At 32.4% G+C, this 72,089-nt stretch overlaps 3 protein-coding genes and 1 non-coding gene across 4 annotated transcripts; 2 read left to right on the plus strand and 2 right to left on the minus strand.

Moving 5' to 3' along the window:
* Window positions 1–6,233: 6,233 nt before the first annotated feature.
* Window positions 6,234–6,307, minus strand: TRNAT-AGU (transfer RNA threonine (anticodon AGU)). Its single transcript has one exon. It is a non-coding gene; the product is annotated as a tRNA-Thr (tRNA).
* A 5,844-nt stretch (window positions 6,308–12,151) lies between these two features.
* On the plus strand, window positions 12,152–22,604 carry LOC131626749 (V-type proton ATPase subunit a1-like). Its single transcript, XM_058897583.1, has 18 exons — window positions 12,152–12,573; window positions 13,840–13,884; window positions 15,081–15,203; window positions 15,406–15,513; window positions 15,786–15,899; window positions 16,015–16,188; window positions 16,350–16,487; window positions 16,951–17,058; window positions 17,204–17,311; window positions 17,436–17,584; window positions 18,326–18,479; window positions 19,197–19,357; window positions 20,313–20,519; window positions 20,606–20,789; window positions 20,883–20,966; window positions 21,316–21,512; window positions 21,601–21,660; window positions 21,838–22,604. The coding sequence occupies exons 1-18, from the start codon at window positions 12,430–12,432 to the stop codon at window positions 22,040–22,042; spliced, it is 2,463 nt and encodes an 820-aa protein (XP_058753566.1). The 5' UTR covers window positions 12,152–12,429; the 3' UTR covers window positions 22,043–22,604.
* A 15,149-nt stretch (window positions 22,605–37,753) lies between these two features.
* LOC131626751 (uncharacterized) lies at window positions 37,754–41,068 on the plus strand. The gene is made up of 5 exons (XM_058897586.1): window positions 37,754–38,114; window positions 38,229–38,480; window positions 39,484–39,627; window positions 39,712–40,401; window positions 40,530–41,068. The coding sequence occupies exons 1-5, from the start codon at window positions 38,013–38,015 to the stop codon at window positions 40,773–40,775; spliced, it is 1,434 nt and encodes a 477-aa protein (XP_058753569.1). The 5' UTR covers window positions 37,754–38,012; the 3' UTR covers window positions 40,776–41,068.
* A 49-nt stretch (window positions 41,069–41,117) lies between these two features.
* Window positions 41,118–44,995, minus strand: LOC131626750 (protein NRT1/ PTR FAMILY 2.6-like). Its single transcript, XM_058897585.1, has 4 exons — window positions 44,763–44,995; window positions 44,433–44,650; window positions 42,796–43,346; window positions 41,118–41,967 (listed from the first exon to the last, which is right to left on the minus strand). The coding sequence occupies exons 1-4, from the start codon at window positions 44,857–44,859 to the stop codon at window positions 41,187–41,189; spliced, it is 1,647 nt and encodes a 548-aa protein (XP_058753568.1). The 5' UTR covers window positions 44,860–44,995; the 3' UTR covers window positions 41,118–41,186.
* Between the last annotated feature and the right edge of the window lie 27,094 nt (window positions 44,996–72,089).

Here is a 72,089-nt window from a genome sequence, read left to right on the forward strand (position 1 = left end):
TTCAAATAATGTGTATGGGTGTGTGCACGTCTGCTTTTATTTTTTTCAAGCTGCACGACTGTCTTTAGTATAAAAGGTGTTCAAGTTGTCTCCCTTCTCTCTACATGAGAGCTAACTATTTTACATCTAACAATTGTCCAAAAAAATAATTTGTTTTGTATTATAAATTATAGAGTCTAAAGTGGATAAATTATTATTAGTGGAGAAAGAATATGGTGACTTTATTCTATATTGTGATAAGCATGGACAAACCAATTGAAGTCCAAATCATGGATAGATCATAGATGTATTGGTAAGCTGCATTTATAGACTATAGTGGAGTTCCTGAAGTACAATGCAAATAACTATTCCTCTTTTTGGAAAGGGAAAAAAAAGAGTAAAGAAACATGTCACCTATAAAGGAGTGGCATAGAAGTATTCAAGATAAATTAATTTCACATGAATGAACAAAACTAGAGCTGTCAAAATGAGCTAGTCTATATGGGCCGGTCCGCCAAGCCCAAAAAATCATAGGGTTTAGGCCTTAAAATTAGAGCCCATATTTTTCAGGGTCTTTTTAGCCCAGTCCTAAAAAGCCTGCTGCCCATTAGGCCTAGCCAATATGGGCCGTGGGTAGCCCATCAAGCCCGCATAATTATAAATTTTAAAAAAAATATTAATATTTATATTATTTTACTCTAAAATAGCATATTGATTTTTCTCGCTTCACTAAATTTTATCTCTAGTTTATTCAATCTTTCTCTTTTAAATATTATACATTAATATAATCAACATTTTTTCATCGTATTATATTAGTTTTTCTCTTATAATAAATATTCAAGTATTATTTTATACAATTTAGACATATATTTTATTTAGAAACACATTATAGTATTTATAAGAGATAATATAGTACTTAAAAATGTATTACTATGTTTAAAATAACATAAATTTTAATTTTATTTATAATAAATATTATGGAGTTTTTATTTTAATTTTTTTAAATGAAAAAGCCTATTTAAGATCGGATAGTCCGAAACCCATCTAAGACCGGACTCGGATAGTAAATCTCGGATCCATATTATACAGGGCCTTTTAGGCCCAGCCCTGAAAAGCCCAAAACCCGCTAGGAACGGTCCGTTTATAGCCGGATAGTCCATATTAACAGCTCTGGACAAAACAAAGAGTTATTGAATTGTCAAATACACTAAAAAATAAGCACTACTCCATCTGTAAGTCGGTTAAAGAAACATACTTATATTTAAAGTGTTGGTCTAATATATATGTTTGACAACTCCATTATATATATATATATATATATATATATATATATATATATATATATATATATATATATATATATATATATATATATATATATATATATATATATATATATATATATATATATATATATATATATATATATATAACCTTATGATTATTATGTGAAATATATTTGACATTATTCACACAAGTATATTTTAAAGATTGGTTTCAATTAATGTTTAATAGATAAATGTCACTTGTTATTTTTTAACATGTCCTCATTTAATTTATTTTACTGTTTGAATTTTTAAATATATGATGATATATCAGTATATGATAAAGATGTCGGTATATAACAATTCCTTTTATAAATAAGATATTGTTCGAGAGTCTGGAGAAAAAAAATATAGAGTGGAAAGAATTTAAGGATTTTGGTTAGGATAATTTTTTAAAATTTGTTTTTACTCCTACCACAAAATTCTTCTAATTTAGAAAAGTCAAAATTTGTATTGCAAAAAAATATTGGAAAGTTTTGAAAAACTTGCATAAATTATTCAAATACATTTTGTATTGTTATAATATTATGAGTGTTAGAAATATAGTAATGATAAACACTCATTTATCATTCTAAATAAAATTACAATATCAAAAAATATTAGAGATTTTTTTTTAATTTTTACGAATTGTCTCTCCAAAAACTTTCAATTTCTCTCCCTTCCAAACTCTCAAACAAAGTCGTAAAGAACAACATCAAGTAACAAGAATTTAAGTAAAATATTAGTTTTAGAAATTTATATTTATTTGTTAATTAATATTCTTTTTCTAATAGATTTTTGTTTTAAAATTTGTATTCACACTATTTTCTTAATAAAGTATTATTTTGATATTATTTGGTATAATTTTTCATATCTAAACCAAAATTTATGATGTTAATTTTGTCGGGTTGAAAATCAATGGTAAAATAAATTTAAGTGTCATATGTGATCTCACAATTATTTAAGAGTAAACAAAGTGCAATATCGTTTTTTCACATAGTTTGGGGTGTGCAAAATAACCAGTAACCATGAAACAAATTACTATCCAAATAAATTCAAATTAAAAAACCCAACCCAAAGTTATGTTGATAAACTGGTGACCCATTTATCAAATAAAAAAATGGTACCCATTATTGCAAATCTCAAAAACTCTAATCTTCAAAAATCTTGTCTCTTTCTTCTTCATCATTCTTTAAATTTTAAACCCTAATGTCTTAATTCTCCAAATCACAATATAGTTGTAAAATTGGCAAAATCATTCTTCAAATCTAACGAATTCTTCCTTCAACAACGCCTCCACGAGGTTTTTTTCTCACAATCAGGTTCAAGTGAAATTCTACTCAAAAGTTTTAGTTTTCACAAATTAGAAGCTTTTTAATTATGAGTTTATCTAATTAACCGTAAAATCGATGAAATTTCAGGTTCAAGAGAAAGCTCTACCAACATTCTTACTCTACATCTTCCATTGATACTCAGGTAAACATATTATAAATTCCAAATTTGAGTTGTGTTGAACTGGTTGTGTAGTAACAATTGAATAGGATACTGGCAGGGTTGTGCCTAGTTTGGCCTTTATAGGATTATTTTATTAGACCAATCAGTTCACATTTATAGGTTAGCTATGTTGTCTAAGTAGTTAAGTATTTTGCGATGATTTCACGGGCAAATTTTTTCAGCTTTTCCTATGTCATTTGTTTATTGATTTCTTCTTATATCCTTGTGGACTTATGGTGCTTTGCTAATGGTTAGAGTTGTGATCAGCATCCTTGTTTATTTACAAATGAACTAAAAGGCTCATATGTTTATTGTATGTTTTCTTTGTTGTACATATGTTTAAAAGGACACATTATCTTCTTTTAGAATAATCATTTCACATTTATTAGAACAACTGATTCACATTTATAAGTGATTTTAGTATCCTTATTATACTTGTACAAAGAGTAAACCAAGATATATACCCACAACTACAAGTAACATAGATTACTTGACAGACCACCTCTATTTAAGATTGTTCATGAGCAAACAGGAATGTTACCTCCTTCTTGGACGGGAGCCTTGCCTCACAAAAGCTCTTAATTAGGAGGGTGCAAATATTAGTTAGGTTTAAATAGTATTTTTTATTGTGTGATACATGTGTGCGGTTCACTTGCCTTTTATTAGTTTAAAGTTCAAAATCTTATATTATATGTTGATTTAATTTACATTTTACATGTCTGGTATTGTTTTAATAGAATTTAGGATAAGGTCTCATAGGTAAAAAAAAGTCCATTTAACCATGCAATTAATGAGCCAGTGCGCTAATCAACGAGCATGATTTAGGCAGCAACGATAATGATTTATGAGTGACCAAACAATTGTGTGTGTGTGTGTGTGAAAGATTAGTTTCTAAACAAATAACACTTTCTATTAAACTTTTAACACCTTATTTTAGACAAAAAAAGATATAACATATATGTTTTTAATCAAAACACACGTGTCATAAGTTGGTTTTGAATCAAATTAATTCTCGATTAAACTTGTAACACCAATTTTTGGACAAAGTAACTACGATTTATACATTCTTACACCTAATTTAAGGAGAAAAAGATGTCGGAAGTTAATGTTGACACGTATCTGGATAACACTTATAACATTTGTTTATCATTGTTAAATCAATTTACCATACATATTTAAAAATGATATAAAAATTATACTTATGATTTTGACGATAACATCACCGAAAAAACATGAATTAATTCTCTAAAAAAATGGTGTTAAATTCCTAAATTGTATTAGTGTGAAGTGGAAGTCTTCGATTGTTGGGGAATATATTTTGTTTGACCATTATTGCCTTTATTTTTCAATGAATACATTTTGGTTGCGGTTGATTCTATGACCAAGTGGGTGGAAGTAGTGTTGTGCATAAGGATGTAGCAAAAATTCTTGTGAAATTCTTAAAGAAAAACATTTCGACAGATTTGGTGCACCATGATTATTGATCAATGATGGATGTCCACACTTTTTCAATGCATAATTACGTAAGTGTTGGAACATTATAGTGTGAATTGTAACATAGATAAAAATAAATAGAATATCTTTATCATTTACAAATCAATGGCCAAACTGGATTGTCCAACAGAGAAATAAAAATAACTCTTGAGAACAAAATGACATGTTCAAGATGGGTTGGTCGTCGAAGTTGAATGAAGTACTTTTGGCTTATAGAAATGCCTATAAAGCTCCCATTTGATTTTCACCATTTCATTTGGTTTATGGAAAAATGACATCTTCCCGTAGAATTGAAGCATAAAATATTGTGGGCTCTGAAGTTCTTAAACATTGACCCAAAAGTTCCAAGAAAAAATATATTCAATTACATGAAATGGACAAAGTTAGGCTACATATTTATGAATCATCCCAAGATTACAAGGAGAAGTCAAATTCTTATCATGATTAGAATATTTTTAAAAGATAGTTAAGCTTTTTCTATGATCAAAATTTTCTAGTCCTTTTTTTAATAAAATAAGTTAAGTCATATGGATTGTTGCAATTGAAATCAAGGATTCAAAGTCTGTAAAGACTTGTAATGTGAATGGTTAAAGACTAAAATTGTACCTCAATATGGAATTGAATAGATGCATTAAGTTACTAACGCTAAACAATGTATTACTAGAAGGCAACATAATTTATATCCTTTTATTTTTTAGAATTATTATTATTATTATTATTATTATTATTATTATTATTATTATTATTATTATTATTATTATTATTATTAGAAGTTAGAACCTTATGAAAATATGGACTTTTAGAACTTATTTTAAAATATGTTCTGATTTTGGCTAAAATTGTTAGCTCACATCTATTTTGTCTAGCAAATGTCTTGAAATTTGAGCCTAAAACCCCCATGTTTCTTATTTGCTTGGAGGGATTTTTTTTCGCCAAGTGATCAATTTATACTGGTCCATAATTGGTCAAGTGACAATGGCTCCACCTAGTGAATTTCAAAGGACACATAATTTTTATTTTAATTACACTAATATTTATTCAAAGTGGATGGTTTATGGTAAAATCAATTAAGGAGTGTTAATAATCCTACCTACCTTTCTAGATGGGTGAAAATGTGCATTAGTTATATAAGATATATGTAACATATATTCTTAGTACTATGTAATTTATTCGCATGTGTAACCTTATTCATATTTAGTTTTAAAAGTCTAAAATATATTCTCAGTACTCTTGCATTTATTTGCCCACTATGAGCTAACTCTTATTTGATCAATAATGTGAAGTTTCGTTGAAAATAATATTTGATGTGAATGAATGTTGTTTTATGTTATGTTTAGTTCTTGTGTTTTAATGCTATATGTTTAATTATGAATTTAATCAGTTAGAAAAAAGTTTGTTAAGTTGTGATATTACTTAATAAATGGATTTCAAAAACTAATATAATAAATTAGTGAATAGACATACATCACTTACTTATTCATTTTAGGCATAAAATATCATGACTATAGGAGTAAATAGAACAATTATAAGTGAACTTTAATAGGGCTAACTAATGCTTAGACATAAGTTTTTTAAGTTATTTATTTTGTATTTTTACATTGTTGATAAATTTCACAAAGTTTTGTTTTGGTCTCACTTGACAAGACACCACTCATCACCATAGATAAAAGAAGAAATCATAAAATGAATCATTGTTCAACATACTTCTAGAATATGATTTTATATCTAATATTAATATTTGGTAATTTGTAACCTCATTACATGACATGCAATATTTATCTGTTTTTAGCTCATGAACTACTTTTCTCATTTTAAGTTGATAATCTTTTTTTTTTGACAAAAATTTTGAATAGAGAAATCTTCTACATATTTAACTTATAAGGGAAAGTTATATCATATTTGGAAATTGAAAATTTTATTAAAAAAAGTAATTAAATTTTTTTTTTAAATAAACCAATAATTTGCTTTCATTGAGAGTTGAACTCAAGACCTCCCGCTTACTAAACGGGTGCTCTAACCAACTGAGCTATGAAAGCTTGTTGATATTTTATCATGACTAATTATAATCACTTCAAAATATAATATTCAACTAAATCCATAACATTTTAATATAGTTACAAATACTCTTTATTTTATAATAATTCAAAGTTAACATAGTAACTAACTTACTCTCGTATTAAAATTTCAAGGATTAATTGGAACATTTTTTTTTCAAATGCCTAAATTGGGATGTGATAAATTTGTGAGTGACTAAATTGAATCTTTAGCGTGATTTATAATTTTTTTTTAAATCATAACTTGAACTAGAGCAGAGGTTGACCGGTCTGGTGATGCAGATCATCGTTAAGTGTTTGTGGTACGACTGAGATGGTTATCGAGTGAACATAGAGGGTACCTACAGAAAAGGCTAGCACTATAATGATTAAGTCAATAAGAGATTGAGGTGGAAATTTGCAAGGGTGAAGTAAATCATATTTAAGCATAATTCAGTATCATGCTTACATATAAGAGACCATTGTAATTGTTTTTGGTTATGATAGTATTTGAGGCGAGGATTGTTGTCATGATAGTATTTGAGGCTGACCCAAAACTTTGAACCATTGCAATCTCGTCGATAAAGCTAAGGTTCTTTTCTGAGTGAGAGTAATTGGCATATGGAACCTACACATTAAATGTGTTTGGAGTGTTGACCAAATGGCTTTAAACACGAGAGGGGTGAATTGTGATAAAACTTTTTTTCAAAACCATTAAGAAAATGAATGATTTTAAGAAAAAGATATGAAGTAGATATTCTCAGTTGTATTACCTAATAAGATATGTCTCACACTATTAAATACGATAACATTAAATTTCAACAATAATATAAAGATATCAATTCTCAGTATTTTATGGATATTAAATTTAATCGTATGTCTATGCATTAGTATCCAATAGGTGGAGACTTGTATATAGTAATAGCTAGCACCTTTAGTATGCCAAGTCGCACAATAAAAACATATTTTAGATAGCTATTCCTAAATAAGCATTAAGAACGAAGAACAATCAATATTAAAGTTTAAGTACAATTACATAAAATGCCATGATCGAATGAAATATGAATATAAAATGACTATATCTACCCTTAACAAAGAAATTTCTAGCTACACTTACTCATTGTATCTATACTTGTAATCCCGAGAAGACAATTTCTAAAAGACATTGGTTAGTGTCACTATGATCAGTATTTCCGCCTTTAATCCCCTCTCTTATTCTCCTATTGAGACCAATGCAAACTTGCTCCTTTTATGTACTCCTTTAAATCTACCGAAACTCATTGAGAACTGAAGTTGAACCTCCTATTTATAGGCTAGAGGAATGTAGCTTCGATAGGCGCACCGTCCATTGATGACACTAAATTACACCATCTATTTGACTTGATTTATGCATGTTTATTAATTATTTATTTCATATTTCCACTGTTATGCTGGTATTTTGTTTGTGTTTCAGGAAATTGACCAATTGGAAGTCATTCGCGGAGAAACGAAGCAAAATGGACAAAATCAGGAGAAAATGAAGCACGTTGTATTTGTGGCGACCACCATGGCATTTACTATGGAGGTAGCCACGACCAACCCACGTTCCAATGATCAAAAGACCTAGTCTTTACCACTTAGGGAGCATGGCGCTCGCCATGGCCTTGTGGCGGTCGCCACACGTTAGGGCGACCAGACGGTTGAAAAGTGGGCTCTCTTAGTCAAAAAGTCACCCACTTCTTCCCTAAGTTTTCTCGACGCCCTCTAAAATCATTTTCGTTATTTTTAGGGATTGAAGAATCCTATAAATACCCCCCTTTTAATCCATCAATGAGGGGATCCAAGCTTAGTTCCAAACTAAAGTCATATACTGTCAAATTTTTGTAAGCGATCAACTCTTCACATCGAAGTTCAATCCTCCCGTCAATTTACTTTCCGCATTCAAGTTTAGCAATTTATTTCCTCGTATCAGATTCAAGTCTCTACGGAGCAGGTTTATTTAATAACATTTTATTTATTTTATCGCATGTTCTTCTTCTACATTTATTTAATTGCACGTTTAAAGTATTTTATCATGTCTAATTATTTTTACCGCACGATCGCTTCAATTATTTTTATTTACGCTGTAGCCATGTCTAGTTAATTTATAAGTGTTGGGATATGAGGACTGCTGATTTAACGGTACTCTACATGGTTGTTCTTTGAGAAGCTCTTAAGGATTGTTTTAGTTTTAATTACAACTTTTTCTAAAACTTAATTCTGGTACAAAAGATCTAAAGTTGCTTAGTAATTAATTGATAAAAATCGCGAAAGAACTTTGACACTTAATTAGGAAGTCTAACATTTCTAGAAAGTGATTTCAAAACTATTTATGAAAGCACGCATTTATAGGTTTAAGATTCGATCACCCAAGCGAAAAAAGCTTGGAACCCTTTTAAGTTAAACTTTCCAATCAAAACTACTTTTCAATCGAGTCAAGAATTCAATTACTTAAAAATAATTTATATCTTTAACGCAATACACAATATCTTCCGTGACAATGGATGGTATAATTTAGAGTAGGGGTGGCAAAACGGGCGGTGGCCCGTAGGCCGGCTCGCGCACCCGCCAAAAAATGGCGGGTTGGGTTGGGGCTTTGGGCCCGCCGACCACCAAAGTCCGTCCCACCAAAGCTCGTCGCCTGCCAAAGCCCGCCTCACCTATTTATTAAGCTCATCTCGCCTTAAGTTCGCCCTTTTTAGTTAATTCTAGTAATTCAAATTCTTGATGGTTTTATTTTATACATTTATTTGTAAATATATGCAATGTTTTTTTAGGTAAAATTTATTTTAAAGATGCTTTATAAAAAATTGTTCTAAAAAATAAGTGAAAAATTTAATTGAAAGGTAAAAAAAGACTATTAATCTATGCAAAAAATGAAAAATAAATAAATAAATAGGCACGCAAGCCCGCCGCCTGCCACCTTGGCGGGGCGGACATGATTTTGATGCCCATTTTACTTGGCGGGCTTGTCCGCCCCGCTCGCTTTTTGGCAGGCTTTAGGCGGGGCAGGACGGGCGGCCCGTTTCGCCACCCTTAATTTAGAGGGTAAAATCTGGATTTGAATACGCTGAAGCGACAATTCCTGTTCAATTAGTTCTTTTCAATATAGAAAATATTGTTCCATAAAGATTCGATTTATGAACACTGAGAGTATCAACGAATTGATGTGATCCATATTCCAACATTGCTTTTCCTGCTATTAATTCAAGTCTTATTTACTTTATTTTACGCAATTCCAATCTTACTTTATTAGCCTTAGATAAACACCGTAACGATAGAAAATGATATATTGACGATTAGGTCTTTGAGGGTTTGACACTCTTTATATTACTCTGATACGATTCATATACTTGCGGAAAGCACCGATCAAGTTTTTGTGTCGTTGTCGGAGACCATTTACGCCAAATTTCGAAACCCTGTTGTTACATCGTTTAGACTAAGGCAACCATTTCTTCTGGTAGATGCGAAGATCTCGCAGTACCAGAGCTTTAGTAGATCCAATAGCTGAACCAGAAATATGCGTACGAGCATGAAACTTGCTCCGACGAATTAAGAGAGTAATGACAGAAGACTAATACCGTAAGCCACTTAAGGATTTTGCTTTACGCTCCAATGAAAAACCTCATACTAGTATTGTCAATCCTGCTATAACAACTGACAATTTTGAACTTAAACCCGTTTTGTTGTATATCGTGCAACAAAACCAATTCTCTGGCTTAGCGACAGAGAATCCTAACCAACACTTGAAAGTGTTTGTCCAACTAGCCGACACATTGAAATCCAATGGTGCTGCACCTGAGGCAATACGATTATGTCTATTTCCTTTTTCCCTTAGAGATAGAGCTAGAGCATGGTTAAATCCCCTTCCAGCTAATTCGATTGCCACTTGGAATGACCTGAAGAAAGTATTCCTTGCTAGATACTTTCCACCAAGTAAGATTGTTGTCCTTAGAAACCAAATAACTAAATTCATTCAACAAAATAACGAATCTCTTTACGACACTTGGGAAAGATACAAAGAATTACAAGGGATTCATGCATCAAAGGAAGGTGGCGATACCGTCGATCGGATCGTGGAATGTCACTATTAAGAATAAAGGATTTCACCAATGAATGCGATCAATGTCTGTCTGGTAGTGGTTACTCGTTAGATCTTTATTCGGCGGCGATTTCTTTAATATAATGATGTCACCACGGTAGCTCTATCATCTACAATTCAAGAATTTGAAATGGAAGAGTTTGTGAAATAAAATTAAAGAGGAAAATAAATCATAGATGACTTAAAACCTATGTCAGTTTTATCGGATCCCATAATGGGTGCCAATCGTACTTGCTAAAAGTACAATAAAGGGTGAGCGCATGAAGATTATAAGAGACTATATGTAGGTGTTTTCTTTGGAATTTGCAAATCCCCTACTCTAATTATGAGATTGGAATATGTATAAGAGTCTCTAAGGGGCAGATCCAGTCCAATAACCAGTCCTTCCCTCCTTTTTAAGGAACATGCTGCATTATGGAGGACCAATTTCCTCATTTCTTGGACAAGTGGTTTCTCCCCCATGTTTCGATCAATACAATCAGTATATTCTTAAGTTGGATTGGATAAGTGATAATATGTCAGAGTTAGGCAACCAGACTTAATTCGAACGACTAAGTCCGCTTCGCGCGACCAAATCTAATTTTTGAGACCAACTTCACTTCAGGTGACTAGGCCCAATTCAGACGCTTGCCAATACTATTGCACTTGATTCACATTACTTTATCTTGGATTATCCCCTTTTAGGTCCAACTAAATTATCCCAACCCACATACAAAGTTTTCAATAATTTTAAAAATATTAATAAATACTTTAATAATTAATATTTACATATGATTTAAATAATTTATAATCCGTTATAATAAAATATTGTAATGAAAAATCAAATAATTTAATTTTTTTACATACTTGATCTGTTTAACAATACCTATTAACTTAACTGATATATTATTTTAACTCATATCATACTTAAAATTATTTTAAAAAATCAATATTTTTAGTATCACACATAATGGCAACAAATTCTATTTTTATACGGTCACTTTTACCAATTTTTATAAATAAGTAAACACTTATCTTATATATAATTTTTCCATCAATACATTATCGTAACTATTTTCTTTTATCTTATAAAAAAATAAAATTTTCTCTGTATTTTAAAAAATGAACTTTATAAAATTGTTTTTTAAAATATTAATTTTTTTTATACATATATTTCTAAATTAAAAAATTATTTTGACATCATATAACATAAATATACATTATTTAAGATCAAAATATATAAAAAATTATATCTCAAAAATAATTCGAAAAACAATTTGAAATAACTTTCAAATTAAATGATTTTTTAAAAATTTTTGATATCCAATTTTTTTGATAAAATGATAAAATATTTAAAATTATAATTCTAAAAATAACTATTCAAAGTAAACTTTCATTTAACTTTTTATAAAAAAAATTTTATAAATTTTTTTTTTCAAAATTATGTAATATTATAAAAATCATTTTAAAAAAAAATTCAAAACAAACATAAACATACATATGTTTTGGTATATTACCTCACATAGTTTTGTATGGACAATATTTTATTAAAATTACATTATTTTAACATAAAAAGATCAATTCCTAAATTAAGAGTGGAATTTAAGGAACACAGAAGTAACTTTAATTAAAAAACACATATTTATTTAAAAATTAAAAAAATACATGCTTATTTATTATTTTTTTAAAAAAGTACATGTGTAATACTGCAGAAGTTTTTTTTGTTGACATATACAGCTTGCAAGATCATGAAATATGACCGCACCGTCACCAATTCCCCATGACCATCATGTGTTAGAGAATTCACACTCAAAAGCAACACCAATAACTTGTATTTGAATAGCGTTATTTCTAAAATACTCTCTACTTTTTTCCATTCCCCCATAGACTTTGCGTAGTACACCCAATTTTCCATTCTATTTGCACCTCTTGATGACAAATTGAAATTCTCCAAATTAAGCTTCTCTCTCTGAAACACGCTTTCAGATCTATCCACAGATCCATTTTCTCGACGCTCCCCGAGAAAATGGAACGCTTCATTGATAACTTGCCGCCGATGGATCTGATGCGATCGGAGAAGATGACGTTTGTTCAACTCATCATCCCCGCCGAGTCCGCTCAGCGTGCCGTTTCGTATTTAGGCGAACTCGGTCTTCTTCAATTCAGAGACGTGAGTTCTCTTCCAGATCCGAATCGCTTGTTCCTGATTCCGAGTTTTTTCTTCTTTCTATTGTCTTTTTGAGGCTTTCGTTGAGTTCATTATGCAGTTTTAACTGTTGCGGTTTTGCATGGATTACTATATAATCTGCATCAGTTATTTTTTATTATTTGAATTGAATGTTAGTTGAATTGAGTGCGAGAGTTAAGAAATGAAGAAAATGCAGTACTGCATGAATGATGGTTCAATGCTGAATGCAAATTTGTAGGATTCTAATGTGATTGATTTGGATCTTCTTCCTGAACAGTTTGTGCTAACTGATCTAAAGTTCAAGCATAGTTTTGTTAAGAAGTTGTTGAATCTGTTGCATAATTGCACTATGAATTGTGGATCACTATTTATTGAGTATTTAGTTATGAGTTTATTAGTTCGTTCGAGTGAAGATGAAGGAGGTTAATATAGTAATCTTTTTTCGTTTATTCAAGAGATGAATACTGTGATTTTTCGGTTTCAACTTGCAGTCAACTTGTAGATTATTGATCTATGTTGAAACTTGTTTGATCGGTTTCCTTTTGAAGTTAGACTGTATTAATGTGTGATTGTGTCTTCAAATACCGTTGATAACGGTCATTTCCAATTGTAATTTAGGATATAATGGTTTTTGCTTACGCCGACTATTTTCAACAGGCATGTGGTATCATGTTAGAAGTATCATGTTAGAAGACTATTTTGAGATTTAGATTGTTATTTATTAGTATTATTCTTCCGTTAGCTTTGGTTTTAGAATATTATAAAAGGACAATACTCAGCAATTGCTATAAAGTTGGTGGAGAGCCATCTACATGTGAGAATTGCTATACATCTAGGAAGTGGTAGTTTTTGAGCTGGGTCCTGACTGACATCATCTGGATATGTTTGACTTACAAATAAATAATATGTTAGTTTTTTGATTATGATCTATTCTGTCACACAATTGTGCTTGGAGATACTTTATCACGTTAATGTTTTCTGACTTTCTATGTTGTATCTTTGTAATATTGTTATACACATGCTATCCGACTGTACATATTTAGGGAAGGTAATTTGGGTGGCAGTTTTGCAGGTGCATTATGAAATGTTCAAATTTTGTTTAAACTATTGAGTATTTTGTTTCCTTCCATATGCAGAAGAAGTACTTTTTGGCCTTCTAGATTTTATAATTGGATGTTGCTGGTGTAGTAGTTTTCTATGTTATTTCCTCATTGCAATTCTTATGAGCACTGTTTTTTTTATCTGCAGTTAAATGCTGACAAAAGCCCTTTCCAGAGAACATTTGTTAATCAGGTACTCTTTGTTACACTAGTGAGAAATCCTGTTACATTCTGAATTCTCAACTTTATTGTTTGGATGGGTTGATTTTGAAAAGATAGAGAAAAATCTTCAATCTCTCTTGTCTGGACACTTTGGAAAGGGTGAAAGAAGAGTGTGTTTTTTCCACATATTATATTTCTTTAATCAATCATCATAGTGTTTTAGTCAATTACCATATGTGTGTCCATTATGAAATACTTCTTATTGATTAGTAACGTCAACTTACCAGACACGCTTAAGGGTTAAAACCTGTTTATGTATACTCTTTCTATTCTTCTCTACTTACTCTCCTACTCATCCCAACAATTGGAGAAAATTTTCCTCATTAATTTCTCTCTCATTTCTACCAATGAAACCAGCCACACATATTTTTCTCTTAACTCCACTTCATTTTCTCTTCTCTCCAATTTCTTTCCTCCATATTTCTCTGGCTAGCAATAGAATGTGTAAGTTTCTACACTTTTTTGAAAAGGAACCTCATTTTTTAAATTTGTGAATATTTGTTTGTCTACACTTGAGGTTTGAGACCCCTCTATATGGACAGTGCTTATGACACCATTTCCTTGTTTGCTAGCATTTACAAGTTTACAACTTCATTTAGTAAAGAAACTTATACAGGAATGAGGTTAGAATTAGATTGTAGTTATCCTACATTACACTGAAGAAGGTTCAATTTTGGGCAAGTGTTTTCTTTTTTCTTAGGGGTTAACTCTGGGGCGGACTTGATTAAAAGCAAAAAAATATTTATGTTTGGGTGTCCAGTTTATAAAGCAACTATGAACTAATTACACCATTTTTAATGATATCAATCATAAAGTAGTACCCTTCGATAAATTTTCATTGTATTTTCTAAAACCACCCATGGACCAAATTCTCACGAGGGAAGTTTGGAATATGCAATTACTGTTATGATTATTATATTAATAAATTAAATAATTTAACTAATCTTCTTAATTAGTGACTTAGCACGAGTTTGATTTTTTTCTTAATATTTGAGACCAAAGTGAGTATATTTTCTAGAATTTGTGTCCTTTGAGAATGTTGCATTTAGTATTTTTTAGACTGGTGGACACACTGATACAGTTTAACCTCTGAAGTCATGATTGTGATAATGGTTTCTTTCTTTCTTTATTTCTTATAACTGATATTAACTGCATTTAATTTTGCAGGTAAAGCGATGTGCAGAAATGTCAAGAAAGCTACGGTTTTTCAAGGATCAAATCAATAAAGCTGGTCTAATATCTCCTTCTCGTACTCTATTGCAACCGGACATAGACTTGGAGGATTTAGAGGTCTCTTTCTGTTTTTTCTCTCCATCAAATATGGTTTTTGTCTAAGGGTTAATATTCAAGTTACATGCTGCCTTGCTGTTAACAAGTACATGTTGCCATAACTTAAAGTTGGCACTCATTACTCAGCAGTTTTTTCAGTTTGCTTAAGGATTTTCACTTTTGGATCTGATTATAAATGTTCTGTTGGTTTCTCTTTTATCAGGCACATCTTGCTGAGCATGAACATGAGCTAATTGAGATGAACTCTAATAGTGACAAGCTTCGGCAGTCATATAACGAACTTCTGGAATTCAAGATTGTATTACAGAAGGTATTTATTTCCTTCACAATCTATTTGTTCTTTTTTGAGTTCATTTAACAATTAATGGTCTTTCTGATGATAATTTGGCATAAGTTATTGCATTTAAAAAAAATATATTCTTACATGTTTAGTTTTTAAATTTTGTTGTTTCACTCAAACACCAATATTGTATTTTTCTGAATTCATGAATGCAGTCCTGTTATTTTCTTTCATGAATACAATGTATCCTCTACACTTCCTGCTTCTCATGTGGTATATATAATATTGTTGCAAAATTTCAGGCATGCAGTTTTCTTATTTCTAGTCATGGTCGTGCTATTTCAGACGAGGTAGAACTACAAGATAGTATATACTCAAATGATAACTATGTTGAGACATCATCTTTGCTTGATCAGGTTCCTTGTATATCCCATCCTTGATATATTTTTCTTTGGTGTGAGAAATGAGAATACTGTATTTTAAATTTATTTTGTCCATGAAGTGCATTATGCTAAATTGTTTATTTTATAGGAAATGAGACCCGAACCATCAAATACGTCTGGTTTAAGATTTATCAGCGGGATAATTTGTAAATCCAAGGCTCTTAGGTTTGAAAGGATGTTATTTCGTGCTACAAGAGGCAATATGCTTTTCAATCAGGCACCAGCTGGTGAACAAATCATGGATCCTGTTACAACTGAGATGGTTTTCTTCTTTCTTACAACTTTATGAAGATTGATAGTTTGGCTCTTTTCCCTCCTTTCAATCTGTATTTATCATTGTCCTATTGCATTCACAGCTGGTGTATATTCCCACGCTGTACTCTGTCTACACAGTGATTCAGACTCCTGTAATTTTCTTTTCAGATTGAGAAAACAGTATTCGTTGTGTTTTTCTCTGGGGAACAGGCAAGAACAAAGATTCTGAAAATTTGCGAGGCATTTGGTGCAAATTGTTATCCTGTTCCTGAAGATATAAGCAAGCATGGGCAAATAACTAGGGAGGTAAGTGAGCTCAGCTTTGGAAGATATTATTATTAACCTCTTCAAATGTATTATTACAACATAGGGGCAAATTGTGCTCTAGATAAAGTTTGGCTTTTTGTAGCTAAAGTTTCAGTAATGGAATATTTTTGTAGTATTTAAACCTAAATCCTAGGGAACTTTACATACCTTATCAAAGTATTCAGCTTTTGCATTCCAATAGGTTACGTTTAGATGTTCTTTAATTTATTAGTATGAAGTGTCATAATTTTTATGGAATCTTTCATAGAAATACTATTCACAATTATTAAATTATAAGTAGTATGCACGTGGAAAATCAGTTTTTCCTTGAATTGAAATCTACTGTACCTGGTGCCTTTTCTTTTATGCCCTTGATGTTGATTTATATATTTTATCTTTGGTAATTACAAAATTTGTGAAGTGCTGTGTGGCTTATGGTTGAAACCTTCATATTTGGGTACAGGTTACATCACGCCTTACTGACTTAGAGGCAACTTTGGATGCTGGGATTAGGCACCGGAACAAGGCGCTAGCTTCTATAGCAGAACATCTAGCAAAATGGATGGACCTGGTAAGAGTTTGCTTTTGTACGTCTTAATATCCGGGATAGTTTTGATCTTTATATTTTAAATGCAAATTAATCCTAATATCTGATCAAAGTTTGCAATAGTGTCTATCATAAACCAATAGCTTTCATCCTTGTCGCCTTGTCCTAGGTAAGAAGAGAGAAGGCCGTGTATGATACACTGAACATGTTAAATTTTGATGTCACAAAAAAATGTCTTGTTGGAGAGGGATGGTGCCCTATGATTGCAAAAACACAGGTATGTTTTATTTCCTAAATTTTTGAGGAATTAAGAACCTCATTGGTATCGGTCAAAAAAAAAAAAAAAAAGAACCTCATTGGTATGTATTTTTAAAAATAACTTGCATTCATTGATTTTCCAGATGCAAGAGGCACTGCAACGTGCAACTTTTGATAGCAATTCTCAAGTTGGCATAATCTTCCATCAAATGGATGCAGTGGAATCACCACCTACATATTTTAAGACCAACAGTTTCACAAATCCTTACCAAGAAATTGTTGATGCATATGGGTGAGCTTAATTCTATTGACTGTATTTAGTAGCAGTAGCATGAATATTTTAATGTCACGAAGATAGTTTTTTTGGAGTGTTTTAAAGTGCATTTGTTTCTTGAAGTTAGAACATCGGGCTGCAATGTGCAATGCCTCTGCACGAATAGATTGATGGGTGTCTTACTACTGTATGTAGAATTTGATAAATTGAGTTTATGTTGGCACTTGCAAGTGGCACACACAACTTTCTGATTAGTCAATTTTTTCACCTATAACTTGAAGACCTTATTTTTGGAATAAATACATTTCTCAATGAGGAAATATTTAAGTTCATGAAGAAATATTTTTGTATGAATGAAGGAGAATAATAAACTTTGTATACTGGGGATGAAGTGGTAAAACTTTTAATTTTTAAAGTGAACAGTACTTCACAAGGTTATCTATAAACTTGGATGAATGAGCCTTTCCAAACAGAAAATAATTGGAGAGTTGTCTCTTTCCCACTCCTTCCTTTTCTAGTTGTAAACTTGTTTGTTGATTGGAATGTATGTCCAAGGGGCTGTAAAACTTCCCTAGCTGTTAATCCATATAATATTACTAAAATATGACACGTTTAAGATTTGGCTTTCTGGATTAAGTTGAGGGGTTATTGTTGCGGATACAAATTATCTAGCTTACTAGTTATTACAAATTATCTAGCTTACTAGTTACTACGTTCCAGGTTTATATTGCATCTCTAATTAGCCCCTTTTCTTGGCAGTGTTGCAAGATACCAAGAAGCAAATCCCGCAGTTTACACAACTGTTGTATTCCCCTTCCTATTTGCTATGATGTTTGGGGACTGGGGTCATGGAATTTGCCTGTTGCTGGGAGCATTAGTTCTTATATCACGTGAAAACAAGCTCAGTACTCAGGTAAAAAATCATCCTGTGTTATAAATAAAGTAACAATAGAAATCTACCAAAATATGTAGGGGTCATATGACATATGTTATGTTCAATCCTGGATTAATAAAAAAGTTATTCAAGATTTGTCAAACTTGAACATTCTTCCTTTTACTTCTAACTTGAAGTAGGGTCACCATGCTTGATGTTCAAAGAATTATGTCAACTAAGCTACCGAGCATTCAGTGTTTAACATGATTTAGCTTAGAGGAGACATTTTTAAAAATTTGTTTCTTGCAATATTTGTGTTTTTTGATTCCTAAATGTCTTGTAAATTGAAATGTTTTAGTGGAATACACGTATTATGCTACCTTCGTCCCAAGTTATATGAGTCACTTTGTAAAGGAACAATTGTCACAAATTATAGGTCACTTTTACATTACTAATGAAACATTAATGGTTATTTTCCCGATAATACCCCTACTATTTATTACACATTCTTCCAATTCTTTAAGTTTCTCGCCCACATGTAATTAATGAAGGATAATTTTGTAAATTATCTCTTAACTTCTCTTTCCCATACAAAATTAACTTCATTCCTTAATTTGTGTGAAATGGTCAAAACGTGATATAATTTGGGATGGAGAGTAGTACGTCGAAATTGTTTAGAGACTTAAATATCCTTTACTTTTGTTCTGTTCTTGGCATTGCAATTAATACCTAATAGTTCTATTTGGTTTCTTTCAGAAGCTTGGAAGCTTCATGGAGATGCTATTTGGTGGGCGCTATGTGATTCTCTTGATGTCACTATTTTCAATCTATTGTGGGTTAATCTACAATGAGTTCTTTTCTGTTCCTTTTCACATATTTGGTCCATCAGCATTTCAATGCCGGGATACTTCATGCAGGTGTGTTCTATTTGTCTCTTGGAGCCTCTAACTTTGGTGTCACTAATATTTTGTTTTATTGCCTAGATGTATGATGTCTTTCTTGGTGATGTAGTATGTTTCCCTTTAGCATTTTAAATTTCATAGTTTCCCATGAGCATTTTAAATTTCATAGTTTCCCTGTACACCTAATTCAACGTGTTTCACATGTTGGTCCAAAATTTTCTTCTTTTTATTAAGGTTAGATTTGACGCTCTTCTGCCCCCTATTCGATGTGAACATGACCTCCGTATCTCTACTTGACACTTTACATTTCAACCAACAGTGGGGTTGGGGCAACAAATTAATTAATTATCCAAAATGCCATCTAGGCTATAAAACTTGTGGTTGACGCGAGTGGGATTTTGGGTAGAGAATTAGAGATCATAGGTTCATGTTATTGTAAGAATCCTTAGTGATCAAAGAAGCTATTTTTTTTTTTTGTTAAAAAAAAGAAGCTAGTTTTCAAAACACAAATCTTAATTCAAATAATTTAACTCTCTTAGGTTAAGCTATAAACCACCATAATGAGATGGATGTATAGTTAGTAGAAACCATCAATTGAACTTGGTGTTAGTTCTGGGAGAGTTTTCTTAATTTCTATGTATTATGATGGTTTTATAGAGAGCAAATTCCCCTTTTGTACCTGTTACTGAATTGTATTTTCTTTAGTCCCTCGCCAAGGACTAATGATTCACATTTGACTCAGTAATTTAAGTTCATATTTATGTCATTGGGAATTATTTTGCCATATTCTCTTTCACGATTGCACTATTTTTTTTTTGCTTTATGTATTTTATATTTCTTTTCTTTGAATTGTCTTGATTTTTGCTGTTTGTATTGGCCAAAAATGCAGTTAAGTTCCTTTTATTTCTAAAGCAGCAAGCTTTTAACTTTGGTGCCTTTTGATTTTTCATGATTCTTCACCTTTTATTAGGGATGCACATACTATTGGCTTAGTCAAATACCGTGATCCATACCCATTTGGTGTGGATCCTAGCTGGCGTGGAAGTCGTACAGAATTATCTTTTCTGAACTCTATGAAGATGAAGATGTCCATTCTGTTTGGTGTGGCACATATGAACTTGGGAATTATATTAAGCTATTTCAATGCTCGTTTCTTTGGAAGCTCATTGGATATAAGGTGTGTCTCTCTTCTGCCTGACCCGTGCAATTGTTTGTGTTATCTTCTCAGTAGAATGTTTTAACTTCCTCTAATGTTACTCTCAGGTACCAATTTGTGCCACAGATGATTTTCCTTAACAGTCTCTTTGGATATCTTTCCCTTCTCATTATTGTTAAGTGGTGTACTGGCTCTCAAGCAGATCTTTATCATGTGATGATATATATGTTTTTAAGCCCTACAGATGAACTTGGTGAAAATCAGTTGTTCTGGGGCCAAAGACCACTTCAAGTACGCGTTTGGTTCTTATCTTCACTTTTGTTAAATTTTGTTGTTCTGTTTGTTGGCTTTTCATCTGTCTGAATTACTGCTCTTGATTTGCAGATTGTGTTATTGCTTCTGGCTATAATTGCGGTTCCATGGATGCTCTTTCCAAAACCTTTTATACTAAAGAAGCTTCATACTGAGGTGCCACTTTTACTTGCCTTATGTATGATTTTCTTGCTAGGAAGTTTATAATTTTATTTGTACGTGTACATATATGCTTGTGATTTGAGTTTCTCCTTTTTGACCGTGAATTTCTGCCAGAGTTGATTAATATCAATAAATATTCTTTGAGAACTACTACAAAGTCAATTTTCTTTCAAATGAATATGCATAAGTGCTAAATTACTTATAATTCCTGTTGGCAAATGCAGACAGATTTTCAGGCTATAGTTTCTTTGTTTAATACTTTTGTTGCATCTTGTTATTAAAAAAGATGATACAAAGGAGCCTGCTAAAATTATTAATTTTTTATCCTTCTGACATTATTCAGCGATTTCAAGGCCGTAGTTATGGTATTTTGAATACTTCTGAAATGGATCTCGAGGTGGAGCCAGATTCTGCCAGGGAACATCATCATGAAGAGTTCAATTTCAGTGAGGTTTTTGTTCACCAGATGATTCATTCCATCGAGTTTGTTTTGGGTTCAGTTTCTAATACGGCGTCATATCTTCGACTGTGGGCATTAAGGTTTGCTCAGCCACGTTCCTCCTGTTTCTTCATGAATCTCTTGTTTACATATTCTTGCTTGATGGTTAATTTTTCTCAACATTTGCAGTTTGGCTCACTCCGAACTTTCTACCGTTTTCTATGAGAAAGTGTTGCTTCTTGCTTGGGGGTGCGTTTGATTTATAACCCATCTTTTATACTATTACTTCAATTCAAACCATTTAATCATTCCATGTTTTTCTTAGGAGTTATCCATCTGTCATATCTGTGTATTCCTTTGTTCCATTTATACACTTCTATTTTGTTCTTTAATTATTAATGTCATTTATGGTTGCAATTAAAACAGGTACGACAATCTCATCATTCGGTTAGTGGGGCTAACAGTTTTTGCATTTGCAACTGCCTTTATACTACTTATGATGGAGAGTCTAAGTGCTTTTCTTCATGCCCTGCGGCTTCACTGGGTAGAATTTCAAAATAAATTCTACCATGGTGATGGCTACAAGTTCAAGCCTTTTTCATTTGCTTCTTTAACAGAGGATGATGATTGATCCATCGTATCTAACTTGCATTTTCATTTTCGGCAAATACTATGGAAAGAATGTTTGCACAAATGAATTGAGCACAAGATGAGAATTTGTAGAAACCTAATTTAATGGTTTCAGTTGTTAGGTCTGCCGATGATATACTGCTTGATATGGACCTAACAGCAACAAAAAATCTTTGCATATTTTTCTGTGGCTTCAACTGTATAACAGATTACACTACCAATGGGTCATGGAAGACATCTGCATCTGTAACAGAATATCTACTTTGTAGCTTTTTTGAATCAAAATTTAGAATAGGAAACAGGAAGAGATAAGGAAAGGGATTTTCTGACTAATTTTTTGTAATTAGGAGCTGGTATTCATCATATAGTGTAGCTATTGGATTCTTGGGTTTACATACATACATGTTGTGTAGCGCAGGTTTTGCTGAGAAACAACCAATTTCTCTGAAATTTTCTTGTATTGATAAATAATAAGTTGAGAGTCCCATTGTTTTTGTACGGATTTATCAGAGTAAAATATAGAAATAAGTTGAATAATGCCATGCTGTCTGGAACTTGTTAGATGTGTGTTGTTAAACTTATTTTGTTTAGTTAACCAACAGAAATGATTTGCTTATAATTTCTGAAAAATATTGAATCTAATTAATTTCAGGCAATGTTATTTTTTAGATATTTAGTTATTTTAAAGTTAATTTATTTTCTGAAATAATTTTGTCTACATGCTTAGTAAAACTTATGGATACCCAAAAATTATCCTCAGAATTTTTGTTGAATAAATTATTTCTAATATATTTATATATTTGCAAAATTTACTAATATATTTTATCTGAATTTTGTTATCCATTTAATTTTTTCATTAAAAAATTGTTGATTTATTGCTATCTATTTAATAACTTGTTATATTATATTAATGATTGTGAACACCAAACTTTAAATAAATTGAATATTTCTAGGTGTTGGTTTTTGTAGTTGATATTTATTTGTATTTTTAATAGACATGAATTTTATATTTAATTTAAGTTATTTTTACTATAAAATAGTTTTGAAATTATGAGAAAATATATAGAATTGATAGAATCATTAAGAATATTTTACTTACAAAATATGCAAGTTTTTCAGTAAAGTGCAGATGAATTGTCAAATTTAACATTTTACGTTTAGTTTTTACATTGTCGAGTTGTGTCAATATTGTTTCAACTTTCAAGTAAATAATTGTCTCATTATTTACTTTTGAAGTAATTAGTTGAAGTTAGATATTTTATTAAATCATTCACATAAACATTTAATTTTATCTATCTTTATTGTTTTCAAATCTAAACATATTTTTTTTTTACCAAAATCTAACCACTGAATATCTTCATGCTATAGTAATTGATTATGACTTTGTTTCAAATAAATTATTATATTCATAGATGTAATATAATAGTTAGGTGTTTACATATATTTTGAATTCTTAATTCGATTATTGAAGTGCTAAAATTTAATGCATAAATGGAATTAATAAAATTTTTAAGAAAGTTTTAATTTTATAGTTGTAAGCTCTTCTTATAGCTAATATTTACATGTGCAAGACTTAATAAGTTATTTAGCAAAGAGTCCTAAATTTTGAAAGGTCTCCATTTTCCATTAATATTTGTGAGATATTGGATCGAACTCTAGTATGGTCGAAGGGTAGCTTTTTAGTTCGACAGGATTAAGCATGAAGTCGAAGGTTGTTCACATGCTGGTGTCGAAGATGCTAGGGTTGTTAGCATGTTAAATTAGGTTTTAGTGTTTAAACCCTAATTTGTTAAGTCAGCTTGTTTATTAAGTTGGCTTGTGTAATGGGCCTTGTGGAAAAAGCCCATTAGTTAGTATGTTAGGTTTTATTATAAATAACATACTAGTCTCTCATCATTGCTAAGCTGCAAATCCTAATTTAGGGTGAGAGAGGTTATTTGTTATTCTTGTAAACTTGTAATCTTGTTTTAAGAGAAAGTAAAAGAATAGCAGTTATAATCAATTCTTGTGTTCTTCTTCTTCCTTGTTCTTTATTCTTCCCTTGCATTATACTTTTTTCTTGGTATTGAATTCACAACAAATTGGTGCGGTGAGCGTGGAGAAGATGCCGTCAACAAAGTATGAGATTGAAAAGTTCACCGAAGTGAATGATTTTGGTCTGTGGCGCTTGAAGATGAAAGCCCTACTAGTTTAGCAGGGTTGTTTGGAAGCGTTGAAGGGAGAGGCAGCCATGAATGCTGCATTAACGACAGCGTAGAAGACGACTATGATCGAGAAGGCACACAGCGCAATTTTGTTGAGCCTTGGTGATAAGGTTCTCAAACAGGTATCAAAGGAGACGACGACATCAGGGTTATAGGCGAAATTTGAAAGTTTGTATATGACCAAATCGCTGGTAAATCGACTCTACCTGAAGTAGGCTTTGTATTCATTCAAGATGGTTGAAGACAAAGTGTTGGTTGAGCACTTGGATATGTTCAACAAGCTGATTCTTGATCTTGAAAATATTGATGTAAAGATCGATGATGAAGATCAAGTGCTGTTACTATTGTGCGCTTTGCCTCAATCACATGCTCACTTCAAAGAAACTCTCATGTATGGAAGGGAGTCCCCGACCTTTGATGAAGTTCAATCAGCCCTATATTCAAAGGACCTGAACGAACGAAAGGAGCATAAACCTTCGACTGTTGGCGAAGGTTTGGCCGTTAAAGGAAAACTCTTACGAAAGGATGGTAAGTTTGACAAGAAAAAGGGCAAAAGCCAGTCGAAGTCTTGCAATGGCGAAGCATCTGGCATTCGATGATATCATTGTAAGAAGGAGGGTCACATAAGAAAGGTGTGCCCTGAACGCCTGAAAGATCATGGAGGTAAGGATAATGGCAATGCTGCCATTGTTCAAGATGATTTCGAATCATCTGATGTTCTTGTGGTTTCAAGCAGTGACTCGAGAAGAGAGTGGATTATAGATTCAGGTTGCACTTGGCACATGACTCCAAACAAAGACTTGTTCGAGGAATTATGTGATCAAGATTGTGGATCAGTATTGTTGGGAAACAACAAGGCTTGCAAGATTGCAGGTGTTGGATCTGTGAGGTTCAAACTCCATGATGAGTCAATAAGGTTGTTGACTGAAGTCAGGTATGTTCCTGATTTGAAGAGAAATCTACTTTCTCTTGGTGAATTCGACAAGAAATGATATATTTTCCAAGGAGAGAAAAGTATCCTAAGAGTCATGAAGGGTTCGAAGGAAGTCTTGAGAGGCGTGAAGAAACAAGGCTTGTATACCCTTGAGGCTGAAGTTGTAAGTGGTTCGACAAATGTTGCATCCACGAAACCTTTGTCGAAGACAGAAATCTGGCACATGAGATTGAGCCATGTCAGTGAAAGGGATCTGTTCGAATTAGGGAAACAAAAACTGCTTGGTGGAGACAAAGTCGAAAAGTTGAAGTTTTGTGAACCCTGTGTACTTGGAAAATCTTGTAGAGTGAAGTTCAACAAAGGCAAACAAAGAACACATGGATCCCTTGATTACATCCATGCTGATCTTTGGGGGCCTGCAAGGTGTCCATCACATTCAGGAGAAAGGTATTTTTTATCCATAGTATATGATTATTCCAGAAAATTATGGGTATTCATCCAGAAGGCTAAGGATGAAACTTTTTAGAATTTCAAAAGTTGCAAGACTCTGGTTGAAGTTAGACTGGCAGAAAGGTCAAGAGGTTGAGAACCGACAATGGCCTTGAATTTTGCAATGAGGCATTCGACAGTTTTTGTGCTGCCTCTGGTATTGCAAGGCACAGAACTACTGCAGGTACTCCACAACAAAATGGTCTGGCTGAAAGGTTTAATCGAACTATTTTGGAGAGAGTCAGATGCATGTTGACTAGTGCTGGACTAAAGAAGGTGTTATGGGTTGAGGCTGTTTCGACAGCAACATATCTGATAAACAGATGTCCTTCGACAGCGTTAGATATGAAGACACCTGAAGAAGTTTGGTCGGGACATCCACCAGATCTCGACAAATTGAGAGTATTTGGCTGCGTAGCCTATGCTCACATTAGGCAAGACAAGGTCGAACCTAGAGCTCTGAAATGCATGTTCATGGGATACCCTGAAGGAGTCAAAGCTTATAGGCTATGGTGCCTAGAGCCAGGTTACAGAAGGTGTTTCACCAGTCGAGATGTAGTTTTCAATGAAGCTGAAATGGATTTTAAGAAAATTGATGATGTTGGTCGAAGTACAGAAACATCTGACGAAGAGCTGGAACAGGTAGAGATTCCTGTTGAGGTGGAGCATGTTGATGCTGACTTGCATATCCCTGATGAAGTCGAAAAGAAGTAGAAGATGCTGAGGAAGTTGAGGAAACTGACGATGACTACCTATTGTCGAGAGATAGGCCGAGAAGAGTCATCAAGGCACCTCAGAGACTTGGGTATACATATCTTATAGCTTATGCCTTAATCTCTGCAAGTGAGGTTCTAGACGAAGAACCTAGAGACTACAAGGAAGTTATGAGGAGTCGAAATAAGACTGAATGGCTGAAGGCCATGGATGATGAGATGAAATCTCTTCATAATAATCATACTTGGTAACTGATCAACAAACCTACTGGGGCAAGGTTAGCCAGTTGTAAATGGATTTTCAAAGTTAAGGAAGGAATTGAAGGAGTGACGTCGAAAAGATACAAGGCAAGGTTAGTTGCAAGGGGTTTCACTCAGAAAGAAGGTGTCGAATTCAATGATGTGTTTTCTCCTATTGTGAAGCATAAGTCCATTCGAATGTTACTTGCCATGGTGGCACAGTTCGATCTTGAACTCGAACAGATGGATATGAAGATTGTGTTCTTGTATGGTGATCTAGATGAAACGATCCTGATGAGGCAACCCGAAGGGTATGTCAAAAAGGGGAATGAAGATTGTGTGTGCAAGTTAAAGAGATCTTTGTATGGGCTGGAACAATCTCCTCGACAGTGGAATAGGAGATTCGACAAGTTCATGGCACGCATAAGTTTCATTAGAAGTCAGTTCGACCACTGCGTTTACTTCAGATTTCGACCTGGTAATTCATTTGTTATTTTGTTGCTTTATGTGGATGATATTCTCATAGCAAGCAACAATGTTGAAGATGTGACGAGGGTGAAGGCTGAACTCAATAAGGAGTTCGATATGAAGGATCTAGGAGCTGCTTCCAGGATTCTTGGAATTGACATTCGAAGAGATAGAAAGAAGTCGAAGTTATGCTTATCTCAAGAGGCATATCTACGGAAGATTCTCGTAAAGTTTAGTATGTCGAATTTGAAGCCAGTTGTGACTCCAACAAACCCTCAATTCAACCTGAGTATTGATCAGTGTCCCAGTACTGATGTCGAAAGAGCCTATATGAATAGCATCCCATATGCTAATATAGTTGGTTCTTTGATGTATGTTATGGTCTGTACTAGATCCGACATAGCATATGCAGTAAGTCTTGTAAGCAGGTACATGGCGAACCCTGGAAAGGCCCACTGGCAAGCATTGAAGTGGATTTTAAGGTACATAAATGAGTCTCTGAATAGAGTCTTAATTTATGGTGGAGCCTTGGATGAAGATAGTAAAGCAGTAATAGAAGGATATGTCGACTCTGATTATGCAGGTTGTATGGATTCTAGAAAATCTATTTTTGGATATGTTTGCGAAGGAGCTAAAACTTCAAGGTCGAGGTATCACTGTTAAATGTGATAGTCAAAGTGCAATACACCTGTCGAAGAATTCAGCCTATCATGAGCGAACTAAGCACATTGATGTGAGGCTGCATTTCGTCAGAGGAGTAATCGAGCGTGGAGAAGTCCAAGTGCTGAAGGTTTCAACTGAAGACAATGTTGCTGATATGATCACAAAGACATTGCCGAGTTGCAAGTTTTTCCACTATATGCAGTCGATAAAGCTGCATGAAGATAGCTAGTTTGTTCCCTTGATGTTGTAGAGTTAGATCCAAGGTGGAGATTTGTGAGATATTGGATCGAACTCTAGTATGGTCGAAAGGTAGCTTCTTGGTTCGACAGGATTAAGCATGAAGTCGAAGGTTGTTCACATGCTGGTGTCGAAGATGCCAGGGTTGTTAGCATGTTAAATTAGGTTTTAGTGTTTAAATCCTAATTTGTTAAGTTAGCTTGTTTATTAAGTTGGCTTGTGTAATGGGCCTGGTGAAAAAAACCCATTAGTTAGTATGTTAGGTTTTATTATAAATAGCATACCAGTCTCTCATCATTGCTAAACTACAAATCCTAATTTAGGGTGAGAGAGGTTAGAGCATCCACATCCATACCACCCAATTTGGTGGTATAAATGGACCCCACTTAATATAATATATTATTTCACATTTCTCAATTATTTAAACCACCTAATTAAAATTTGTAAATATCCATACTACCCATCTAAAAGTTTAAAATGGGTCCCACTAATCACACAATATACACTAAAAAATTGAAAAGCACCGTAGCATTATTTGGATATGGTGGTTATGTAATACTACACTATTTGCATTCAATTATCCATACTATTATGACACAAGTGGTACATGTTGCAAATACCACCCCCTATATTTATGCTCTTATTTGTTATTCTTGTAAACTTGTAATCTTGTTTTAAGAGAAAGTAAAAGAATAACAGTTATAACCAATTCTTGTGTTCTTCTTCTTCCTTGTTCTTTATTCTTCTCTTGCATTATACTTTGTTCTTGGTATTGAATTCACAACAGTATTAATAATAAAAATGATGTTATGATAAAAATTTAATAATTAAAAAAGTTTTATGATAAAAATTTAATATATAAAAAATAGTGTTTGATTACAAAGTGAAATAATTATAAGTAAATCTATTTTTAATTAATATAATTAAATCAAATACATATTAACATTAAGTAGTATTTTTTAAATTAGAACGAGGTATCTCGATTGATTGAATTGATCCTAATTGTCATTCAATAACTATACAAATAACAATGGATTAAAAGACCACTAATTCAAATATTTTACTTATTCACTTTTGAAAGTGAAAATCGATAATTAAACTACTTTATTAAAAAGAAGAATATCATTTCATATAAAAGAAAAAAGAATTCTGAAAGATTTGTTTGGGAGGAGAATTTTGGAAGGAATGAGAGATGAGAATTTGTATTTCTTTAGAAGTTAAATAAGCAGTAAAATACTTCTATGAATTAAATATAATTGAATTATTTTACGATCATATATTATGGTATTTTATGAAAATTTTAAAAAATTTAAATATTTATAAAAAAGTTTAATTGTTACGTACTGGTACATCATAACTGTTAAAATATGTTACTTTAAAGAAAATTAAATTAAAAATTAAATATTTCAAACAAATCAATTTTGTGATTAACTCTTGCAAAATATAGCATTTCAATTAAATTCTATATTAAAATATGGACCAATTTCTTCAATATCTTCTTCTCAAAAAGCATCATAAAAAAATTATGCACCATAATAACCTTTTCAAGTTAGAATATTTTATAAACGAATATTAAAAAATGTTTTAGAAACAAAATTAAAAAATAAATGTATATGAAAAAAGTTGAATACCCAATAATGTCGTGATTCATATCTCTTTAACTTTACCAGAAGAATAAATTCGAATTCAATCATCATGAAAAAAGTTGAATACCCAAAGTCTATTCTTAATGTTTTTTTTTATCCACTTTAAAACAACATAATATAAATATTCGGGAAGGATTCTTCTGACATGATGAAAATCCAAATTTTAAAAGTACCATGAGATAGTTGTTTTATGTTTTTTTTCTTCAAAAATTGTTTCTAATTTGTGACATTATTTTAGTTAGGATGAAACGAAATGTGTTTGAATATCATTTTCAAAAAGTAGTTCAGATGATGAATTTGTCCTCACACATTTATATATTTATAGTTCATAAATTAAATAAGAAAATTTCTTTAGCCACCTCCCTATGGGGTCACCCCCAGCGAAAATCCCAAAATACCCCTGCTTCGGAAATGAACTTCCGAAGCGCTTTTTTTTAAAAAAAATTTCCACAATTCGGAAGTGCATCTCCGAAAACACCTCATGGGGGGTGTCTTCGGAGATGAACTTCCGAAAACACCTCATGGGGGGTGAATTCGGAAATGAACTTCCAAATTATGCAGAAACTGTGTTTTTTTTATGTTTTTTCTTAACAGTCTCGCATTTTAATTAAACGCAAACGCCAAATAAAATAAGCAACAGATAAACTGAAAATACTAATATGATAAATCCAATCCAAATAATATATACAAACCGAAAATAATAATAACACTGTGCGAAAGATACAATCCGTAATCAAAAAATAAATAAACCCGACAACTACTAGGTGTGCCTAACCCTCTCACCCTGGGCCCTCCTCTGCCGCCTGTACCCCGCCGCACGACCCGCATCAGTGACGATCATCTCCATCACAGCGACTGCCTCTGGACCGCCCTGATCAACGATACCTCGATCCAACGCGTCCCGCCCAAGCATCTCTATCCGTTGGCAGATCGGCATGAGATCAATGGCGTGGTCATCCTCGGCCTGCTGGTTCTCCAGGATCTCCTCGTGTGCTGGCCTAGGAGCGCCGGGAACGTCGGGTCTCAGCAGAGGATGGGACACCCGGTAGAACCATGTGACGTACCCCTCCTCACTGTGCCAGTCCTGTGTGACCCGAGTGAGACGGTACTCCTGCGGTACCACATGATGCTGTCAGTCCGCCCATATGGCAGTGAGCTGCACTCGGGTCACTGTGTCGGGAGCAGCCTCAAAGGGTGACCTGGGTATCCGCTGCACGAATCCGAACTGACGCATGCACCGCTCAGGGAGATACCGGACCATGATGCCGGTCCCGCATGCCAGCCAGCTTGAATATAGAGCAATGCCGTCAAAGGGGACAATCTGAGCGTAGTCGCTGAACGGCCTCCAGGTGACGTCGTCGTGCATCGTGCGGTCCAAGTACAAACGGTATGGTCCCACCGCATCGTTCCCCCTCTGGAGAGCGTATCTGGCGGCCCTGGGCATGGCGTCCACGTATGCAGGATCGATGTGAAAGCCGTGGATGCGGGAGAAGTAGGAGATGATCCAGCTCTGAAACAGAAACACGATAATGTATTAAAAATAAATACGAAACATAAATAAATAAATAAATACGATAATGTATTAAAATAAAACGTACCGTAAGTAGTGTGCAGGATCCGACCAACTGCCTCGTCCTCCAGTTGGAGGCCTCATTCAGCTTCTGGTAGAGGTATGCCAGAGTAGCTGCCCCCCAGTTCCACTGGTGAACGGTATCCAGGTCCATGAAGTAGCGGAGGTAGGTCACGTCGACGTACCTGGCAATCTTGTCCACAAAGCATGCAGCGCCTACCACATGCATGTACCAGCACCGGAGAGCGCAGCCGCGGTGATACTCTGTGAATAGCTCGTCACCCTCACCCTCAGCCTCGGCAGCCGCGTCCAGGTGGTGCTCAAAATAAGTGCTCAGTGTGGTGAACCGGACATGAGGCCCAGATGTCGTGGCACACTCAAAGTGAGCAACCTCGTGCTCCATGCCCAAATAGAGCGTCATCCACTCAATGGCCTCGACCCTCTGGATCTTGGAGTGGGTGAGTAGCGGCCCCCTAATCGGCAAGTGGAGAAGACACTGCACGTCATGCAAGGTGATCGTCATCTCCCCAACCGGCAAGTAAAAAGAGGACGTCTCCTTGTGCCAGCGCTCCACAAATGCCCCCTGCATGCCGGTGTTGATGGTGGTGTACCCCGTCATGTAGAGCCCGCTAAGCACTGAACCTCGCACATGGTCGTTAAACCACTCAGCTGCTGGTTTAAACAGACTGAAAATCTTCCGGGCGTGGTTAACCATTTTCAACGGCTCTCGCTCCTGTTAAAAAAAAAACAAATAAGCAACATATATCAAATAAGCGACAAATAAACGGTTAAATTATAAAAAATGGTGACAATTAAACGGTTAAATTATAAAAAATACCTCTCCCTCCCAGATACGCCGAGCGACGTGATCGTGGTAGCTAATCAGCACGGAGGTGTCAAAGGGCCCTCCCGGATAGCCGTCCTCCTGCTCATCATCCTCTCCGGCTTGAGGGTCAACATCCGGTACCCCCTCCGGCTCGTGGTAAGTCACTGCCGCCACCTCCTCCTCCTCCTCCTCCTCTCGCTGGCGGGAAGAAGATGCCCGAGCCAGCCGACTCCTAGATCCTGAACCAGATGTACCCTCTCCCACGTCCACGGGAACTCGCACACGGCGTCCCCGGCCCTGCCCCCGTCCCTGGGTCGACGCCAGCTGCGTCGCCGCCCGCTCGCGTCTAGCCGACGCAGTCTGAGACTCTCTCCCCTGTCTGATGCGTGCTGGTTGGTTGCCTGACATGTTCCTGTAAACAATCGAAATCGATTAATATGCGAGACAAATGAAAAAACAAAAAAATGCACTTCTGATACAGTTCGGAAGTTCATTTCCGAAAACTGGGATGGAGGTGTTTTGGAAATGAACTTTCGAAACACCCCTGCGATGGAGTTTTCTGCAACTCCCATGGCAGACCCCAAAACCAGACATAAAACCAATTCAAAATGCTTCTAAACAACCTAAATACTACTAACAACCTACCCATATATCATTTATGCAATTGAAACCCTAAATAACATGCATTTGAATAATGAATGTAACAAATTCAAAACTTACAAATTGAGTGATTTGAGGGCTTTTGAATGTTGTATAGCAATGTGATTGGAGCCTTGATGCAGCCTTGGAAGTGTGTTTGCACAAATTTTCGCCTCTGCTTGTTTTTTATATGAGTTAGGGTAAATGAATGGGGGAGGGGGAGTGTTTTGATAAATCTGCAGAACGCGCAGTATTTCGGAAGTGAATTTCCGAAATGCTATTTTCGGAAATGAACCTCCGAAATAAGACAATTTTTTCAAAAAAAAGGCGCTTTCGGAGATGCATCTCCGAAAACACCTTTTTCTTGCATTTCGGAAATGCATTTCCGAAGTTAGGGGTAGTTTGGGTTTTTCACCAGAGGTGACCAAGAAGACATGGGGGTTGATAAAGAAATTTTCTTAAATAAAGATTGACTTCAAACAACTTTTATACCTATTATTTAGGACGGATTTAGATATTGTATATTGGTGTGACTAAATATGAAAAAATTATGAATTAAATTATATTAAAAATAAAAAATAATATTATTTAAAACAATACATTTATAATGAAAGTCGTCTATCACATATGCGAGGTTAACAAATATAAAAGTAATAGAGAAACTTGAGAGGTAGTGACAGTGTTTCAAAAATTAGACTGCGCAATCAATCGAACCGAGAATCAGAAGGGTCATCAGTCTAATTTGATTGTTGAGTCAGATAAGATATTAAACCAACGAGAACTAGCCAGAACCAACCAATATCATTAAAAATCGATAAACCGACGATTTTTGAAAACGGATGAAATAAATGCTTATTTTTTTCCTCAGATAAAACGACACCATTTTGATGATTTTTTTTAAAATAAAATTAAAATATAAGTAGAGATTGCTCAAAACTTATTTGGAACAACTTTCCCTCTTTAAAATTAAATTTACTAAACACTACACTTATTTTGTTATTCAGTTTTTTTTGCCATATGACCTTGATCAAAATTTATTTTAATTTGTATTTTGAACTATTTTGTTGCGTGTAATGATTATGTTTAGAATTTGAATTTAAAGAAGGAATTGGTAAATTTATGATATTTTGAAATTCGGTAGGTGTCTTGACTTTTTTAGAGATTGAGTCATCTAGTTCGATCGATTTAATAACTATATAATTTTGTTATAAAAACTGATTTATTCAATTGAGTTATACGGTATATTCAAGTGAATTATACTATTTATTCTAATTTAGTCAAACGGTTCGACTAGTAAACCAGTGACCTGTCCTTTTCGATTTGATGATCGGATTTAGTCATGTGTTACAACTAGTAATCTAGTGACCGAGTAATTCAACCAATAAATCAATGATCCACATTCTTCGATTTGATGATTAACACGATTTTTAAAATATTAGAAAAAGAGAAAAAAGAGAAATTATATATATATATATATATATATATATATATATATATATATATATATATATATATATATATATATATATATATATATATATATATATATATGAATAATAAAAAATTGGTGTGGCTATAGCTATAGTGTGCCTAAGGGTGGATCGGCCCGTGCCTATCATCCCTCCTAGAGTCACACTTCAATCCTTTAATCCAACTACGATACCATGTTAAAAGTGTTTCGATCTCTTCCTTAAAAGTTATATCAAAGAATTAAATTGTCTTCACATATTTATACAATCAATAATAGAGTAATTTAAACAATATATGGCTCCAAACAAACTACAAACAACTTTAATAAATCACATGTTGCCAAATTATTGATTGAAGAACCAGAAGATGATGAGGAACCTGATATTGGAAAATCATATGTTTCCAAATAAGTAATTTAGGAACAAAATGTTGGGAGTATTTTAAGAGTGAAAAGAAATTTACCTAACAAAATGATTTCTTGGGTGTAAACTTTGAATTTGATATTGATTCATTTTCTAGGTAAAGCTTAATTTTCATATACCAAAGTATTAAATTGGTGGGTGGATGTATGTGGTTGAAAAGTTTACGGGATTTGACAATTCCATGTTGTGTTTGGATTGTCATTTGAGATGAATGAGGTGCATAAGGGGAAATGGGTGGTTGAATAGGTGGACAGGAAGTGGTCGTTGTTGTTTGTGTAGATAAGGTCGTTGTTTGGGAGGGAGAAGGTGTTTGAGCCGTACGTGTAGGTTTTTGATCCGAGTGGGTTATTCAGGGGGGAGGTTGTTTGGTTTGTGGTTTGAGAGGGAGGAGTATGTTGGGCTACTAGTGATGGTGGTTGAGTGACTGCTATGTTGGGAGAGGAGGTTGGTCGAGGTGTGGTGCACATTTGTGAGGTCATAAGTGGGATTATGTCGCCATGTAAGAAGTTATATAGTTAGTCGTTGTAGGGGAATTCATGATGGAAAAGGGAAACATATTTTCCTCAAAAATAACATGCTGAGAGATAATGATTTTACAACTTAATAATTCGTAACACTTATAACCTCTATGATTAGACGGATATCCTAAAAAGAAACAAGGTGTAAACTGAGGCTGAAGTTTATTCCTCGCGATGGAAGGAATTAAAGGATAACAAAGGCATCTGAATACTCGGAGGTGTGAATAAGCCGAGTCTTTTTTGGTAGAGAATTTTTATGGGTGATTGGAGAGCGAATTACTTATTTGGAAGTATGTTGTGTAGGTAAGTAGCCATTTGAAAGGTATGGTGCCAAAAAATTGGTGGAATAGACGCATGAGCAAGGAGGGTTTGGATGATGTTATTGATTGTACAATTTTTTCTTTCGGCTTTTCCAATTTGAGAGAAGGTGTGAGGACAAGAAAATATAAAGGGAATTCCATTTAGTTCACAAGACTTTTGAAAGAGAGAGTTATCATATTCTTTGCAAGTACCTTGGAGTCCCTCTATCTAGCAAGAAGCTATCTATCAACCACTACCTCCCTCTCATTGATAAAATCCTCAATAGAATTCACCACTGGAGCTCCAAGATGCTTAACATACCTGGAAGGGTCCAGTTAGTGAAGGCAGTTAGTTTTGCTATTGCCAATTACTGGCTCTAATGCTTCCCTATCCCCAAAAATGTTATCAAGAGGATTAATACTACTTGTAGAACATTTGTTTGGATAGGTGGGTATTCTCCTAGTAGGAAGAGTCCTATTGCTTGGAAGGATGTGTGCAAGCCTAACAGGAAAGGTGGCTTGAACATCCTTGATCTTGATTGCTGGAACAAAATCACAATGCTTAAGCTTATGTGGGATCTGTGCAAGAAGACTGACAGCTTGTGGGTTATGTGGATTTATACTTATTTTATAAAGGGCCAGAATATCATAAACATGGGGATTAGCCAGAACAAATCATGGATTGTCAAGGGCATCATGAAAACTAGGGAGGTTGTGCCCGATACTCTAAGCTACTGGCAGTATGCTATGCTGGCTGGCAATTTCAAAATGGGAAAAATGTACAAAGCTCTTATGGAAGGAAATAACAATGTGGATGGCCTGACCTAGGGCTTTGGTATGCCTCTGGATGGCCTGCCATAGGCGCTTGGCAACAAAAGATAGACTTGAAAAGTTTGGTTTTATTGCTGATACAGCTTGTTGTTTCTGCAGGGACATCGAAATAATTGACCATCTATTCTATACCTGTAGTTTGCTGAAGCAAATCTGGGCTGATATTTTGGATGGGATCAACATTGATCATCCTCCTCTTATGTGGCAGCAGGAACTTACTTGGCTTACCAGGTGTTGCAAAGGAAAGGGATTAAAGTGGGTTTGTTGAAGTTGGCAGCTGCTGAAACTCTCTATCATTGTTGGATTTTTCGAAACGATGCTTGTATCGGCAAAATTTATAGTAGAGATAAAGTTGTGAATAATATAAAGGATGCTATAGTTCATAGAGGATGGAAGTATAGAAAATATAGAAAGCATATAGCTAGGATCTTGATGTAGTTTGTTGTTTGTTTGGTTGGATCCTTGTGATCACCCTTGTATTCAACTGTTTTTTGAATTATAATAAATTTTTATTGATAAAAAAAATCATTATTTTTTTACGGGTATCAGACATTTCTCTCTATATATATAATTATTATTTTGTTACATGTACCATACATTTTTCTATACATTCAATTATTATTTTTCTATGGGTACCAGACATTTTTCTATACATTCAATTATTACTTTTTCACGGGTACCAGACATTGTTCTATACATTCAATTATCATTTTTTTCACGGGTACCAGACATTTTTCTTTACATTCAATTGTTATTTTTTCACGGATACCAGACATTTTTCTATATATTCAATCATCATTTTTCACGGGTACTAGATATTTTTCTATACATTTAATAATTTTTTTTTACAGATACTAGACATTTTTCTATTAAAAATATACATCTGAAACAAATGCGCGTCCCATACCAGAATCCGTGCGAACGCACGAGTTTTATAGTAGTTCTAATAATAACTATAATACATTCTAATAATATATCATCTATTTTTACTGTAATAATAAAATGGATACAAGATTATTTTAAGTTATATATCTCTAAATTAATGTTTTTTTTTTTTTATAAAAAAATTGGATAATGATCTACCAATTGGTGCAAAGTTAAAAAATAAATAACAAACAACAATCAACCTTTATCTCTTTAAGTGGAGTCGGCTACATCAATTAAGTTTCGTCATAATGTTCTATATGTTTGTCATAATGTTCTATATGTTTTTATCTAAATTGTTAATCTCGAGATCTTTTTTAATAAATTATGTTATAATTTTTTTTAGGTCTTTCTCTTTCTCTAATTATTTGAATTATCTTAATCTGGCCTCCTCTTTGTTTGAATTCTCTCAATCTTACCATTTTTTTTTTTTATATCTTCTCTCTACATTTCAAAATCACCCAAGTCTATTTTCCATCCTATTCCCTATTATACATGTTACCCTACCACACATCCAAAAGAACATTTTTATTTTTGCTACACTTACTTTATTTTTATTTTTGTATTCTATCTCTTACGACATCACATATTTTACTACGTTCCATAAAAATTTTCCTTCTACTTAAACAATTCATTTGCGTCACACAAATCCTCTCAAACCCTAATCATTTCAGTCACACAACTTAATTCAGAGGGTTTTCATCATTATTAGAAAATAAACATTATAAAGGCCATACCCGTTAGGAACAAAATGCGTCCAAAAATACCAAAGACAAAGGTAGCGTAGAATCTTCCACTCTTCAGTTATATTATAACTCGTTTATTCCAGAACCAAGTTTCCACCTTAACGTAGACTCTGAAAATTCATCGAAAGAAAAATGAAAAATCTCCATAAACATTGCTTTTCAAACAACATTATCAACAGAGAGTTAGGCTTCTTTCATCCCTCCTCTTTCACTCATCACTTTTACGCTTCTCAGGTTTTCCCAATCCTCTCTCTTAACATGTTTTTCTTTTCAAAGACTTCTTATTATGATGAATATATAGAAACTGATTAGGTTTTTTATTTATTATTTATTAATTTATGATTGCAGGTTCTTGTACAGAACTTGAATTTGTATGCAAAACTAGAGGGTCATGAAGGATGTGTTAATGCAGTGGAGTTTAACTCCACTGGTGATGTTATTGTTTCTGGTTCTGATGATAGACAGGTTGTATTTTGGAATTGGGAATCCAAAAGTAAACTGTTTGATTATCATTCTGGTCATGAAGAGAATGTTTTTCAGACTAAGATTATGCCGTTTAGTGATGATAGTCGGATTGTGACCTCGGCGGGTGATGGTCAGGTGAATTGTCTTTTCGTGTATGAATAGAATGTTTTGGAATTGCGTTAATCGTATACTTAATCACATGCATTGTTATGTTAAAGATCTTTTACATTGTATCATTGGATCATTTAAAGTGTTTGATTTTAGTTGAGATTATTTTAAAGACGCGCAGACGATTGATTGTGTTTGCTTGAAGAGTAAAAAGTTTTACATTGACGATGTACCCATATTAAACTTACTTGTTCGGTTGAGAACATAGAAATAGAAAATGAGGTGGTGGAGTTGTGTTTCACTGTGGTGGAACAGTACTTCTGATGCGACAGAGTGAGGCTGACCTGTAAAGTTAACACTTTAATGTCCAAGTCAGTGAAAAAATGAGAAGTAATGTGAGAGTGAGAATGAATTTGAAGAGCGGTTGAGATTGTTCGCGTGTGATGTGGCATGCTACACGGACAGCCGTTTAATTGAATTGGACAATGCTTGATGCATTGGAGGGCAGGATTGTCTGCTTCTGGTCAACGCGAAGGCCTACCTGCTTTGTGTGCATTTCTTCTTGGAGTTTACTCTTGGGCCTTGCGAACGGCTCAGAACAAAACTCTTAAAAATAAGTCATTGATCCGGTTGATTTTAATAGTCTGATATGATGCTCTTTTACTTGACGTTTTTCCGATCTATAGAACTAGAAAGAAAATCAGATTACTGATTTTTATTTTTTATGTTTTGGTTTAAATATATCTGGTGGAAGAAGAATTTGTTATCAAGCTTCACCTTGTATCTGTTGTGGTGAACACAACTTCATTTCTTTCAAAGTAGCCAACAATGCTAGAAGTTGCAAAATGCTGTCAAATACTGTGCATAGAATACTGTTGATTAATTTTTATCATGATATGGTGCATTTTGCTCATTATTCAAACAATGTAAGAAAGAAATGACATGTTGAATGGCCTGAGTTAAGCACAACATAAAGACTAATAATTTGAGGTATCTGCTTAAGCATTGGAAACTAATCTTTCCTTTCCAGGTAAGGCTTGGCCTTCTCCAGGAGGATGGTAGAGTTATCACTACAATGTTGGGGAAGCACGATGGTTCTGTATACAAGCTTGCCGTGGAGCCAGGAAGTCCCCACATATTTTATAGTTGTGGTGAAGATGGATTTATTCAACATGTTAGTCAAGTATTACCGCAAGTTGCATGTTGAAAGCTCCCCTTTACGCCCCCCCAAATGTTATATGTTTTGTTTCTTTTGCAGTTTGATTTGCGAAGTAGTTCAGCTACAAAACTTTTCTGTTGTTCCTCGACCGTAGGGAACAAAAAACAGCCTCCAAGAAAAATAGGGTTGAACTCCATTGTGATTGACTCTAGAATTCCATATTACTTTGCGGTAGGTGGATCAGATGAATATGCACGTGTTTATGACATAAGAAAATGCCGGTGGGATGCTGCAAAAGATTCAGACCATCCTGTTAACACGTTTTGCCCTCGTCACCTAATCGGGTCAAGTAATGTCCATATCACAGGATTGGCCTACTCAAAGTCAAGTGAACTCCTTGTCTCTTATAACGACGAGCTCATCTATCTGTTTGAGAAGAATGCAGGCTTCGATTCTTTGCCTTCATCTGCTGCATATGAAGATCCAAAGAATCTTCAAGAGACACGAGTTTACTCGGGCCATAGAAATGCACAGACAGTTAAAGGAGTGAATTTTTTCGGCCCTAATGATGAGTATGTGTTGAGTGGCTCAGATTGTGGCCATATATTCATCTGGAAGAAGAAAGATGCTAAGCTGGTGAGACTAATGGTTGGTGATCAACATGTCGTAAACCAACTTGAGCCCCATCCTCACATACCCTTTCTAGCTACTTGCGGCATAGAAAAAAATGTGAAAATATGGGCGCCTATAGGGAGTGATACTCCTCCACTTCCTTCAAACGCGAAAGAGGTACTATGATTATTGCTATTGGGAATTTTTTTGGTCCATATGTTTAGTGCTTAACCTGATATTTATATTTGTAAAATCTGGTTTACTTTATTGATTGCAACTTTCTGATTGTTAATTCATGCGAACAGGTAATTGAGGCAAACAGAAAGGGAAGGGAATATCGGTCACGGGTCACTCTTACTCCTGATGTTATGATGCACGTTCTTCGTCTGCAGAGGCGGCAGACATTGGCGTACATTGAAAGAACACATAATAGCGCGGATATTGTGAGTGACGACGAAGATGAAGAAAAGTATCTTTTAGGATTGTTAGAGGGCGATCTATCTTCTGAAGAGGATTCTTCTGCAAATTCCAGGGATTGCAACATTAGCTAAAGCTTAAAGAAACAGTTTTTGTTTCTGTTCACCGACTAATTCCTTAGAAAATGCTGTTAGCCTCATTGTTTTTAACCATCAAATACTATGTGCTAACAAACATCTTTAGCGAATAGATTGGTATGCAATATAAAGTCTAGATTGTTCCGAATGAAGTTTGAAGTCCTGGTCAATTTTAGGCAAATTCAGATACTATGTATAGAGCCAAAAAATAAATAAAACAAGTGTATATTTGATGTATGCGAATAATATCCCTCTCAATGTGAATAATCTTTGTTTGTCCTCTGAGGTAACTCTTGTATAGTCGCTTCATTTCATAACACTCTTATATTATTGTCGATCTAAGCTTAACATTGATACTTATTCTAATCATAACAGTGATGACATTTATCATAATAACATCGCATTCTCCTAAACATTTTCATACTTGTAAGAAATAGAGCACAACAAGTAATACACAAAGTTGATACCCCCAAACAGAACACACATCCAGTACACATTATCTACCTTCCCATGATTTATATCATCAGGTAACCATTCCGTACTCCTACGAACTTGGTCGATTAAAGCAGTGCTCAGGTAAAAAGCAATCCCTATAAGCATCGAAATCATTGCAGTTGATGTGGTTCTAAGTGATTGTGGAAACTGTTGGTAATAGAATGTAACTTGTCCAGGAAAATGAAAAGCTTCTCCAATGCCAACAAGCACTAACTGCGGAAACAACCATAACACTGACATGGAAACATGCTCATGTCCTAATTTGAGTCTCTTTGATTCAACGAGAGCAGAAGCAACCATGCCAAGAACATTCAACACGTGTCCGACTCCTATTCGTTGGAGCGGTGTAGGCGATTTTCCAGTAACCTTATGCCAACCTGGCAATATTAACCTGTCGAGAAAAGTGAGGAAAATGGCTGTTGATACTAAGATTATAACAGAAACAGAACCAGCCGGGATTTTGAAATGTGATCCTAAAGAACGATCCATGACTAAAGCTTGAAGTACTGTCAAGCTACTTTGTATTGCGATTGGAGTCGCGAGGAATATACTTGAAGTCCATAGTGGTAAGATTCCAATTATTTTTTTGAAATCTTCGACTTGTTGAACTGTGCATAGCCTCCATGATGATCTCTTAATTGTGTTATCTGAGTTTAGGTCTGCATCAGTTATCAGAGCTGCACGATTGAAGAACCTGCATTAGCATATACATCAGAACAATGTTAAGATTTGTTGAGGTTGGATCTAGGATCTGGTATCTAGGTCTATAAATATCATTTGTAGATCTTATTATAGACATATTCTCATTGCTCTGGGCTCATTTAGTCATTTATGTCTAATAGCTTAGTGTGTTTAAGGCCTAATGTGTCCATTTCGACCGAGAAAGATTCTGCTTTGAAGACTTTAAAGATGTATACCGTTTTCGACTAACTTATAACGTTTTAAAATATAAATAATTCAAAATAATCAAACAATAGGGGAAAAATTCAAGTATTTTTACTAGGACCGTCTTAATTTTTCGAAGGTCCAATGTAGGTTAATCACGTGTGTTGCTTAATCACGGTTTAAGTGTGACAAATCAAATAGAGACCCTGTGATTTAATCATGACAAATATTTTAAAGGTCCTTTTTAGTCACAGTTTAAACATGTCAAATTTAGGATCATGTGCGGTAGTCCGCCTTGCACGCCTGTCAACTGTACACCCACGGCTCTGAGTTTTACATGAATTGGATCCACTAGCTTATCTCAACTACTACAACTATGAACAGTTATGGCCATTACTAAAAGTTCCCCACTCCACACTCTCTATCTTTAACACCTAACAGAATTCTGACATTCACTAAACAATTACCCACCACCAATTTCTAAAGCAGCCATCATTATAATAATTTCCCACCACCTAGACTTTTCCAAATAATAGGGTCTACCATAACAAAAAACAGCTGCCACTATCTATGACATTGTTGTTTCGTGTTTCTTGTTGAAACATAAATGAAACAAATGAAACAGTGCTCTTAGTACCTTAATCTTTTTCCTGGCGTTATTGGAGGCAGAATTTGAACAACAACATCATAACCAGTTGCACCAGTATAGTAATCTTCCATTCTAGACGAGTGCTTCCACTTCCCCTTCCTTAAACTAGCAACAAAAACACGTCCCAAATCCAAAACAGCGCTTCCATTAGGCTTATCATTTCGATAAAATCCATAACCCGACAAAAATACAACCACGCTGAGAAAAGTAGCAACAGCGCAAACTCCGAATCCTAACGCCCAACCGAAATTATCCTCAATGTAAATGACTCCGGTTAATGCAGCTCCAGACGCGACATAGAACGTGAAAAAAAACCAGTTGAAAAATATTCCTTGGTGTTCTGGTTTATCGAACTGGTTTGCGCCTAGTGACGCTGACGTGAAACGGGAGCCTCCGAAACCGATTGATATTAGGACTATGCTTATGTATAGAACTGTGTATTGGATTTCTGTTGGTGGTTTGCATGTGGAAGATGAAGCGTTGCATGGATGAGGCTTTAGTGAATTTATTGTTGCTGTCAAAAATAGAATAACTGTTCCCTGCAATATAAAAGATGAAAAATTTAAGAAAGAATCTCAATAGATTCCATTGAGTAGAATCAATTTTACTATGTTTTGAAATTACATTGGTTTTATCTTCTGTCTTTTCAATCAACTATTGATGGAAACATTTGGAAGAACATCTCGTGGAAATAATTAAATTGAAAATGATTGAAAGATTATTATTTTTATAATGTGTGGTTATGTATGGAAAAAAGGAGATAAACAAAGACTTTTGATAAATCATTGATGGTTAGGTTTAGGATTAATTTACTATTACAATTATTTCATCATAATTGAAGTTATATAAAAATTAATAATGGTTGGTGGATTAAAAGCTAATTAATTTCAAATTTTGTCATTTTATAAAATTGTATTCTTAACCTAATCTTGAGATAACCTATTTTAACACACATTTGTAGGCATATAAACAACACCTATAATACAACTATTCCTTCTAATTTTTATTATAAAAAATATTTTTAAAATTTACTGAATAATTAAATATCTGATCTATAAATTAAATATATTAATTATTCTATAAATTTTAAAAATATTTTTTTATATAATAGAGCATAAAACATAATATTGATTCCGAAATAAAAAAAATAAACTATTAAACATTGAAAATTATATCTATAATTGTATTGTTATATTGTAGTATTTATTATTTTTTAATCTTCTCAACTTGTGGTAAAAATCTCTTTCTAAATTATTAATCTATATATTTAAACCAAATACATCATTTACCAATGAATTAAAAAATTAATTTTTATGTATAAAAATATCAAAAATCTAGATAAAATAAAATATCCACGTATAATTCTTTAACTAGTTTGTTTTGAGATAAAAAAAAATTGTAAAAAAAAATAAAAAATTAGTTTGTAACAAACATGAATATATTTCTTTCATAGTTCATATTCATATATTGCTAAAATATAATTCTTAGGCATGAAAGTAATAAATAAAACAAAGGAAATAGAGATATTATATTTTATTGTATCAGTGACAGAAATAGACTAAGTAGAACATAAAATAAAACAAAATGCAACCTAACATTTAGATATAGATGTAGTAATAGTTTACCAGCAAAGAAACACAAGAAGAAGCAAAGGCAACAGAGAAAGAGCCGAAGAAAGAATCAGCAACGATTGCAGCAACTAGAGGAACTAGGTTGGAGCTTCCAACAACCACGTTAACAATCTGGGCAGCATTGATGCTCTTTATATTGAATTCTTGTATAAGATAAACAATTAAATTTCCAACAATCCCCGCACTTGCAAGCGATAACCCCGCCACCATACCTATATAAAAAAAAGTTTAACAAATTTATATAATTAACATGATCATGAACATTTTGATGTGTAAAAGTGAGTGAATAATGTTGTGTTACAAGATTAAAGAAGAGAGAGAGACCAATGAAGAAGGGGAAAGTTCTCCAACCACCATGCTTTCTTCCACTACTCAAACTTTGTGGTTCTTTTGTTGATGTTGCTAGCTTATTATCATCCATTGTTGACCTCACTCTTGTGCTGTTTTAGAAACAGTGTGTGTGGTGTTTTTTATAGGAAAGTTTGGTGTTGATTTGCACTCTCTAGGATTCTTATAGTTTAATGTTTTTTTTTTTGCCTTGATATTGTTATGCTTATAAGTTGTTGAAAACGTGGAGAATTCATTAACTTTTGTTGAAAGGATGTATCATTTGTTTAAACAAAAATGAACAAAGTGGGATTGACTGGATGAGATTTTTTATGGAAATAATTGGTGTTTTTTATTTTAAATTGGAAAATCAATTTTAGAAAATGCAATATAGCTGTTCATATTGTCCTACCTAATTTAATGAATGGTTTTGTAATATCTTCAAAATGTTTTTGATAAACAATTTCTTTAAAATTTTAAATTGAAAACTTTGAGACTACATTTTTACTCCAGTGTAAAAGTTAGATAGCAAATCTTAGTATCTCCAAATCAAATACACTATTAAAAAACTAAAGGAAACTATAATATTATAAAATTAAAAAGATAAAAAAATTAGTTAAAAAATTAAAAAGTTTCATTTGATATATCGGATACCTTCGAATGTATCAGAGACACTATATGATATAATGAATAATAAATTACAAATATGAGATATTAAGGCTCTATTTGATAAAAATAGTAGTTGGTTGATAAATTAGTTTATAGTTTATAATTTATGACTGATGGCTAATGACTTATAGCTGATGCCTGATTACTTATAGCTAATAAGTTAATTGAAGTGTTTGATAAAATTTTTTTTTTTTTTTTGATGAGAAAGATAATTCATTAAAGCTGGGAAAAAGCAGAGATGTCCCTAGAAGGATAAACTCCACACCAAGTGTTTGATAAAATTAGCGGTTCATTAGTTGATAAATTTATGAGAATTAGGAGTCAATTCCTACTGAAGGTGCCAATGTTTCATCGTGGAATTAAAATTGGTATGTATCAATGGCGAGGGATCCTGAAATGGTGACGCTGATCTTCCGATACAGAGGCGTGAGGTGAACTTGCAAAGTTAACACTTTAATGCTCAAGTTAGTTCAAAATTCAAGATGAGTGTAATAAATTTGGGGATCAGTAAAATGCACATTGAATATCACGTGTGCTGTCTTTTATATGTTAGGTTGTTTTGATTGAACTTGCATCGGGTTGGGTCTTGACTTTCGGCCTTTGGTCGACCAAAATAGTTGTCCCTAATGATTGCTGGGCAAAAATTATCAAGTCTTTGATGTCGTGGTTGGACTCTGACAATGGTGTCCTATCATTGAAAAATTTTGCCTATTTTTTTTTGTTATCACCATCGGTTTAGTTCGGTTCGGGGGTCAGTTCTGACATCAAGTAGTTTCAACCTCCTCTCGATTGCAGTTGCGGGGGATCGAACCGTGGAAATTTCGTCTATTTATCTCTTAAAAATTTTAACTTTTAGTATTTAAGAATAATATTAACATGTTCTTGGATCCAAAACTTTAAAAATGATCATAAAACTCATATTCTCTCACGATTTAGCATCTAAAAAGTGAAAATTAGGTAAAAAAAATGAGTATGACATTCTTGATTTGTTTTAGTAACATTTAAAATGACACAAAATTTGTGATATTTTTTTCTTTAATCTAAGATATCATTAAAAAAACAAAGTTATTAAATGAAGAAGAATTGGTTCTAAATTTAAGTCTCATGCTCTTTATATTAAATTCTTGTATAAGATAAACAATCAAATTGCCTACTATTCCTGCACTTGCAAGCGACTATATCAAAATGAATGTCAGGTGATTGTTGTGTTAAAAGATTAAAGAAAAGAGGGAGAGCCACTGAAGAAAAGAGAAAGAGAGCCAATGAAGAAGGGGAAAGTTCTCCAACCCCCATACTTTCTCTCACTACTCAAACTTTGTGATTCTTTTGGGGATGTTGCTGGCTTAGCATCCATGATTGCACCTCACTTCTTGTGTTGTTTTATAAATAGTGTGGTGTTCTTCTTTTATAGGAAAAATTTTGATGTTGATTTGCACTTTCTTGGATTCTTTTAGTTTAGTGTGTTTTTCATCTCTTTCTTCTCTTTCTTCTTCTTCATCTCCATTCACTTTCATTTAAAACCTATCAAATTTTAAACAAAAATTCAACTAAAATCCAACACAAATAAAAACAAATAAATACATTTTAAAGGTTGAACCTGTTTTCTCCTCGTCTTAACCAACACATTTGAAAGTGAAGATCAAGAAGGGAGAGGATGGAGAAATGTCAAAAATATTAAATGTTCATGGTTTATCATTATATTTTATAGACCTCCAAAATCAAACGGTGTGATTTTCGTTAAAAATATCTAATGCTTAAAGTTAAAAATAGGATTTGAGAGAGAAAAAGAGGTAACGTGAGAGTTAGGATTAATGGTTCCTGCTTTCTTTATTAAGATTTTAAAAATGAAGCAAATCTTGATTCGTTAACCATTGGATCGAGCTAATTTTTGGATACGAGGTTCGTGAAACATGGTGCTACACTTTCACTGTTCAGATCATCGAAAGAAGGTATGAGGAGGGAGATATTAAGTTGAAGAAAAAATAGGATTTGAGAGAAAAAAGGGGAAACATTAGAGTTAGGGTTAGGGATTCTCTTTTTCTTTAATATGTTTTAGAAATGAATCGATTTCGGAGTTGTTAACCATTGGATCAAGCTAACTTTTGGAAACAAGGTTCGTGAAACATAGTGCTACACTTTCACGGTTGAGATCGTCGAAACCAGGTTTGAGGAGGGAGATATTGCGTTCATACAGAACCAAGTTTTTGGGTTATTTTGCTAGGGTTTGAAAGAAAATTAATCAGCATGCTCCGATGTTGGCCATTGGGATGTAGACCTTCCTTGATTGGCTCTTATTCCTCAAATAAATCCAATGTCTCCATCCCAATCCCAAGCATAAAAGAAATCCTTTGCATAAGCTCTCCAATTGCATGTGACATACAAGATTATAATTTTGCCAAGACTTGCCTCAAAGGTAACCGTCTCTAGATCAAGATACTTGAAGAGGCTTATAGAGAAGGACTTAAATGATGCAGGTGTAATTTATATGAGAGATTGATCACTAGTAAAAGTAACGTGTCATTGAAGGCATTAGAATTACATGACAAACTCATGAATTTATGGAGTTCAATCATATAACCCCTTAGGGACATGGCTATTTTAAATTTCCATTCAAATCTACGGAGGATCTCAAAAAAGTTTGGAGTGCGGGGACATGAAATTTTAAGCCCTTACTTATGTGTTTGTATATGTGGACGTCAAATTGTAGACATGAAAATTTGAGGAATACATATGCTCAAGTGTGGTTAAGGATGCATGGTTTTTCCTCGGAGTATTGGGAACAACTTCTTTATTTGAAATTTCTCATGGTATTGGTATTCCTTTGTCCATTGATGAGCTACCAAGAAAAAGAACTTGTAGGCATTTTGCGTATGTGCAGATAGACCATAACATTTCAGATACTCTCTATAATCATATTTTGGTGGAACGAGAGGATTATGTGTTCTTTGTTGAATTGGAATACGAGAGTTTGCCTATATTTTGTGATGATTGTGTTTATGTTGCTCATAGTATTGATAAATGTTGGTATTTTAAAAACAAAATTGTTGAGAAGCCCTTGATTAAAGAATCTACAAGATACACGCCTAAAAGTTCAAATAAGCTATACCAGTTAATAATAGTGTGAAGGACTTAGGGAATGATGGATCTGTAAATGTCATAGGAAATGTCATAGTGGATGATGACACTGTAGATTTGAATAAAGTAGTAAATCATACTCTTGACAATGTCATAGATAAGGATGACCCTGTTGTGGTCATTCATCCAGAGAATGACGTTGATGCTAATGACAAGAAAAATTTAGAAATAAGCTATCTAAATAAAGAATAAATAATAGTAGAGACTACTAATAATTTGAATGAGAATTCAAAACACAATCAATTTATCTACTTTGGTCAAGAACCATTCAAATTGTTACCCTATTATACTCCAATTTGACAAAGGTAGGTTTGATTCGGCTAGGCCATTTAAATTTACGACGGTTTGGACTCTGGATGATAGATGCAAACAACTGATTTCCAATAATTGGAATATTGGTATGGTTGGTTCCCTATGTTATTTTTCATCTTCTAAGTTGATATATCTTAAACCTATTATTAAGAAATGGAACAAAGATACCTTGAGAAATATTCATCTAAAAGTCACTCAAGCTACTTATGAAGTTAACATGAAACAAAGTTTGATTAATGATGCAAGTTACAATGATGATCTTGGATTGAAGGAAATTAATGCTTAACTTTTTTCTAGATAAGGAACTGCATATGAAAGACCCAAATTAGAGGAATAAGGTAAGGAATAAGTGCTTTAAGAATGGCGATATGAATATAAAGTTTTTTCACAACATAGTGAAATTGAGATATGCTAATAACAAAATCACTAAACTGAGGCATGAAAGAACTTTTTTTAGAGGAGGACATAGAATGAAATAATCATGTTATTAACTTCTACCAAAATTTGTCTAATTCATTAATAAAATTGTAGTTATATTGATTAGGTGGAGAAAACTATCCAATAACTTATAACTCATGCATATAATGATTATCTCACTAGAATACCCCAGGCGGAGGAAATTAAGAATGCAATGGATAATATGGATGGTAATTATGCTCCAAGCACTGCTGGATTTGGCACATGCTTTTTCCAAGTCTATTTGGATATCGTGGGGATATACGTGATCAAATCAATGAGTCAATTTTTTGAAAAATGTTGGATCCTTCATTATCTCAATTCCATCGAAGTGACTTTGATACCTAAACAACATGAAGCAGATTCTATTGAGCAATATAGACCTTTTGCACTTGCAAATTTTTAATTCAACAAGATCACTAAGATAATTGCAAACAAGTTGGCCATCTTAGCTCCTAAAATTGTTTCAAACACTAAAGAGGCTTCATTAGGGGCATGCATATTTATGAGTGCATTTTGATTAATTCAGAAGTTATTAGTTTGTTGAACACGAAATACTTTGAAAGTAGTTTGGCTTTCAAGGTAGACATCAGAAAGCCTTTAATACTTTAGATTAGCAATATCTTATTAATTTTATTTTTTTAATATGGCTTTGATAAAAAAAATTGTGATTGAATTCTTATCGTTATCCACTCATCCAACCTGCCAATCATAATAAATGAGAAAGCTGGAGTATTTTTTTCTTGCTCTAGATGAGTGAGACAAATATATTTTCTTCCTTCCTTTCTCTTCTGCATTACTGAAGAAACACTTAATAGGTAGTTATCTATGTTAGTGGGTTAGGGTAAGTTGACATACATATCAGTTAGTAAGAAAACTATTCCTAGCCACACTTTATTTTTGCAAACGACGTTAAGATTTTCTGCAAAGCTTTAAGTAAAAATCCTCAACTCACTAACCATCTCCTTCAAGAATTTGGTCACAATTATGGTAAACATATCAGTCCAACTAAGCGCAAGCTTTATGATGGAGCTAGATTTTGATTTAGGCTGAGGCACATGATAGATATTCTTGGATTCACTTTAGGACAAATACCTTTTAACTATCTTGGAGTTCCTATGTTCAAAAGCAAGCCTAGTACTTAACAGATAGAGTATTGGCAAAACTATCTACTTGGAAGGGCCACATTCTTTTTAAGACTGGTAGGGTTTAATTGGTCCAGTCAGTCATACAGGACATGCTTCTATATACAGTTTAAGAATTTATGAATTGCCAATCAATCTTCTTAACAAGTTGGATTCTTGAAACATAAATTTTATAAATGGTGATCTATCTTTTGAAGATCAATTTGTCATTTGATAATACTACTTCTGATGAACTCAATTGAAAAAGATAAGCAAATGGTTATCTATCTTTTAAAGATTCTTTCAAATTTATAAGGAGGGATCACATTGAGCCTTCTTGGACAAAATTAATTTGGCATCCCTACATACCTCCTACTAAGTCTTTAGTGACTTGGAAGATATTGCATAATTTTATTGCAATATAATACAATCTGATTCGAAGTGGAAATCATATGGTTTCTAGGTGCTCTCTCTACATTCATGATGTGGAAGTTGCATACCACTTATTTCTTAGATGCTGGTTTACCTTACTTTTCTAGCATCAAATTGAGTGATTGTTTCCCATGAACAATGATATAACTGGTTATGAAAGCTTATTCAAACTTGTTAGTAGTATTTAGAGCTCTCAAATTCAGAATTTGATCATAACTTTCATCATAATAATTCTTTGGAAAACTTGGCACACAAGAAATTATATCATGTTTCAAAATGGTAAAATTGACATTAGTGTGTGTGTGTGTGTGTGTGTATATATATATATATATATATATATATATATATATATATATATATATATATATTATTCATTTTAAATAATTAGTATATATGGAATTTAATTCTTTCAAGGGGAACATGCATTCTTCAATTCATAAATTTACAATTATTAAATTTTTTGACACCAAACGTTAACCTCATCCCGCACCTAGAATTATGCAAGTTAATTAGTGTTTTTCTAGTCATAATTAGGTTGACTGCAACAAAGATGAAGCTTCAAGAGGAAATCCTGGAATATGGATAATTTAGGAACATTATTTGGAGCTTTCTCAATTAAGATCGGAGTTTGCACCTCCTTTCAAGATGAATTGTATGGAGTCATGCTTGCTATCAAATATACTAACAGGAGAAATTGGAGAAATATTTGGCTTGAAACTAACTCAATGTTAGCCATTCGTGCATTTTCTAATGGGGGTATAACCCTTTGGAATCTTTTAATTAAATTTAAGAATACTTTACACACTATATGTTTCTTTAGATTCAAGATATCTCACATTTTTAAAGAGAGAAATGCACGTGCAGATAGATTAGTAAATGCAGGTTTTTCTATTGGTTATGAAACTTTCTATTGGCTATATATTTCTCATGGAGTAAAAAAATTGAGCTTAGAAGTCTATTAAACAATTTCAAGCAAGATGACAGGGAATCACGCTATGAAGCATGAAAGGGATTTAAGGAAATGCTAAGGTTATTCGCACACCATGGACTTGAAATATGGTTGATAGTCCACACATTTTATAATAGTCTTTTTTATTCCACGAGGATGACAATCGATGCAACTGCAAAAGGGACACTTATGAATAAAAATATCAACTAAGCCTACACCATTATAAAAGATATGTCACAAAACCATTATCAATGGGGAAGTGTCTGTAGCTCCACTGAGTGAGCACCTTAAATAAAGGGAAAATACAAAGTAGATGCCTTATGCCATCTTAATGCAAAAGTCGATGCTCTATTTCAAAAATTCTAAAAAATGAGTGCAAGTGCTATAAACTCTACAACCCCAACACGTGAAATGTGTGGAGTTGTTAGCCACTAGTACAGAATGTTAGATGATCATAGGTAGAGGAACTAACCAAGAAAGTATTAACTGTATTAACACCCACAAAGGAAATCCATACTCTAACACCTAATAATGGATGGAAAGTCCATCCAAAATTTTCATACAATAGTAACTCTCTCCAACCATGAGTTGAACCTTATGGCTTTTAAGGACAAATGGGCATTAACGCTCCTGTAACACCCAACCTCGAAACTATGATGCAAACTTTTATCATAGTCCAAACTAAACAAAATAATGAGTTTAAAAATTAAAACCTGCACACTAACAAAATCTTTAGATAACTAGTGTCTAAGATTGACTCAATAGCCAACCACAATAAAATGTTGGAGACTCAAATCTCCCAAGTGGTTCACCTGCAAACCACATATTCCATTTCTATAAAGATTTGTGAAGGAAAAAATCGATAAAAATTTTAAGAAATATGTGGAACTGTTAAGAAAATTACACATAAATATCCATTTTAGAGAGGTTTTATCTCAAATCTCATCATATGTCAAATTTCTTAAAGAATTAATGTCAAACAGACGAATGTTAGAAGATAACAAAACAATGGCACTGACTGGAGAATGCTACGCCATAATTAGAAACAAATTACCTCCTAAGCTGAAAGACCTATGAAGTTTTTTAGCTCCATGTGTTATAGAAACAATGATTTCTGAGAGAGCCTCGTAAAATTTGGAGGCAAGTGTGAGACTTATACTCTTGTTAATCTATAGGAAGCTTGATATCGGTAAAATTGAACCAATGATTATATCATTTCAATTAAGAGACCGATCCATCAAAATATTCCTAGAATTTTAGAAGATGTGACAATAAAGGTTATGTCTATTTTTCATTATTCTACTATACTATGTTAAAATCAAGAAGGTCCAAAATTATTTTAAAATAGTAATATTCCAATCCTAATGAATTAAAAATCTATCTTGATATGTGTCAAGATTAACTATTCTCTATTTTAATTTTCTTGATTTGACCTCTTAGTCTTTTTTGTATTTATGTTAATAGGTCTTCACCAAATAGTTAAAAAAACCTAATCAGTGCAGTTTTTTGTTCATTTTTGTTTAAAGAATGTATTTTCTTTAAATTTTATACTTACTCGTGTAGCTTTTATTTTGTTTGCATCCGTTCTTTTTTGTTTTGTTTGAATTTTTGTAGAGGATGTATGTATTTTGATTTCTCTACAGTTTGTTTCTTCGTCACATTATTTTTTATTTATTTTTATTGTTCATATTTATTTTTTCTATATTTTGGTAGGACTAACTTTTTAAATATATTTTCACACAACAAGCAAATATTCAAGATTACCTGATTCATTAAAGATCGATCATTCATTAGAGAATGATGGTTGTTTTACTTGCAATTTGTACATGAAAGTAAGGATGCATATAAAAATGACAACTACCTAATTCATTAAAGATTGATGATTTAATAGAATGATGGTTATTTTACTTGCAATTTGTACATGAAAGTAAGGATGCATATAAAAACGACAACTACCTAATTCATTGAAGATTGATGATTGTTATACTTGCAATCTGTTCTCACCAAACATAATTATTGAGTATTTTGTCACTTTGGTCTGCCTTGCTTTTTTATCTTAATATATAATTATCTTCCTTGACTATTTGATTATTGTCTAATAGTTGATATCTTAATTTATTAATTTTAAGATTAATGGAGATACATAAGCAATCGATATATCACTACTATATCTTTCACAACGGTTGGAACATAAATTTAACTTCGGTTTATGGTATGTGGTAACAAAGAGTGTGGTAGTAAGTGAACTATTTATCACCATAGACTATTGGTTGTGGTAATAAACTAGAAAACATTATACTTTGTAGCACGACTGCAATAACCTGCCATAGTGAAAAGTGGAAAGGTCGTTGGTTCAATACCATCAATAGAAACAATCGAGTGAAATATTTTATTTTTGTTATTATACAAAATTATCATTATTATGTATTACATAAAAACTAAAATGACAGCAAAGCGACATACATTTACACACCATTACATCAAACAAGAAAACACCTATAATTTTAAATAATAATACTTGTTAGTATATAATTCATAAAAATTATAACAAATAATAAATTATGGATAAAAAATGAAAAATAATTACTTGTTAGTTTTCCCATATGCCTTCTTCATGATCATAAGAAATAGCATGCACACAATCTGCATCAATTTCTTCATATGAAGCAGACACATGTGTTGCAAAAAAAAAAAAAGGTCTCAAGAATATCAAAATTTAAATTATGATTTTCATCACTACGAGGAATTTATTTTCCTTGGAGAGTAATTGACCATCTTTTTCAACGAGGGTCAGTGACATAAAACACTTGTTTTGCTTGGGGTGCAATGACGAATGGTTCAGTCATATAAGTTACCTTGCCAAGGTCAACCAGTGTGAATCCTAACTCATCAATTTTCATATCAATGTTACTGTCAATCACTTGCATTTAAATAAATACACTTTGAATAAAATATAATCAATCTTACAAATCTACTCAATTACCGCAAAGTACGGTCTAGTTGCCACTACAGAATTCTTATCTTTGGAACTAGAAAAGTACATGAAATCGGCTTCAACCATAACCCCACTATTTTGCGTTGTACTACGATCATCGTTTGGTTTTGCATAAAAGAAAAATTTATAATATCGTATGCAATCCAAGTTACTACACTAAATTTAGGCATGTATGACATCTATTTACCATCATTAAAATTCTTTTCATTAAACCAATTTATGAAATTCTTGTTATGCTCTTCCAACAACCATTTGTCACTCATTCAGGAATATTTTTCCTTGGTAAATCTTTTGTGAGTAGATAAGTAAGGTTAAACTTCATCAACATTATTCAATATATACAAAAGTTCTATAAGAACTACATCACGATCCATTGACTTCACATTTAAACCTTGAGTACCTCTACCTTCATATCTGTAATCATGACAAGACTTTGAAATTCCTATAAAATCCATTTCATAACGGTTGGAAAATGAATACCACCATGTTTTAGATATAACACAATAAAACAAAATGCAATCTAACTTTAGATATAAATGAAGTTGGGTTTACCAGCAAAGAAACTCAAGAAGAAGCAAAGGCAATAAAGAAAGAGCCAAAGAAAGAATCATCAATGATTGGCGCAACAATTAGAACTAGATTCGAGCTTCTGGAAACAATGTTTACAATTTGGGAAGCATTGATGCTCTTTATATTGAATTCTTGTATAAGATAAATAATCAATTTTCACAACTTCTGCACTTGCAAGTGATAGCCTCGTAACCATACCTATATAGAAAAGAATAACAATTTTATATAACTAACATGATCATGAACATTTTGATGTGTAAAGTGAGTGAATAATGTTGTGTTAGAAGATTAAAGAAGAGAGAGACCAATGAAGAAGGGGAAAGTTCTCCAACAACCATGATTTCTCGTTCTACCTAAACTCTGTGGTTCTTTTGGGGATGTGGCTAGCTTATTATCCATTGTTGACCTCACTTCTTGTGTTGTTTAAGAAACAGTGTGTGTGGTGTTTTTATAGGAAAGATTGATGTTGATTTGCACTTTCTAGGATTCTTATAGTTTAATGTCTTTCTTTTGCCTTGATATTGTTATGCTTATTAGTTATCGAAAACGTGGAGAATTAATCAACTTTTGTTGAAAAAATGTATAATTTGTTTAAATAAAAATGAACAAAGTGGCATTGATTGGATGATAATTTTTTTTTGAAACAATTTATGTTTTTTATTTTAAATTGGAAAAATATTTTTAGAATATGCAATATAGCTGTTCATATTGTCCTACCAAATTTGATGAATGGTTTTGTAATATCTATATTTTGATAAAGAATTTCTTTAAAATTTAAAATTCAAAACTTTGAGGCTACACTTTTACTCTAGTGTAAAAGTTAACAAATCTTAGGATCTCTAAATCAAATACACTATTAAAAAACTAAAGAAAACTGTAATATTTTAAAATTAAATAGATAAAAAAAAAATTAGTTAATAAAATTAAAAAGTTTATTTGATTTATTGGATACCTTCGAATGCATCAGAGACATTATATGATATAATGAATAGGGATGTCAACGAGGCAGGGAATGTTCGGAGGATGCTTCCCTGCTCTCGCCTCGCCCCAAAATTTATTCCCCATTCCCGTCCCCATTCCCCGCCACGGAGGAATATTTTCCTTCATCCTCATCCTCACAGATCCCCATGGATATCCATGGAGACCTATTAGGAAGATCCTAAAGTTCCACATTGATTTGAGATAGAGCATTGAAAGAGTATATATAGAGGGACACTCCTCACTTTACCAACCGGTTTTGTAAGGATGAGTTATTTCAGAGTCTATTGATCAGACCATGGACCGTCCACCATTAATAACCACGCACCAAGCCCAAAAGAGTGTTGCGCGTGAGGGGGTGTACCATTAATAACCACACACCAAGCCCAAAAGAGTGTTGGGCGTGAGGGGGTGTACCATTAATAACCACGCACCAAGTGTAACACCCCTCTAATACCCCACGGTAATTAACAAAATTAAATCAGAGTAAACATGCAAAGGGTGTCACAATTCAAAAATAAAAGAAAACACACGTTCGGCATATGTCATGCATTCACTGAAATATCTGAAATTATAACTCATTAGATAAAAATCATGTTTACACAGCGGAATCAAATCATCAAGTCAACATTACATCGTTAATGTATCAGACTTCAAATACAATAAACAATAGAGTTATAATCGAAACTCAAAACATCGCGTCCCCAGTGTTACATCTATCAGAGCATGACACCGACACAACAACTAAACCGACTTATGAGCTAATCCTCACCAAGTCGAAAGCAGCTATCCTCAATCTGAAAATTGTCAACAAGTAAGGGTGAGTCTCATTCTCAATTAATCAATGTTATGCATTCATAAGCAACAAAACATCATAATATATCATTCACCCAATTTGTCATATATTCAGATTCACATCTATTATTCCTCAATTCACACAATAATAGATTACAACACAATACATAAATCCATACAATCATGTTATGACAAAATGCATATGACACAACTGACACTATGCATGTGGTACCAAAATTCGTGAATCACATTCACAGGACTTCTCTCTGCGATACTGCCCTTCAAGTCGCTTACACCCCACATGGGCACACGACTAACCTCATCGCTCACACCCCCATGGGCACACGATGACTGCTTACTAATCTCCGCACAATGGGAATTAGCCACCCACGATCCACTCATCAACGGGATCCAATGTAAATGATTTATGAATGAATGCACACATATCACATACTTATATCATCACCGATCTGATGCTTAACATCGTCTCATTTCATCTCACCAATATCATCACAAACAAGTATGTACATGTCCAAGCATCATTCAATCATTCACATACATTCACCACAATCAACATATTAATATTAACAGCATATTAATATTCACAAATCATCAATCATCATCATATAATTCTCAACAATCATCACATCGTAATGTTTTCAAAACAACATCTTATATTGTCACATTTCATCACACATGTCAACAATACATCATCCAATTACACAAATCGTCACATGATTAATATTTCAATATAGCATGTATTTAACACATCTCATCACATATATGTACAATACATCATTCACCAAGAAATAAAATCATATTTAAAATAATTGGATTCACACCTCATTCCATCGTTTAAACACGTAGGCTATCTCATAAGATTCATCGTACTCGAAACGACACTAAAAACAGACCTACGGTTCGAAAGTTACACATCATTTAACTTTCCCAAGAAATAACTAACGCTACAGCACGCGGCGCAACCAACGTTCGCGGCGCGACCTGAACCACACAAACACGTTCGCGGCGCCAACTCATGCACGCGGCGCGATACGAGAAAATAAGTACGCCTTCGCGGCGCCAACACATGGACGCGACGCGACCTGGCGATTTTGCAGAATTACGGGTCTGCGTTCAGACTCTGCGATTTCACATCCTTTTCACCCAAAAACGATTCCAGACATCGCAGACAGGCATATAATCATCGAATTTCTCATCACACATCATTATACATCAAAACAACACATCAATAACCAACAATTTATACAAATTCATCAATTATCCCAAATCATAACATACCTAACAATATCAAATCCCAATATACCCAATCGAATCGAATCATACGTTAATCCATCCTATTACCCATAATCACATAATAGAAATTAACCGGAAGAGTCCCCCCTTACCTTAGCCAAGAGTTCTTGATTGGTCTCTCCCTCCATTGCTCCTCTTTCACGTTCTTCGTGTTCCAAACTCTTTTCACATTCCTTTCTCTTATTCTCAATTCCTTATTATTTTATAAAATAACCTTTTAATTAGAATAGGGCCTTTACTAACATAACACCCCCTCATTCCTTAACATCACACATGGCACAACACCATAACCATCCTTTCCCAATTAATATCCCACAAACCACCAATAATTTTAATTATTAATTAAATTTCCATTTAAATTAAAAATTAAAATATACGGGTGTTACACCAAGCCTAAAAGAGTGATGGTCAATAAGATCAAATCTTAAGAAAATTTCTATATTTTTCGATCAAAACTATGACACTAGTATTTCGTTATTTTTTTCCTTTAAAAAAACATATATATTTTTCATATTTCTTTTTTTAATAATAAAATACATCTTGTATTAATAAAAAAACAAAATCACTTGTTGTTGCTAAATTTTTCTGTAAAAAAAATAAATATTAATAGAACTTGTTACTACCATGCGCCCGTTAATTTACCACCATAGTACCGTTGTCATCCAGTGCAAGTGGTTGATTATGTGTGAGTGTGGCAAATCCATAACCACTAATTTATTAATTGAATGAAAAACATGTTACTAATGAAAATAAAGTGATTTTGAATAGTAATTACCTTAAGCACAATGAATAAAGGAGAGTGGTTGTTATGATGATGATGAGAATAGAAGAGATGATGAATGGAGGAGACAAAGATAATTAATAAAAAAAGATGCCTGTGTGTATATTCTATGTATTGGATGCATTTTTCTAAGGTTGGACATTCGGGTAGTGAAAAAATACATTATACAATAAAACATAAAATAAAATGATCCATTAGTGAATAAATAATATGGTTGGAGTCGGGGAATCCACGAGGCGGATGATACCTTTCCAATCCGCGCCCCAAAGTGTCATCGGGGGAACTTTTCCCTCCATCCCCGTCCTCAAGGAGAAAAATTCCCCAACTTTGATGCTCCATACAGATAATCCCTATAGGGATCCCCATTAACAGATGAAAATTGACATCCCTAATAATGAATAATAAATTAAAAAGATGAGATATTAATTGATGAAAATAACAGTTGGATGATAAGCTAATTTATAGCTTATAACTTATGACTGATGACCGGTGACTAATAGTTGATGATTTATAGTTGATGTCTGATTACTTATAGCTAATAAGTTGATTGAAGTTGATAAAATTAGTGGTTTATTAGTTGATAAATTTACAGGAATCGGGAGATAATTCCCATAAAAAGCGTCATTGTTCCATCGTGGAATCAAAATTGGTATGTATCAATGGCGAGGGATCCTGAAATGGTGGCAATGATCTCTGATACAGAGGCATGAGGTGGATTTATAAAGTTAGCACTCCAACGCTCAAGTTAGTTCAAAATTCAAGATGAGTATAGTAAATGTGGAGATGTGTAAAATGCACCTTGAATATCACATGTTCTTAAAAGGTTTTGCCTATTTCTCTCAAAAAATTTAACTTTTAGTATTTAAGAATAGGGTTAAATATGTTTTTAGTCCCTATAAATATGCGATCCTACATTTTTAGTCCCTATAAATATGCGATCCTACATTTTTAGTCCCTATAAAATTTTTCTTCGATGAATGGTCCTTCTAAAATTTTTATGCATGCAATTTCAGTCTCTGCTATTTTCTAAAATTTTAAAAACTGTTTAATTACGCTTTAATTTTTAAATTTTTGAATAATTTTTTTATATATGTTTAGAATACTGTAAAATATTTATTTACCAAGTTTTAGAATTTTTTAAAACGAGAAGAATTAAATATGAATTTTTCAATTTTCAAAAAATAATGATAAAAGTAATGAAAATCTCTACTTAGAAATTAAATTTTGAGTTACTTTTTTTTTCCAAGAACTTTTGAAAACATTATGAACATGTCTGCAAAATAATCATTCTAAAATACACATTAGTTTGACAGCCGGGACTGAAATTACATGCATAAAAATTTTAAAAGGATTATTTATTGAAGGAATATTTTATAGGGACTAAAAATGCAGGGTCGCATATTTATAGGGACTAAAAACGTATTTATCCCTTAAGAATAATATCAACATGTTCTTGGATCCAAAACTTTAAAAATATCATAAAACTCATTCTCTCACAATTTAGCATCTCAAAAGTGAAAATCAGATACAAGAAATGAGTATGACATTCCTGATTTGTTTTAGTAATATTTAAGAAGACACAAATTTTGTCACGTTTTTTATGTTTAATCTAAGATGCTTTTAAAGAAATAATGAGACAAACAAAAATCTCATTAGAGAGATATAATCACATTTTTTGTAATATTTTAGTCTTGTTAAAGTGTTGAAATTCTTTTTAACAATCAGGTAATTTATTCAAAAATTTAATATTTAGTATTCTCTTGCACAATTAAGTTAAGTTAAAGTTAGAAATATTTATTTAATAATATTACGTACTTTATAAAGTGTGCAATAAAAATGCCGAAGCGAAAGAAAAATAAAATAATACTTTTGCAAATCTAAAAAAAATTATGAAAATATTACATTAGTTGATAAATGTTGAATGATATTAAAATACACATTCATATGAAAGTGAACAATATAATTTTTTATTATATTTGTGATTCAATTGATTTTTTAAATTTAAATATTTTTTTTAGTTTTTCAATTATGACTTATGATAATATATAATTGTTGAGATGTTTTAGTTGCTGGCTTATCATCCATGGTTGCACCTTACTTTTGTGTTGTTTTAGAAACAATGTGGTGTTCTTCTTTTATAGGAAAAATTTTGATGTTGATTTGCACTTTCTTGGATTCTTTTAGTTTAGTGTGTTTTGGCCTTAAGTTGTAAAAAAACGTTGAGAATTAGTAAGCTTTTGTTGAAAAAGAATATATAGTTTGTTTACACAAAAATGTACAATGTGTCATCGATTGAATGAGATTTTTTTTTTTAGAATAATTGGTGTTTTTAATTTAAAATTGGAAATTCGTTTTTAGAAATGTAATAGAGTCATTCATACTGTCTTGCCTAATTTAATAAACAATATTTTAAAATTCAGTACTCGGGGGCTTATACTACCGCAAAAATTATATCTAAATTGAGTTTTTAATGTCTATATTTAATCTATTTTTAGAATCACCTAAAGATGTTCGGTCTTAAGATGCGAAACATTTTAAAATGATTTTGTAATTTCATACTTATTATTTGTTACATTAATTAAGTTAGAATATAATGATAAACCATCCATATCTAATAGTTTTTACATATTTTTATGTTCTTCCCTTCTCTTTCTACTTTTTCATCTCCATCCACTTTCATTTAACACCCATCAAATTTTAAACAAAAATTCAACTTAAATCCAACGCAAATAAAAACAAATAAATAAATTTTAAAGGTTGGACCCATTTTATTCCTCATCTTAACCAACACATTTGAAAGTTAAAATTAAGAGGGGAGAGGATGGAGAAATGTCAAAAATATTAAATGTTGATGGTTCATCATTATATTTTATTGACCTCCAAAATCAAACAGTGTGATTTTCGTTAAAAAATCCAATGCTTAAAGTTAAAAAAATAGAATTTGCGAGAGAAAAAAAGACAACTTGAGAGTTAGGGATAATGATTCTTGCCTTATTTATTAAGTTTTAGAAATGAACCGAATCCTGATTTGTTAACCATTGGATCGAGCTAATTTTTTAATACAAGGTTCGTGAAACATAGTGCTACATTTTCACTGTTCAGATCATCGAAAGATGGTTTGAGGAGGGAGATATTGAGTCGGAGAAAAAATAGGATTTGAGAGAGAAAAAGGGGAAACTTGAGAGTTAGGGTTTGAGATTCTCGTTTTCTTTAATAAATTTTAGAAATGAATCGATTTCGGATTCGTTAACCATTTGATCAAGCTAAATTTTGGACACAAAGTTCCTGAAACATAGTGCTACATTTTCACATTTTAGATCGTCGAAACAAGGTTTGAGGAGGGAGATATTGCGTTCATACAGAACCAAGTTTTTGGGTTGTTTTGCTAGGGTTTGAAAGAAAATTAATCAGCATGCTCTGGTGCTGGCCACTAGGATGGAGACCTTCCATGGCCGACAGTTCTTCCTCAAATAAATCATATGTCCCCATCCCAACCCCAAGCAGAAAAGAAATCATTTGCATAAGCTCTTCAAGCTGCATGTGACATACAAGATTATAATTTTGCCAAGACTTGCCTCAAAGGTAACCGTTAATTTCTAAAATTAATCATGTTTCTTTGTTTTTCGTCCAATTTGCTTCGTTTCTTTGCGTAAGCCTCTCATATCGTCAATTACCTGAAAAGCAGACAAAACACCGACATAATACTAGGAATAACAATAAAATAATGGTAAAATATGTGCAAATCGAATCAAATATGTGATGTGTTCGGTGTTATCAACAAACAAAGGTTTAAGTATGAGGGAGTTTGATAACTACACTTTCTATCGCATTTTCTGACTCGACGCACTTTGTTTTTAATTCATTTTATCATCATTTCTATAGTATTATGCTGGTACTATTTCATTATTGCAGGTATTTTCCAAAGAAAAGCTGAAAGGGATTCAGGCAAGAAATCGGCAAAGAATGCTAAAAGTGAAGAATTTCAAGTTTCTGGTGCATGGCGTTCGCCGCCACCCCATGGCGTTCGTAATGCACCCCAACTTCCATGTCATCTAGAGCTGTCAAAATGGGCTAGCTCATATGGGTCGGTCAGCCCGGCCCGAAAAATCATAGGGCTTGGGCCTTTAAATTAGAGTCCATATTTTTAAGGTTTTTTTAGCCCAGCCCTAAAAAGCCCGCGGCCCATAAGGGCTAGCCTATTAGGCCCACACAACTATAAATTTTAAAAAATTATATTAATTCTTATATTGTGATACTCCAAAATAAAACATTAATTTTTCTCACTTCACTAAATTTTGTTTCTATTATATTCAATATTTCTCTTCTAAATATTATACATTAATATAATCAACATTATTTCCTCGTATTCTATTAGTTTCTCTTATATTAAATATTTGAGTATTATTTTCTACAATTTAAACATGTATTGTATTTAATAAAACATTATAGTATATACAAAAGATAATATAGTACTTAAAAATGTATAATGTTTAAAATAATATAATTTTTTATTTTATTTATAATAAATATTATGGATTTTTTTATTTTATTTTATTAAAAAAAGCCCGTTTAGGGCCGGGTAACCCGAATCCCATCTAGGGTCGGGCCCGGGTAGTAATTTTGAGGCCCATATTACAATAGGACTTTTTGGCCTAGCCCTAAAAAGCCCAGGCCCATCAGGGCCGGCCCTAAATGGGCCGGGTAGCCCATTTTGAAAGCTCTAATGTCATCCACTTAACTTAACCATGGCGTTCGCCATGGCCTCATGGTGTTCTCCATGGACGCGCAGTGCATAAAAAAATAAGGAGCGAATTACTCAGTCTTCGCCCAACTTCCCTATTCTTTTCTCCATTATTCCCACACAACTTGAGACACTTTTCAGGAGCAGTATTGACTATATATTGATAGGTTTTCATCGGTTTGAGCATCAAATTCCATACGTACAAGAGAAAAATTAGTTTTAAGCAGATATTTACTTTCCAAAGTGGTAGAGCCCTCACATCGGGGGACTACCACAAAATTAGTTTTAGTATTTTCATCTGTAAGCTTGGACCAATTTCAGCATGCCGACATATTAGAAGTTTATTCAGAATTCATTCCTGTTCTCGAAGTTTGTTTCCATGATTATTCCAGTTTCTATTTGCAAAACTACTTTTAGGTTCTATAAATTAAATTTTGCAAAACTACTTTTAGGTTCTTTAAATTAAATTTGCTTTAGTTTAATGATTGTATTCCAATTATTATCATAATATTGCTTGTAATGTTGTTGTCCCGTATTGATATTATATCTGAGAAATGATATAGTTACACTAAATTTTACATATACACCGTATAATTATACCAATACAATCTAGTTTTTTCTTTTTTTATTATATTTAGTTGTATTGAAATTTGTGCCATAGTGAAATTGAAATTGAATAACTACGGTGTAAAGCATTTGGTGTACAATTTTGGTGTACGTGTAGCATATCTCATTATATCTACCACAAACTATTTCAATAGCTTAAGCATGTTTATGTTCATAATTAATAATTATAATTGCATGATTATTCTAAAAACCATGTGTGGCTAAATCATTTGAGTTTAGTATGTGACGACCGTTGTTTCGACGGAACTCGATATTGATTTGGCATAATTCCTCTTTAATAGAAATTATTTCTTTTGTGGTTTGGTTTTTAGTTTAATATTAAAAAAAGTTTTACACAACGACAAAAATGTTAGAGTTTCAAACCAATAGTGCAAGAGTGTGAGGTTTGTACTGGATAGTAAATATTAGACATTAATTCCTAAACACGGCTAGAGCACTTTAGGATTAATCATGACTTGTTGGTTTTCGAAGAGTATTTTGAAACTTAAATCGGTGAACGAGAGCAAAATATTTGTGGTTTTGAAATATAACACGAGTTAATAGCTCGAGAGTGTGAGACAAATGCTTGTAAGCTAATATTTTCTTCTCCAAAGCAATTTCAAAATATAACATATGCCAATGAGTCCCTGAGGTTCGCTAAGAATCACATTCTGGTCTCTTCCTTTTGATATACTTCCTAAGTTTTAATTTGTGTTCCCTCTACAATGAACATCAGAATCATTAGTCTTAGATTTACAAAGCAATAAAGGTAATGAGAGGATTGACTAATAGTTTCTGTGGAATCAATATCTTTTATTACTATTAAGATATACTTATGCAATTGCAGTTAGAACACATCATCCTCCTTCAAATCCAACAATGTTTTTTTTCTGTATCTCTGTTTCATACAATTGTGAAAAAATCTAGAGTTGTAATCCCCTTCATGAATCCATTGATGTCTAGATTTTTTATGCAACATAATCTCTCTAGTGATCATACTTTGCCATACTTTATTAGAAACTTCCTCCCTAGATTCACGAATAGGAGACAAGTGCCTACTAGAACTAACCTTTGAATCAAGATTATTCAACACAGTGGCATCTTTTTCAACTTCAAGATCAATGATGCCAAATGTTTCCTTATTCCACACCTTGAGCTTACCTTTCAAAGCTATCAATTTCTCTTTTAAGATATAACCTGATGCTCCCTTGATTTTCATAGACTTCCACGATTCCTTAAGAAAAGGCAACAAAATTTCATGCTTTAACCAACAATTAAAGAACTTAAGGGCTTTGGGCCCAATTCACCAATTTGCCTTTGACCCGAATAAGGAAGTGATTCGATCAATCTCTCCTCTTTGTGTATTTTTTTTCAATGTTCCAAGATTTCAGCAGTCCTTGTGGTAGAAGAAATCTGTCAAGCCTACTCACAACAGATCCATCATGTTTAAACTAGGTGTGCATACCTCCAATAATAGACACATATAAACTTGTGATAGAAAAAATATGTCAAGCCTACTCACAACAGATCCATCATGTTTAAACTAGGTGTGCATACCTCCAATAATAGACACATATAAACTTGTGATAGAAAAAAATATGTCAAGCCTACTCACAACAGATCCATCATGTTTAAACTAGGTGTGCATACCTCCAATAATAGACACATATAAACTTGTGATAGAAAAAATATGTCAAGCCTACTCACAACAGATCCATCATGTTTAAACTAGGTGTGCATACCTCCAATAATAGACACATATAAACTGCACTGAACTATATAAATGGATCAATTCAGTTTTTTTTAACCACATTAATAAAAGTTCAGTTAATTGTAAAAAAAATTAATTCAGTTATTAACTGGCTTAAACCGATTTGTATATATAAATTAATTTTAAACCAGTTTATAATTACAAGCCGGTTTTATAGTGTAAATTGGTTAAAAACAAACTTAGAAAAATTCATTAATCCATAGCTGTGTTTCTTTCGGTACGTTTTTTGAGCAATTAGATTACCAAAGCTTTGAAAAATTTATTAATCCAAATCTGTATAATCTAAAAAGTTTTGAAAATTTTTATCAAAAAAAAAAAAAAAAATTTGAAAATGTACCTATTTACCGATTAATATAATGTTATAGTTTATAGCATATGTATATGGTCACATTCGGTAAGTAAAATATGAGATTATGAAATCATTTTTGCATTTGATTATTCACAATAAAAAATGACAATAATTATTTTTATTACGTTCAATAAAATAAACTTATTATTTTAATAGGCATAAAGCTTATATTCAAACCAGAAATTCGACAGCATAGAGCTTATATTCAAACCAGAAATTTACAATTTGGAAAATAAAAACTAATATATATATATATATATATATATATATATATATATATATATATATATATATATATATATATATATCTACTTTTAATATAATAAAGTAGAATACATATGAAATCCTATAATTATTTCTCTAATCACTATTTTGAGGGTGATAAACGGGGACATAGATGTAATTGCATCTCCCTTATCACTTTTTTCTTTTACCATCATTATTAACGTGAAAAATTTTATTTGGAATTGTGCAATCTTTCTTGGAATACAGCAAAACCACCTCCACGCTTCTCCTCTTTGTAATCATTTTTTTTTTGCTTTCAAAACTTTCAATCTTCTCTCTTCCTCACTGCATCATTGCCATTGGTTTGTCTTCTACTATTTCTTATTTCTCTCAATTCTCTCTCAAACCCTAATTCCTCCATTTTCATTTTTTTCTCCTCTGTCTTCATCAGAAATCGGCATCAAAGGTTGGGTTCTAAATCCCTTTTTCATTTTCGTTTTATTCATGTATTCTTTTTTTGCTCCTTCACCTTCAATTTCTTTTCCTCCTTAACAACGAAACTCTTCTTATTCTTCTTCAATCTATTCATGTATTTGGTTAATCGTTCCTCTAATCGTTGATTTATTTGTTCCTTTCATATACTTGAGTCTCATTTGATTATTTCATCAAACCCTCGACCATGGTTCGTTAATCTTTAAAAATATTATCTTTTTTGTTCGTCACTTTCGTTTTTGTTAATTTCATCTCATATTTGTTTCATTTTTGTCCTATTTTTTTTCAGTTGGAGGATGATTTGGCTGAAAGATGAAATGACGGCGACGATGAGCGTCAACTTTTCACCTTTAATTTGTTAGTTTTTTTTTGTGAATGATATTTTTAATCTGTAAAAATCCTATTTTTTTCGTCACTTTCGTTTCTGTTAATTTCATCTCATATTTGTTTCATTTTTGTCCTATTTTTTTTTTGCAGTTGGAGGATTTGGCTGAAAGATGAAACGACTATGTCGATGAGCGTTGTTGACTTTTCACCTTTAATTTGTTAGTTTTTTTTTTTGGTGAATGATATTTTTAATTGTTACTGAATATGAATAATAAGTCCATTGATTCCAAATTTTCACCAACAATGAATGATAACAGTGTTGTGAAGAATAAAAAGAAGAAGGAAGAACCCGCTTTCAATCTCACATGTTCCCAAAGTAGATGAATCTTTAAGCTCAACCTTTAAGCTCCAGTTGTCTTCGATTTGATCTGTTGCAGTTGTTGATTATAAAATCAGACATATGGTGCAAATCAGAGATGGAAGACAGTCACCCTTCTTTGGGAAAGGAAACAACTTTCTTTTTCTGATTTGGACTGATGTATGCCTTTTCATTCATTTCCATTCATCTTCTCTTTCAATGCTCTTATTTTCTATTTTCATGTTTTGTATAGATACACTATCTGTTTGATAAAATGTTGTAGAAGATTCTCACCAACATTATCATGCTTTATGAGGTTTGTCTTATGATTCTTCATAGAAGGTAAGTTTGTGATTTACAAAGAAGTCCTAAAATGGCCAAATTTCAATTTAACATAAGTAGTTACTTCTTAACATGTAATGTAATTATGATCGAGAATTTCAATTTATTTGGATTATCTTTGGTCTGGTGTGCAAATGTGCAGAATTGCTGGAGTACAACACAATTTTATGATCATTAAACCTTTGTTGTTAATTGTTGTTGTTTGGTTGTGAGAAGAACAAATAGTTGTTGTTTAGGATACAGACATGTTGAGATGTTGAGATGAAGGGTGAGAAACTAACTGAAGCAAAAGAAGAATGAACCTGTTTGAGAAAGAGAAAGGAAGCATGAAGAAGGAGAGGAAAGTGTTGAGCGTGTAATATGATGCAAGTGGAGAGAGAGAATTAATTTGGCCTAATTTATTGGGAATAATAGAAATCAATCTTAGAGAGAAACAAGGAAGGAGTGAAACAGCTATTGTAAGTGGAGAGAGTTAATTTGACCTAATCTTTCTCATTAATTACAGTTTATTGAGAATAATAGAAATTAATTTTTTGGGAATAATAGAAATTAATGTTAAAGAGAAACAAGAAAGGAGTGAAACGACTTCTTATATGTAAAGAAGAGTAATTGAGTTTAAAAAATTTGTATATATAACCATATCATATTTGAAATCAAATATTTTTTATTAATGTCTCTGTTAATGTTTTGTAACACTAATAAATAATTTGACTACAATTATTTGAAACTTTAATATATTCATGTTTTTTTACCACTAATAAATTCATACAAATTATTCACTTCATACTAATTAATGGTAGTATTTTTCTTAGAAATTCATTCTTTTTATTTTGAAATAAAAGATATTTTGTAATTTTTTAGATTTTTAGAAAAGATTAATAAAAATATGGAAGAAACTAAAATAAAGCTTATGATTTATTTAAATAAAAAAGATAAATATCTCACAATTATTTTATTCTCTAACTATATTTAATTAGATGGTATTTGTGAAAAAAATAATCTACAACTTTTTTGAATTTCAAGATTTTTGAGCGGTTCTTTTTGCATACAACTTCTTTCAGTTAATAAATAAAAAATATTTATATGACTAATAAATTAGTAATTCTTATTGTTTTAGTATATAATTAATAAATTATTAAATTTGTATTAAATATTAAACTTGTATTAAATAGAATGATATTTCTTGAGACTGATTTATCCACAAGTTCTCAAAAGGTTTTATTTTTTCTCTTAATAAATAATAAAAAATATTGATATGATTAATAAATTAGTAATTTATTATCCAATATGCCAATGGGTTTTAGGTTACGCAAATTTGGTGATTATTATCATGTCGGTAAAATTTGGATAATTTCTCCTAAGAAACAGCAAACAATTAATTTAATATATTTTATTATCATTCAATTTTAAATGCTAATGTAATTTCACAATAATATATAATTTTTTATTGAATGACATAATATAAATTTTTTTGGGTACAAGAGAGGGTCAGCTCAAAAAAAAGAATTACAAAGCTTTATTATTATTTTTATTATTTATAATAAAATGTTAATATTTATTCTAAAGAATGAGATAATATAATTTTAATACATGTAATATAACTTTGTATTTTTTATAATAAAATGTTAATATTTTTTCTAAAGAAATTATAAAAATATTTGTTTTTGATTAATACCGTAAAAAGAATTTATTTACTTTCTATTAAATATAATAGATCTTTTTGTGTCATATCTTTTTGATTCCATTTATGACTATATATTTTTATTAAATACTAATTATAAAATCATATTAGTATTATTGTCAAAGTTAATATAATATTATACCCTTAATTATAATGGCCTTAGTATAATTCCCTTAATTGTAATTTTTTACTAAATTTCCAATTAATTTTCAAAATAATAAACATTATACCTTATATAAGGTAAAATTTCCATATATCAAGGTAAAAGAGGGGCTAATATTACATTCCAATGAATGTATTTGATAAATGTAATTAATACAGGTATTCAAAATGTAAACAAAATTTTTTAATACATATATTCCAATATATTTGATTATTGCAACAATGACTCTCCGTATTCAAAATCCAAAATAATTAAACTATAATTTACAAATTTTATTATGATTATGGGCCATTGATTTTCCCAAAATTTAGTTCCTATCTTTACAAAATCATTAGTTTCAATGTCCATTTATCATTATCATTTTGGCTTAGGAGACGTAAAGTCCCCTAATTTTTCATTAGTTTCTTTGAGGCTTGAAGTTTTAATTTTTTTTATACATGTATTCCAATTTAAAATAATAAAAAGGAAAATCTTTTTTATTTTTTAATACATGTATTCCCATTAATATACTTCATTATTACACTTCATAGTCAAAATCCACAATAATTCATCCTTATATTAATTGTCGTTACCTTAACATGATTTAATTAATCAAAAATTTATTTCGTTGTTTGTTCCAACCTTAACCACCCAAAAAATATTTTTTTTAGGGAGACTACAGTAATACCTTCTCATTACATTTATGATTTCAATTTTTATACTAATTTTAGTATTAAAATTTTAATTATTATTATTATTAATATTTGTTTTTATTATGTTCCAATTAATGTGATTAAACAGTTATTTTTTGTCTTTTATTATTATTTTGTTATGATAAATGTGTGTTAATAATAAATATCTCAATTAGCTACCAAAAAAATAATAATAAATATCTCAATTAGGTTAGTAAAATAATTATTTTAATTGTTTGTGTGTCATAACAGCCGTAAAAAAATCATTTATATTCTATTAAGTAGAATGAAATTTTTGTGTGCCGTATCTTTTTTATTTCATTAATCAATATATTCTTTCCATTCAATTTACTTTATTATATATTAATTAGAGGTTTATTTTATACATTTTCTACAAAAATATTTATGGTAATAGTTCGAAAAAAAATTATGAATTTTTTTTATGATCCAAATATTTTTATTAAGATAAATGGAAGATATTTATATGACAATCGTCATTTAAGATATTTATATGACAATCATCATTTAAGTTTTTTTTCTTCTTTTAATTCGTACATATTTTTTGACGGGCCGACAAAATATTTACTTAAATTGATTAGATATTAGAGATCATATGTTTAATGACTTCTAAATTACTATATAACACAATCTCTTCATTCTCAAAAAAAAAAATAGAAACACACAATTCAATATCTCTCTTCTCTTTTTTTTTGGCTTTAAACCACCGGTTTAGTCCGGTTCGGGGGCGAGTTTTGGCATCAAGTGGTTTCATCCCCCTCCCGATCGCAGTTGTGTATCTCTCTTCTCTTTAAGTTCATGAAAATAAAAGATTTGAATGTAACATTTTCTTAATAGGACATGAAGAATATTTTTATAAGTATTTAATAGTTATAAATTATTAGGAAATTAAATTACAATTAGGGACATAAAAGTTTAAAATTGGGATTAGATTTTTCACACGTAAAAATGAAAGGATAAGATTTCAGTTTAAAATTGAGATTAAAATTTTCTCACGTAAAAATTAATTAATTTACTTACCAAATTCGATTTTATTTTATTTTTTTATAATTTGCTTATCACATTCAATT

The sequence above is a fragment of the Vicia villosa genome, unplaced genomic scaffold (genome assembly GCF_029867415.1).
Source record: "Vicia villosa cultivar HV-30 ecotype Madison, WI unplaced genomic scaffold, Vvil1.0 ctg.000320F_1_1, whole genome shotgun sequence".
Taxonomy (NCBI): domain Eukaryota; kingdom Viridiplantae; phylum Streptophyta; class Magnoliopsida; order Fabales; family Fabaceae; genus Vicia; species Vicia villosa.

Coding starts and splice junctions, on each gene's coding strand:
- LOC131626749 (XM_058897583.1), top strand. CDS start 12,430: ATGGAACGCTTCATTGATAACTTGCCGCCGATGGATCTGATGCGATCG. Junction 15,204..15,405: donor TAGACTTGGAGGATTTAGAG/GTCTCTTTCTGT, acceptor CTCTTTTATCAG/GCACATCTTGCTGAGCATGA. Junction 18,480..19,196: donor AAAACAAGCTCAGTACTCAG/GTAAAAAATCAT, acceptor GGTTTCTTTCAG/AAGCTTGGAAGCTTCATGGA.
- LOC131626751 (XM_058897586.1), top strand. CDS start 38,013: ATGAAAAATCTCCATAAACATTGCTTTTCAAACAACATTATCAACAGA. Junction 39,628..39,711: donor AAGATGGATTTATTCAACAT/GTTAGTCAAGTA, acceptor TTTCTTTTGCAG/TTTGATTTGCGAAGTAGTTC. Junction 40,402..40,529: donor TTCCTTCAAACGCGAAAGAG/GTACTATGATTA, acceptor TCATGCGAACAG/GTAATTGAGGCAAACAGAAA.
- LOC131626750 (XM_058897585.1), bottom strand. CDS start 44,859: ATGGATGATAATAAGCTAGCAACATCAACAAAAGAACCACAAAGTTTG. Junction 43,347..44,432: donor CTTCTTGTGTTTCTTTGCTG/GTAAACTATTAC, acceptor TTTATATTGCAG/GGAACAGTTATTCTATTTTT. Junction 41,968..42,795: donor ACGCCAGGAAAAAGATTAAG/GTACTAAGAGCA, acceptor ATGCTAATGCAG/GTTCTTCAATCGTGCAGCTC.